Source organism: Odocoileus virginianus, chromosome 10 (assembly GCF_023699985.2).
Source record: "Odocoileus virginianus isolate 20LAN1187 ecotype Illinois chromosome 10, Ovbor_1.2, whole genome shotgun sequence".
Taxonomy (NCBI): Eukaryota; Metazoa; Chordata; class Mammalia; order Artiodactyla; family Cervidae; genus Odocoileus; species Odocoileus virginianus.
Genome location: NC_069683.1, coordinates 10317458 through 10389546, shown reverse-complemented (window position 1 = coordinate 10389546; position 72089 = coordinate 10317458). Strand labels below are relative to the sequence as shown.

At 39.1% G+C, this 72089-nt stretch overlaps 1 protein-coding gene across 2 annotated transcripts; it reads left to right on the top strand.

The window, feature by feature from the left end:
* The first annotated feature begins 19697 nt into the window (after positions 1 to 19697).
* On the top strand, positions 19698 to 51455 carry KCNA4 (potassium voltage-gated channel subfamily A member 4). 2 transcript variants are annotated; one of them, XM_070472980.1, is made up of 3 exons: positions 19698 to 20295; positions 21762 to 21917; positions 23407 to 51455. In XM_070472980.1, the coding sequence occupies exon 3, from the start codon at positions 24184 to 24186 to the stop codon at positions 26176 to 26178; it is 1995 nt and encodes a 664-aa protein (XP_070329081.1). In that variant the 5' UTR covers positions 19698 to 20295; positions 21762 to 21917; positions 23407 to 24183; the 3' UTR covers positions 26179 to 51455. The 2 variants fall into 2 exon arrangements, with proteins under 2 accessions (XP_070329081.1, XP_020741640.2); XM_020885981.2 differs by lacking the exon at positions 21762 to 21917.
* Positions 51456 to 72089: the final 20634 nt, after the last annotated feature.

The following is a 72089-nucleotide window of genomic DNA, read 5'->3' as shown; positions in this document are numbered from 1 at the left end:
TGATACGAATACTTAGTATTTTTAGTATTTTAGGTTTGATACTAACCAAAATACTAAAACATACTCATTCTACTGAAGAATGGATATTAGGAAGAATTTTATATTGTCTGAGGAATTACACGTGGAAGATGATTTGAAGAACATTTTTAACCATGTGCCTACAACATGCATGGTGTAACATTCAATATTTAGGAAGGCACAAAAGTGAAATGAGATGTTTTTTCTTCTAATCAATGTTAACTTCACTAGCACAATGTCTTAAAGTTGACTATAAGCATTATTTTTGCAAGTTAAGTTCCACTTGATAGGTCAATCAAACTTTTTTCTACACCTTCTATGTATGCTGCTTACACTGAAGCTAATATTGCTTCCAGATTTCAGTATTATTGTGCCTACAGGAGCATGGCTGAGTTTATTTCATAATCCCTTCCAAATTCAGTTAATTAAATGGAAAAATGTTAGTAAAATCAAACATTTGTCACTACAGTAAAAAGTTTATTCAAACTGCATTTTTCTCTTTTTTGGACTGGTGGTTTTGGCATTGTAAATCTGCTTTCCAAATTCACCCACAAACATGTTTCTGTGGAAACAGAGCTACAAATAGAAGCAGTGGTTATTGATTTTCTTTGGGGGCTACCACCTGGTTTCTGCAAAACCCTGGATAGCATATGCCAACTTCCATGCGTATTTTATCTCCCTTCTCTTTCCCTACCCCTCCCATACCCTCACAGGTTTAAAATAATCCAGGCCTATCAATTATTTATCAACGAGTAGTAGACTAGCTGATTAAACAAAGAGAATCTGACCTCTGCTTGTTCTTAGGGTGTTGGAGGTGTGACCTCTTCTATAGCCAGCCTCTTATTGTTTTTAGAGAACACTATTCAAGCTGGCTTGAAAATTGACATTAAAAAACTAAGATCAAGGCATCTGGTCCTGTCACTTCATGGCAAATAGAGGGGGAAAATTGGAAGCAGTGACAGATTTTATTTTCTTGGGCTCCAAAATCACTGTGGATGACGACTGCAGCCATGAAATTAAAACACCTGCTTCTTGGAAGAAAAGCTATGACCAACCTAGACAGCATATTAAAAAGCAGAGGCATCACTTTGCTGACAAAGGTCCACATAATCAAAGCGATGGTTTTTCCAGTAGTCATGTATGGATGTGAGAATTGGACCAAAAAAAAAGGCTGAGCACTGAAGAATTGATGCTTTTGAATTGTGAAGCTGGAGAAGACTCTTGAGTCCCTTGGACAGCAAGGAGATCAAATCAATCCTAAAGGAAATCAACCCTGAAAATTCATTGGAAGGACTGATTCTGAAGCTGAAGCTCCAGTAGTTTGGCCACCTGATGCAAAGAGACAACTCATTTGAAAAGACCCTAATGCTGGGAAAGACTGAAGACAAAAGAAGAAAGGGGTGGCAGAGGATGAGATGGTTAGATAAGATCACCAACTCAATGGATGAATTTGAGCAAACTTTGGGAGATAGTGGAGAACAGAGAAGCCTGGCATGCTACCACCCATGGGGTCTCAAAGAGTCAGACACAACTTAGTGACTGGACAACAAAAATAACTCAAGCCCAGGATGATCCTCCACCATTCTTTAGACCTTTGTTATGCTCCCTAGTGCTTCCCAGCCTCTCCAAACTTTATTTAGCCCCTTATCCTTTGACCTAGGACCTCCATGTGCTTAACTCCCCTCTCAGCTCTGTCTCAGCTAACTCCTACCTACCCAACAGATTGCAGTCTAGACACTTCTTCCTTTCAGAAGTCTCTGCTGACCTTCCCTTTAGACTAGGTTAGACACGCCTGTTAAACATTGCTGTAGCACTTGTAAATGGTAATCATAACATCTATATTGTTATAGATGACTGTAGAAAATAATAGAAAGCTTTAATTAAATAATGAAAAAGTTTGGCATAGTGTCTTAGTTTTCTGCAGCAACTGAAAGAAAATATCACAATGATGATGGTTACATAAAGAAATAGAAATTTATTTTTTCCACTGTTTTAGAGGCCAGAAATTCAAAATCAATGTGGCAGCATTGCTCTGTCTCTAAGGGAGATTCTGTTCCTTGCCTCTCCCAGCTTTTGGTGGCTGTTGGGAATTCTTGGCTTGTGGCTGCCTTATTCCAGTCTCTGCCCCTGGGATCATGTTGTCTTCTCTTATCTGTGGATCTTTTGTAAGGATGCTTGTCATCAGATTTAGGGCCCACCTGGATAAACCAGCATGATCTGTTCATCTCAAGATCTGAGTTACATCTGCAAAGACCTTTTTTTCCAAATAAGATAATATCTACAGATTCTGGGAATTAGGATGCAGAGAACATATCTTGTTGCTGTCCATCATTCAGCTCAGTGCATATAGTCACTGGCACCAGACACTATAAGGAAGAGCAGCTCTTAATAATGAAGAAAGTAGTGATAATGACTTGGTAGAAAAATCAGAGCATATCCCCACTGGTTCTCGTTAGAGTAGTGTTTTGGCTTTGGTGAACTGTGTCATGGTAAAACCCACATCAGTGACTTCACTCCTGCTATTGTCTCCACAGGAGAGATCCTTGATAGCCTTATCTTACCCAATTTTAAGGTTCAGCTCAAGTTTAACCCCCCACCCCCACAAAACCTACTAAATCAGTGGCAGTGGTAATAAAACACCTAACATATATTCAGTTCAGTTCAGTCGCTCAGTCGTGTCCGACTCTGCGACCCCATGAATCGCAGCACACCAGGCCTCCCTGTCCATCACCAGCTCCCGGAGTCCACCCAAACCCATGTCCATCCAGTGGGTGATGCCATCCAGCATCTCATCCTCTGTCGTCTTCAGTCCTTACTATCAACACTTGCCTGGTGGCTCAGACAGCAAAGAATCTGCCTGCACTGCAGGAGACCTGGGTTTGATCCCTTTGCTGGGAAGATCCCCTGGAGGAGGGATGGCAACCCACTCCAGTATTCTTGCCTGGAAAATCCCCATGGACAAAGGAGCCTGGTGGGCTACAGTCCATGGGGTCACAAAGAGTCAGACATGACTAAGCACAGCACAGCACATTATACTTGCCAGGCATGGTACCAAGAGCATTAATTTCCCTTCTGATACCCCCACTGTTCTTCCTTCCTTTGACTTGGTTTAACATTTAGATCTGTACCACCATAAACACTATTTAATTGTATATTGTCAGATAAATTAATTGTAGGCTATGCAAGTGGCCTATATATAAATTCCTTATAATATACACTACTTATATACTGTTTTACTACACCATATTACTGTGGCTAACAGTCACTAGAGTACTTACAATGGACCTAGGACTGAGTATTTAAATTCTCTCTTTTAATCCTCAAAGCAATTCCACATTGTGTGTACTTCCTTTATTTTCTTTTCAGATGAAGAAAATAAATTTTTCTTAATTGCCCATGGTCAAGTGATGGTCCACATGTGATTCCATGAATCAGAATTTGAGTCAAACTGTCTAACTTCAGAGACTTCTCACAAAGACTTGTATGTTATCTTATTTATTTGCCACTATACCATGTAAGTGGAGAAGGCAATGGCAACCCACTCCAATACTCTTGCCTGGAAAATCCCACGGACAGAGGAGCCTGGTGGGCTGCAGTCCATGGGGTCACGAAGAGTCGGATGCGACTGAGTGACTTCACTTTCACTTTTTGCTTTCATGCATTGGAGAAGGAAATGGAAACCCACTCCAGTGTTCCTGCCTGGAGAATCCCAGGGATGGCAGAGCCTGGTGGGCTGCCGTCTATGGGGTTGCACAGAGTTGGACATGACTGAAGCGAGTTAGCAGCAGCAGCAGCATACCCTGTAAGATTTGGTTTCGCCTTCCCAAGCATCTAGGTGGATTCAAAGCTTCTTAAGCATACTTGTGCTTTCTATGATGGTCTATTATGATGCTGAGTTCTTGAAATGAACCTTTTTCTGTTTGTTTGTTTTTGGTCCTGAACTGGATGACTTAAAGAGTTCTTTAGCCAATAGCTATAATTTTGCTCCCATCAGCAATGCAGATGTAAACCAGTTGAGAGACTGCTCAAAATAACCCAAACTGCTCCCCCATTTCATCCCTTTCACCCTTTTAAGCTAGTCTTCCTCAAAGGTAGGGAGTCAAGGAAATCAGCATAAATTGTTTTCCTTCTCAATATTTTAAAGGTCATAATGTAAGCAGCATTAATACCATCAGTCGGAGGTTGAGAACGCTTAGAGATAGACTCGGAACCCTGTGCCAAAGCTCTCTGCTCTAGAGGCAGAAAATTACATGTCTGTTCCAGAATGTCTAGGGCTGGGACTTCCCTGGTGGTCCAGTGGTTGAAGCTCCGCTATTCCAATGCAGAGGTCGAAGACTCAATCCCTGGTTGGAAAACTAAGATCCCATGTGCTTCGTGGTGAAGCCAATAAATAAACTTAAAGAAAAAAAAAAAATGAAGAAGAAGAAGAACATCTTGGACTACTTTATTTGGTATTCTTAAACAGGAAAACCTTTTATCTTCCCAGAACCATAGTCACATGAACAATGATCTGGTAAGATTTCTATATCATTAATTTTACTCATCAAAAGGAAAGATGACAAGAGTTTTTTAAAAAAGATTTTCTCAAACCATCCTCTATGAGTTTTCCAGTTTACATCAGCTCAGCTTGAAATACAGCAGAATTATGGATTTTAACACAACACAGACAAATGCTAGGTAGTTTTCTCCAACTTTAATTTTAATATTCGGTCAATTATTTCAGGGCAACTTATTCCCAGTTTCCTTTATAATATCAGAACTTTTCTTTTCAAAGAAATAAATTCAAAATGTCTATCCCAATGCTTGAGAAATTCCATGGACAGAGGAGCACAGTCCATGTGATCTCAAAGAGTTGGACATGACTGAGCAACCAAACACATATACACACACACAGCCCAATGACATATTAAAAATTTTAAATATTATGTTAACAAGTATTAAGTTTCTGTTAAAATTACCAAGCTGATCTGGCAAATAAAAAAAGTGAATTCTTGTGCTCTAGAAATGTTTACTTTTTCAAGTGGGTTTTAGAAATGAGAAACTGAAGTACTTTCCAGTAGATTCATTAAGTTCTAAATAGTGATGGTAACAGTTAACCATTGTTTATGAGAGCTCACCAGGTGAGAATCTAGTCTTAGAATTCTTTATCTTTGATCTATTTGATCTTCACAATAGCTTTATGAAGAAGACAATGTTTTTATGCCCAATGAACTGATGAGAAAATTAAAAATCAGAGAAATCATGTAATTTCCCCAAAGTCAGACAGCTAGTAAAGAATAGTGGGTGTTTTACTCTGCAAAGAATCCAAAAAGTGTACTGCTGAACACACTGCCCTCTCCAACAATAACTGCCAACACGTTGTTCATGAGTAAACATTTTACGACGTGGACGATGTAATAATGCTGAACTTTATGTCTGAGCCCTTTGCTGCTGAAAAGCACTAATAGATAAGAAAGCTTCCTGCCCTCTAAGGGCTCCCTTCAGGACTCCCCTGTGCTGGTGCATTTGGGAGTGAAGACTCACTTGCCTCCTTTTCAAGGACTTCCATAAACTCTAGGATGACCTTCTTGCTTATTTATCCCTAAGAAATTCCAAGTTCCCTCCTGTTTTGTTGAGACCTTCCCCATTTATGACTATTCTTCCTATTGTAACTGTGTACATAAAATAATCTCCCTTTCTGCATCTGTCTTTCACAGTTCGGCACTGTAACTCTGATATGACACCGCTTTTGGATCCTGGTGTGCTCTGCCCAGGGAAGGACTTCTGCAACCCTTTGTCCTCTGCTCCTGGCCAGTGATTTGTGACCCAAGGGTAAGTCCACCTCCTGGTCCTGTGCTATGGACTTATGTATAGTCTATTCGGCAGCATGGTTAGGATTTGATCTGAATTCTTTTTGAACACATGCCTGATTTCTAATGCTAGCTTCTTCAGTTTTTGTGGTCTGATCATCCGGTAGTCTCTGTAAAGGAATGATTGGTTTATAGAGATCTTATCTCTGTCGGATGAAAGATGACCGAGATTCTGCTTTGTTAGTCTTGCCTGTTTGTCTATTTGGAGTCCAAATCAATTTAGAATAGTTCTTTGATATGGAAAAGTGAGTTTTTCTTTTCTGAGTTTGTATATACTTGACCTGTGGCCAAAATTTTTGGAACTGAAGCCATAAACGTCTCTCTCTCGTATGTCTATGTCTGTGACTCAAAAAGGTCTTTACCTTTCAATATGTGAGTGTGTAATATTTCCTACCTCCAGATGAAATTACCAAATTTGATTATACCTGAAAGAACTGTTTAAGGACTTCTATTTTGATTGGCTGACAGGTAAATTATTGCATATGTAAATTAAATATTCCTAAAATATCCAGAAATTAAGGAAATTAAACTACCAAGATTTTCTTTTTAAAAATGATTTTTATTTTCTGTGGTTATTTACTTTTGTCTGCACTGGGTATTCATTACCGTGTGCTGGTTTTCTCTAGTTGTGACAAGCAAGGGCTATTCTCTAGCTATGGTGTGCGAGCTTCTCATTGAAGTGACTTCATTTGTTGTGGAGCACAGGCTCATTAGCTGTGGCACATAGGTTTAGTTGCTCAGTGGCATGTGGGATCTTCCTGAACCAGATATCAAACCCACATCCCATGCATGGCAGGCAGATTCTTAACCGCTAGACCACCAGGGGAGTTTCGTGAACTACTAAGATTTTCAATGTGCCAAATTTTGAAAATATTCTTACAGAAACCAAATCAGAAAAGTTTTATTATTTCAAACTTATATGCTTTATGTAAATCTTTGGCAAATGAGAGTTGTTTAATATATTTTGTGTAATAAAAACAGCATTGTTTTCTCTGATTTATCAGCATTGAGTATGATAAACACATAGACTTTTATTCTATTTCCATGTTCTGGGGTAGGACTCACCTCCGTCTTTTCTTATGACCCCCGTATGATTCAAGGATGAGTCCTTTTTTATCTGCTTCTATAAAGCCCCCACCCCCTTTCCTTTTATCTGAAACTTCCCTCATTAGTGAATAATCTACACATTGTAATGGCTCAAATAAAATCAGTTCCTCTGTTGTCTTGTGCATTTTGTCTTTCACATACTTTATTTTGTCTCCTTGAATTCTTACAACAACCTTACTAAGCAGGAATCATCATTCTCACTTTGTCGATGAGAACATTCCATTTAGAAAACTCAAGAAAACTAATCAAGGTCATATATCTATCTAGTAGTGGATAGAGATTTGCTGGTTTAGAGACTGTGCTCTTAACCTGTAATCTATATATCATCACAAACAAGTAAAATTCTTCTTTGTATACAGCACATTCAACTTAGCAATGAAATATTCAGTAGCTTCCCATGAGTTAAAGAGGAGTTGTTCAATCTTTAAGTTATGTCCCACTATTTGAGACCCCATAGACTGCAGCACGCCAGGCTCTCCTGTCCTTCACTATCTCCCAGAATTTGCTTGAATTCATTTCCATTGAGTCAGTGATGCCATCCAACCATCTCAACTTATGTTGTCCCCTTCTCCTCTTGCCCTCAATTTTCCCCAGCATCAGGATCTTTTTCAGTTAGTTGACTGTTTGCATCAGGTGGCCAAATTATTGGAGTTTCAACTTCAGCATCAGTCCTTTCTTTAAGCTTCAAACCAGAGCCAAAGTTTATCACTTGAAGGAAATGTTCTGTCTTGAGCAGGAAAATTAATCGTGCTATTAAATATATTATTAGTATGGGGACTCTGTTGAGCTAAGTTTGAGAGACATGACTAGACCACTAACTGCATATACATTAGTGGTGGCAGAAGACTGTATAAACAGAGCTCTCTTGAAAGAAGGCACCAAATACTTTTGTCCCAGATGGAAGAAACCATCTCAGATTGTCACATATCAAGTCCACTCTTCTTTAAGTTGGTTTTAAATTTTGGCTATTATTAAATATTATTTTGTTTATAAATCTTGGTATATCACCCCTGCTGAGAAACTCCCAATTCTGTTGCATTTTTCAGTAAGTCTCTTGCTGCATCTTTGTAACCTAAATATTTCTGCAGCATATTCCTCAACCATAATGAACTTTTACAATCTAGCTTAGTCTCCTTTTAAAGATTTTTCTTCTGAGTGACTCTGAACAATTAAAATGCTAAGCAATCAAGACATTATTTTTCAGAGTGACCCTTACATTTTTGACAATGTAGTATTCTAAAATATTTACTGGAATGCTCTGCCTCTCAGAAATGACTCTCTTGGTGCTTTTAACTAACACAGAAGAATATGCATGGGTGAATCTATTCTAAGATGAAAGCAGTGGTTTGATATTGTCCTAAAAATAACTTTAATTTGGATCCAGTCAATTTTATCACATCCTTATTCAAATGATCTGTCTTTAAGTATGGAAGATTTAGTACACCTAGTAAAACATCAGGAAAAATTCTGTAATGTCTTAAGGAAACCTGCTGTTGTTTAGAAAGCTGCATAAAAAATTCCCATCTGCAAATGGCTATTTATTACTTGGTTAGTTATTTTTAGATTTTTTTTTTTTTTTTTGATGCATCGCTCAAAGTAGCCTCTGGGTGCATTTGCAAAGTTTAATAATTAGCTTTCCCACTATAGCTTAGACACCACATAGAAGACAACATAAACATAGGATACATTCACATATATCAGCATGTATTCACATGCTGATGAATAAACAGGTAAGTGAGGATGTCTTTCAATCAGAATTTGTCAGCCAAAAATATGATTATTTAATAATAACTTAAAAGTCAAGATTCTTAAGTACTTGACAGTTATCAAGGAGCTATTTCTTTGTTCAGGGATTGTGGTTTGTTTCTGGGCCATGCCTATGTGCCTGTATGCTTTCCAGGAGGCTGCAAAATGTCTACATTCTTAAAATGAATTAATTATCTCTGAAGTACAGAAAAAAACTGAACATACTGCAAAATTTCAGTGTAATGCTGTCTACTAGTGAGCTGCAACTCCATTGTAAAATAGTTTATATAATCCCTAACCTGGAAAGCATTTAAAATATGCTAGATATGATGCCAGGAAGATCCTCTATAAGTAAGAGTAGCAAAGGTTTCCCAAGATCTTAAAACAACCTGGCATGCTGCTGTTAGAATTAATGAGCTGGACTTGTATTGGCTCACTGTTCAGAAAATCTCATTCCAGGCACAGACTCAGATGAGTGAACTTCCCTTTGGGACATTGGTGATTTGACCTGTTAAGCCAGTAATTTGTGACTTGAATGACTTGGTTAAAAAGTTGAGCTCAATCAATCAGATTTCTTCTTTTAGAAATTTTAAAGCATGCGAAGGACCTTTAAATTGAAAGACTGTGTAACGATGGACTAAGTGGCCATGTGGGACCACATGCATGGAGATGTTATGGAAAAGCAGACTCATTACTGAGAATCTCTATCTGTCTGTCTATATTTGCAACCCCATGTACTATAGCCTGCCAGGTTCCTTTGTCCATGGAATTCTCTAGGCAAGAATACTGGAGTAGGTAGCCATTCCTTTCTCCTGGGGATCTTTCTGACACAGGGATTAAACCTGGGTCTGCTGCATTTCAGACAGATTCTTTATCATCTGAGCCACTGAGGAAGCCTATAGGGTTCACCAAAAGTTCATTTCTCCTGAGAAATCTGTATGCAGGTCAAGAACAGTTAGAACTGGACACGGAACAACAGACTGGTTCCAAATAGGAAAAAGAGTACGTTAAGGCTGTATACTGTCACCCTGCTTATTTAAGTTACACGCAGAGTACATCATGAGAAACGCTGGGCTGGAGGAAGCACAAGCTGGAATCAAGATTGCTGGGAGAAGTATCAATTACATCAGACAAGAAGATGACACCACCCTTACGGCAGATAGTGAAGAAGAACTAAAGAGTCTCTTGATGAAAGTAAAAGAGGAGAGTGAAAACGTTGGCTTAAAGCTCAACATTCAGAAAACTAAGATCATGGCATCTGGTTCTATCACTTCATGGCAAATAGATGGGGAAACAGTGGAAACAGTGAGAGACTTTATTTTGGGGGGGCTCCAAAATCACTGCAGATGGTGACTGAAGCCATGAAATTAAAAGATGCTTACTCCTTGGAAGAAAGTTATGACCAACCTAGACAGCTAAAAAGCAGAGACATTACTTTGCCAACAAAGGTCCATCTAGTCAAGGCTATGGTTTTTCTAGCAGTCATGTATGGATGTGATAGTTGGACCATAAAGAAAGCTGAGTGCTGAAGAACTGAGGCTTTTGAACTGTGGTGTTGGAGAAGACTCTTGAGAGTCCCTTGGACAGCAAGGAGATCCAACCAGTCCATCCTAAAGGAAATCGGTCCTGAATATTCATTGGAAGAACTGATGCTGAAGCTGAAACTCCAATACTTTGGCCATCTGATACACAAAACTGACTCATTGGAAAAGACCCTGATGCTGGGAAAGATTAAAGGTGGGAGGAGAAGGAGATGACAGAGGATGAGATGGTTGGATGGCATCACCGATTCAATGGACATGAGTTTGAGTAAACTCTGGGAGCTGGTGATGGATAGGGAGGCCTGGTGTACTGCAGTCCATGGGGTTGCAAAGAGTTGGACACGACTGAGTGACTGAACTCAACTCGAGAAGTTCATTTGGGTTTTTGGTAAAATGTTACAGAAAAATATGACATCTTACCAAAAGGTGGACTCCCCTTGTGACTCAGCTGGTAAAGAATCTGCCTGCAGTGTGGGAGACCTGGGTTCAATCCCTGGGTTGGGAAGATCCCCTAGAGAAGGGAAAGGCTACCCACTCCAATATTCTGGCCTGGAGAATTTCATGGACTGTATAGTCCATGGAGTCTCAAAGAGTTGGACATGACTGAGTGACTTTCACTTCACTTCACTACAGAAAAATGTGAATGACTTTTGGATTGTCTCAATATATACCTCTGTTTTTCTTAAATCTTAGTTCCTCAGCTCTTTTGTGGACTCCTGTAAGATCTGACAGTATCTTTACTGTAAGCTGATATCTTATGAGCTAGTTTGAACTGCTTTCTATTCCTTTCTATGAAAAGAACCGTTAATAAAAAAGAAGCTGTAACAGAGACAGCACATCGTTTTAGAGACTAGGTAGCACCAGATCAGGTATATAAATCTGGAAACTAATTTACAAATCGGAACGCCTGGGGAGAGCAATCATTCTTCTTTCATAAATGTGAGCGGGTTTTCTGATGTAGAGCTATGACCCCTTCTTTCCACCCAGGACTACCTGTCTAACCCCCTAGGAAGGCCCCTTTCCCTCCATTCTCAGGTACCTAGAAGAGTGATTAAGCCTGAAACTGGGGGCTGAGGAAGGAAGGCGGAAGATGCATTTCCACAATCCCCACTTAGAGTGATTAGGTGGTGGTTGTAGAATTATATCATATTAGGACTCGTGTGCATTTAGGTGCTGTCTGTTCACTAGACTCCTTTTGGGAAAGTCTTTGCTTTCTAGCTATCCTTGTCTGACATTTTCAATTCTTGGACCACATCTCATACCTTTGCTAATAGTTTTTCTCTTCTCTGCCCTAAATCTTCACATGGCAAGTTTTCTTGTCTTGTAGGCCTCAAATATCACTTTCTCAGAAGGCTTTCTACAGTTATTCAACTGAAGTTGAAACTCTTTTTCCTGACACTCTATTACTTTATAGTATTTTCCTCATAACAGTTATTGTTATCTGAAATAACTTTGTTTTGTTTTTATATTTTTTAAAGCAGGGACTTTATCATTACTGCTTCATGCTTAGATGAATATTGGAGACAAAGGAAATGCTCAATAAAATTTTGTTGACTTCATAAACAGTTGAAGTGCTTCCCTGTGGCTCAGATGGTGAAGAATCCACTTGCAATGCAGAAGACTGGGGTTTGATCCCTGGGTTGGGAAGGTCCCCTGGAAAAGGGAATGGCAGCACACTCCAATATTCTTGCCTGGAGAATCCCATGAACAGAGGAGCCTGGCAGGCTACAGTCCATGAGTTCGCAAAGAGTTGGACATGACTGAGTGACTGAAGCTTTCACAATGAACAGTTAATACTGTTAACAATACTCAGAATAGTCAAGCTAATATCATCTATAGTCATTTTACAAGAAAAACTGCCAAAAATTACAAATTGGTTTAGAATGAGTTTTAGGTTATGAAGACTTGATAAAATTTTACTACCGTGTTAACAATTTGCAAGTTAATTACAAATCTTTCCATTCCTTGAAAGAAAACCTGTAATGACCATTTCTTACCCAACACCTGCTGAGTGTCAGGTACCAGTTTCCAATACCATAACAAAGTCTGCTAGTAAAGACAAGATAAATGTCTGTTATCAAGTTTTGATGATGTCTTAATCAGTTCAGGCTGCCATGGAAAATACCATAGACCGAGTGGCTTAAACAACAGGAGTTTATTTTCTTAAGTCTGGGTGCTGGGAAATCTAAGATCAAGGTAGTGGTAAGGTTGGTTTCATTCTGAGGCCTCTTCTCTGGGCTTTTAGGTAGCTACCGTCTTTCTAAGAGAGAGAAGGTGGGGGTAGATTGAGAGAGATAAATCTCTCTCTGGTGTCTCTTTTTTATAAGGGCATCAATCCCTTCATAAGGGCCCCATCCTTATGACCTCACCTAACTTTAAGTACCTCCCAAAAGCCTCATTTCCAAACACCATTACACTGGAGTTTTGGGATTCAACGTAAGAATTCAGAGGGTGGGAGGTGCACAAAAATTCAGTCCAAACAGATGATTGCTACTTTAAAATAACAATGTCTCCTATTTGTATTGTACTTCTATGGTTGTAGAGCAGTTTTCCTACATTTTCTTGTATGATTCCACTCTCAGGACCTTGTAAATTGGGACTGATGGTACAGTTTGTTTTTTTATAGATAAGGAAACTAAGGCTCACAAAGGTTAAGTAGCTTGTTGGAGGTTTTGCACCCAGAAGGCTACAGAGAAACAATCCTATAACCTCAGCATCGGATCTCTGCTCCAGCCCTGAAAACAATCCAAGAGTAATTGCTTTAGTCTAATGTTTATTTTTTTCCCCTGAAGGCTGTTGTAAATCATTAGAATTTCACTGTAATTTCGTTTCAAGTTCAAATGAATCCAGAAAAGTACTCTTTTTGAAAAACCATCTAAAGAAGACTGTCAGTTTTTGCACTCTGGTGTGACCTTTGGGGCTGTCAGCCTATGTTCTCTGTGTCTATTCAGAATAAGAGCTGATTTGTGAGTTTGACTGAGATGTAAATCAGAGGGACTTCTAGTGTATGTAAAACCTAATGACTGATGTGCTGTTCTCAGCAACCATGATGAGAAACCATAAGTTAACAACCTATGAGACTCATATTCTCAGCATTGTTTATTTGTGGTTTTGGTTCCAAAATACAAGTTGATCCTTAAACAACATGGGTTTGAATTGTGCAGATCCACTTACATAGAATTTTTTTCAGATACACTGTAGTTGGTTGATTAAATCCATGAACAGCCAAAACAGGGAGAAATTATACTCAGATTTTTGACTGCACAGAGGGTTGGTGCCCCTAACCCCGACAGTATATCAGTTGACTAACTCGCAGAACTGTGTTTCTATCTCCAGCCAGGAGTGAAGAAAGTGAGCAATGAGCAGAAATAATTTGGGGTAGATTTCTTAACTGATGTGTACCTACTAGAAATTTCTTCTACATCCTTCTTACAACATTGGCCCTTCTTTTGGAAAGCATATGCTGAACAAAGTCTTTGTAGTACTTATCCAAATCAGAAGTAATGTTTGTCTGATGAAGGAGAGGTGATCAGGGTTGTGACAGGTACTGGAAGCCTGGAGAAGGTGAATAAATGTCCTTATGCTGTAGAGAAAAGGCCTGTTTTAAACCTTGGTGATGTCTTTTCTAGGGGGCGAGAGGTATTGATCACAATCAAAATGGAGGAGATGGGAAAGGAGCCAACTAATAAAAGACTGGAATCCAGCCTGTTCTGTAGTCACTGACCATATTTAAAGGGACCTTCAAAGAGATTGGAACACATTCTTGGCAGGAAGTATACCATGACCTCTTATTTTTATAAAAAGGCCCACCTTCAGTTATATGGGCAGAGCTCCTTGACATAAATTTTTAGGAGTTAATATGGAAGGCACAGTGGTGATAATGTCTGTACGAACTAAAAACACTTTTATACCTAAACTGTCTTCCTTTCACCTCTGTCCCAAGTTTGCTCCTGATTGGTGGGTTAGCAAAAGGCTGTCGGTGAATTTTATCTGTACTGGGTGGATAGTTCTTGTAAGCGAGTCCCCATGACCACCCTATTTTCTAAACTACATGTAAGGAAAGCATAATGAAGAGCTAAAAGGATGAATCTGCTTCACCCTGTTATAGTGTATAGTGTATAGTTGGCCCTCAGTACCTACCAGTTCTGCATCTGTGCAGCCCACCAAACCAATCTGCTGATGGAAAGCCAGCAGAAATGGAGGGCTGGTGGTGCTATGCCATTTTATATTAAGGGCTTTGAGTATCTGTGGGGTTTGGTATCCACAGGGGATCCTGGATCAGAGGAATGACTGGATCTGACCAGGGTGGATCTCAACTGCAGTGTCTCCCCATAATGGTAGATTACTGTTAAAGGTGAAGTACATCACAAATTCTTAGTTACTTCAGTTAAAGAAGAACATTTTTGATTGATTTACATTCAGAAATCTAAGTCTGAGATGATTGAAGTTTCTGCCAACTCAATTTCTCTCACTTGGCTTCTCAGATGCATTCATCAATGGAAGAAAAAGATGGTACGGTAGCCAGGAAGCCTGGAAATGTCTGTGACACAGTTTCTTTAGTGGATTCTGCAGCTGCTGATCTGGGTTTGCCCAGGGGAGTGTGTCATCCATGTGAACCACATCTGCCCTGTGTAAAGGTAGAAGGGTTGAGAATTCATCCATGCAGTGTCTTATCATAGATCCTAGTTCAAACTCTTGAATAGAGAGGCATATCTAAGTGCACACTCACTAGTTCTTTTGGCCATTCCAATTGGATCCTCTGCCTATCTTTGCTTATTCTTATACTCATTCTTTTTTTTTTTTTTAATTATTTATTTTGCTGTGTTGGGTCTCAGTTGTGGCATGCAGGGTCTTTCATTGTTGTGTGCAGGCTTAATTGCTCCAAGGCCTGTGGGTTGTTAGTTTCCTGACCAGGGATTGAACCCATGTCGCCTGCATTGGAAGACAGATACTCTATTCTTTTCTTTTCTTTTTTTTTTTAATTGAAGGATAATTGCTTTACAATATTGTGCTGATTTCTGCTATACATCAGCATGAATCAGCCATAGGTATACGTATGTCCCCTCCTTCTTGAACCTCCCTCCCACTTCTCACCCCCTTTCACCCTTCTAGATTGTTACCGAGCCCCAGTTTGAATTCCCTGAATCATATAGCAAATTCCCATTGCTTATCTATTTTACATATGGTAATGTATATGTTTCCTTGTTACTTTCTCCATTTGTCCCACACTCTCTGACCTGCCTCCTCCTCTGCCCATGTCCATAAGTCTGTTCTCTATATCTGCATCTCCATTGCTGCCCTGCAAATAGGTTCGTCAGTACCGTCTTTGTAGATTCCATATGTATGCATTAATATATGATATTTGTTTTTCTCTTTCTGACTTACTTCTCTCTGTAAAATAGGCTCTAGTTTCATCCATCTCATTAGCATTGACTCAAATGCGTTCATTTTTATGACTGAGTAATATTCCATTGTATTTATGGAATATCTGTTCATCTGTCAAAGGACATCTAGATTGCTTCTATGTCTTGGCTATTGTCAACAGTGCTGCAATGAACATTGGGGTACATGTGTCTTTTTCAATTTTGGTTTCCTCAGGGTATATGCCTACTAGTGGGAATGCTGGGTCATATGGTTCCAGTTTTTTAAGGAATTTCCATACTGGGAAGATGGATTCTTAACCCCTGGACCAAAAGGGAAGTCCCATTACACTTATTGTTGCTATTCTTATTCCATAAGCCTTTGTCCCGTGGCTCCTTCTGTCCTGAGGACTTTCTAACCTCAGTTAGTGCTGCTTCTCTCTGCTCCTTGTGTGACTTCTATCAGACCCTGACCACAAGGGTGCACGGATGCGTCTCTCCCCCTTTAGACCCCAGGTGTCCACCCAGGGCGGGGAGCAGGCATTTGCTTGCTCTATCTGACATTGAGCTGTGATCAGAGAGTCAGGAAGTGAGCAGTTAGTCTTTCTCTTTAGGACGGATGTTTCCTCACTTTAATGAGAAGTGGTTATGCTGTTCTGAGGTCTTGAGACTTGACCAGTAGTGGTATGCCTACAATGGAATGGAAGGTGGTGTGATGAAAAGGCATTGAAACACCCATCTACAAGGGAAACCTGGCTGAATGACTCACATTTCATTAGGAATTATGGGCTGCTCAGAACATCTGCATCCATACATTAGGGAATGGGAAGCATGGAATCAAGTCAATCCCCAGAATTCTTTTCCCATCACATCCCTTCAGAACTTTAAAAAGGCTGATAGCTGTGAGGCTGGGGTAAGCAGGTAAAAAAGCAATCTTCTTTGGGTTTTCTCCCAACACATTCACTGAGCTTTCTTGGCAAATGAAAGCCTCTTCCATTATTCATTCATTTTAGTACATTCTTATCGAGTGCCTACTCTGAGTCAGGTATTGCGCTGGTTGCTTGGGATACAGTGCCTGTGTTCAGGGAGGAGTTGCGGGCTTCTTGGGGAGAGAGAGGAGGAATGAACAGAACACTGCAATTCCCTGAAGACCATGGTCCCCAAAGAGAACAAAAGCTTTTATAATGGACATAGTTTGTATCACACGGAGCCTCCTGTCTGCTTTGTACAAAGGAAGATCTGCTGCCCTTTGCCCCTTTTTTTTATATAAGCATAGGCTTCATAGTGTGGTCTGGAATATCTGTATTACCACTGAGAGAATTCAAAGCCAGGGAGAAATTATTTGTGGTAATAGGTATATTTGGATGTGTTTGAAGAATTTTGACTAGCTGATGACTAAAAAAGGCAAGAAAATAATTTTCTCCTCTCCAAAGAAAATACAATTTTGAAACTGAGACAGGGTCAATTTTGTTGGTCACGGCAAAGAATCTTTCTGCTACTATTTATCTGTGGGAGTTTCTAGGAATCTTTAAGAGAATTTCAGGAAGACAAATGGAATGTTTCTTGTTTTCTTTATAAAGAAAATTCTTTTAAAGTTCAAGGAGGGGTGTGTGTGTGTGTGTTTGGGAATGGGGGGGATGCCTGAGTGAGGAGAATGCTCTTCTCATTTGGGCCCCAACTACCTTTTAGGTTCCAGTTACTCCGTCCACCTCAGTGCCACGTGCCCCTGTATTCTGTATGGCAAACACTCCAGTTCTCACCATTCTTCAGACACATTTCCCCTTTCTTTGTCAATCCTTGCTTGCTGCCCCCAAACTAGATACTATCCATTGAGGCTTCCCTGGTGGCTCAGATGGTAAAGAATCTGCTTGCAATTCAGGAGACTGGGGTTCCATCCCTGGGTTGGGAAGATTCTCTGGAGAAGGAAATGGCAACCCACTCTAGTAAGTATTCTTGCCTGGAGAATTCCATGGACAGAGGAGCCTGACAGCCTACAGTATATGGGATCGCAAAGAGTCGGACACGACTGAGCAACTAACACACACACACACACACACACACACACACACACACACACACCATTTGCTGCATCTCAGGAACACCATTCTCGTATTCCATGGACAGAGGAGCCTGGCAGTCGCAGTCCATGGCACTGCAAAAACTCGGACAGGACTAAGCAACTATTGGGTGTTTTAAACTTTAAAATTCTCTGGGCAGTGATAGGAACCAACAGTAAATGGCTTGTGGAAGCATGATACATAAGTTTTAATATGATACAATTAAAATGTCCAAGCTTCAGTATACATATTCTCTTTTGTGTGTTGTTCAATCTCAGTTTTCATCTCCCTGAAAATATTCCACAGTTGCTTTTTTTTGATCTCAAGATCCTGTGCTGTCAGCCCTGCCTTCTACCATCCCAAGAAATATCCTTTTGATGAGATGATAAACTTAACCATCTGCTTTTGGCACAGTGACTACCCCACATTGTGGAGTAGAGAGGGGGTCTGGGGCTGGTATCCTGGATAGTTTTGAGCTTTTGGAAGAATCCACCTTCCCTACTTTCTGAAATGGATCATAGTGGGTCATGAATGGAGACACAGCCTTTCTATCGGGGGAGGAAGCACCATTCTCTCAATTCTTCCACCTGCGGTTGAGGCCAGAGGATCAGGGTACATTTGTTCACGACATAGGTTCTAACTTTTGTCACTAACTGGAAGAAGTTAGGAAAATCAGACCTCATATCAGTTAAATTTGTTTGTTTTTCTCCTTTTTACCGAATAAAATGTGAATTTTTTAGTAATTTTAAAAGATCCAAAAAAATTAAAGAGCAACGAAATGCAGTCCTCCTAGTGTCCTTCGCCAAGCTAGCAGCGGTTAGGTGAGTGAGCAGAGGGCATATCTATAATTCAGCTCGGGAATATTTCCCTTAATAATTAATAGAGTGCTACAAAAGGAGGAGGCCAAATAGGGCCCTCGAACAAAGCTGCCAGCTGAGAACGACAGTGGTCGCCTCGGAGCCAACTGACCCGCCCAAGGTCGGAATTGCTCCAGCAGTCCGGATGCGCGCCACCACCGCCAGCTTGGCCACAGGGGGAGCCGGGAGAGGTGCCCGGAACCCCGCCGCCACTGAACGCGCGCGCGCGCGCGTGTATGTGTGTGTAAATTCTCACTTCCCACCGCTAATCTTTCTTTTGGCATATTTATGAGAATTGCGTGTTAACATCCACGTCCAGGGGGCACTTCACAAGGCGACCACCAAATAAGCAATCCGGAGTCCACAGTGGGTGAGGAGCCGCTGCGGGCGCACTCGCGGGGCCATGGGGTGTCGGGGTATGTGGGGGGGAGTGCGTTTTCTGTTGTTCAGTGGAGGTGGGTGGCATTGGAGATCCGACCACTAGGACAGACACCCCCTGGAGCCAAACCTCTCGCCAAACCGTATTTCTTTCGGCAGCAACAGGTTCCCCGAGGGCTGGCCCCCGCCGCCGGGGCGGACTGGCAGCCTATTCCTAGCCCTTTGACTCTCCTAACCCCGACCTCAGCCTCCCTTTCCTAGCCCTTAGCCTCGGCCCGATTCTAATTTCAGTAATCCTTCCCTTCTCCGAGTCCAACACCTGTGTAAAGTCGGTCTCTTCCGTGCCGGAGCGTCCGACCCCAGAGCTGAGGCCAACAAACTCTCCACAAGGGAGGCGGAGACCGAGGGGTCTGGGCGCGCTTGCGGGCGACTGGACAGCTCCGGGCTGGCGGCCTCGCCAGGGATGCCCCCGGGGGTCCCAGCCCCACAAACTCGTTATGATGCCGGGGTGGGGGGTGCGGGGGCTGTGTGGTGGGGTGGGGTGCCGGGGGAGATGCAGAGAAAACGCGTCAGGAAGAGGAGAGACACCCAGAAGCACCTTGCGGTCGAGCCTGGACCTGCCGTCGAAGTCACCTCTTCCAGCCTCTCCTGACCTTTCTGCCCTGCCGTCGGGACCCCATTTCAGGTCCAAAGGGGACACCTCTCCCTCTGCGATTAGCTCCCCGCCTCTGGGGGCGCCAGCTAGGGGACCCTGGAATGCTGCCCAGTGGCTCCCGGGAGCTTCGGCGTCTGGGGGCCGGGCCGGGGGGCGGGCAGCCGCGGCATCGTGACTGTGCCCGCCCCGCAGCGCCTGGAGGCGCCCCTGGCGACCGCGGTGAACGCCCCACCCTCGGACGGCCCTGGCCCCGCCCCCGGCCGGCGCGCGCTCCCGGCCAGGGGAGGCGTGTGCTGCTTCTGCAGCCAGCGAGAGAGCGAGAGGGATGGATATTGGAGGAGGAATTCGGGCTTAACAAGTGATCGCTGCTGTCTAGGATTTTGTTGTTGTTTTTTTTTCTTCTGGGGAACCTTGACTTCTTTTCCCCGTCGAGCCCTTCTGTGCTGAACTCCAGAGGAAGCAGGAGTCTTGGGGTCTTCCCTGGGGCAGCCCTTTTCCTCACCCCCCGGCTCCAGCAGCGAGAACTCCGTGCCCCCCCATCCCCCGCCCCCGACCAGGCAGTAGAACTTGTTCCGTGGATATTTGGGAGCTCCCACCTGCCACACCGGAGCGATTCCTTCCACCCCCAAGATCCTTCTTCCCCTCCTCCAGCTGTTGCAGCTTGAGGGGGGAAAAACAAGCCAACCGGGGATTTTCTTTATTTTATTTTGCACCCCGCCTGGGAATGGTAAGTATGACACCTCTCTTACCTTTCCTCTACTCTCCTCCTTGGCTATTAAGAAACAGTGGACATATGAGGGATAAATAATGTCGAGAATGTGACAGAAGGGCATGAATGGAAGACGGTTAAAAATAAAACTGGAGGTGGGAGAAGGGAGGTGCAGATGCTGCGCGGCGCTCCGGGGGGCCAACAGTTGTTATTTTCCCAACCCCGGGGATGGGGTGCGTGCGCCCTGGTTAATGTGCCCGAGCGGGAACCTAGGTCTGGAGGCGAGGGCGCGATTAAAGATGTCGTTTCCCAACGAGGTGGGGTTTAGATTTAGCATCGTTTTGCCTCATCTCAGACTCACCGGTTCTATTTCTTTGAGAACAGCTGGTGAAGGGGTTTGAATTGCTGGTTCTCCCAACATTTGGGGTTGAGTGCATTTTCTGAGCATTTGAGCAATACATAGAGACTGTATAAATGGCGTGCGTTGAAGTGTCTATTTCTCACGGTATTGGCCCTTGGAATTCTCTCAATCTCTTTCTCCTTTTCTCTCTCTGATAAGGTTCAGGTACCACCCTACAGTTGCAGGAATTAGCACTGAGAGAGGAAAACAGCCTTGATGTTGGGGGTGGGGTGGGAGGAGGAGGGGCGCGATGCTTGACTCTTGTTTGGGGGCGCAGGGATTGGGGAATAGGCAGTCAGCAAAATTCTATTAGTTCGTGGTGTTAAAGAGGAAAGGATATTCCCCTGCAAGGTCTCTCCATAAAATCTCCTGCAAGGTCTCCCCCATAAAGTCTCCTGAGAGTCAGCTTCAATAGATTCTCCTAACATGAATACCTTGAGTGGAGAAGGGAGAGAAATTTTAAACTAGTCTGATTTGCTGGTTGGAAGGATTTTTTTCTGTTTTTTCTTTTTCTTTTTCTCCCCACTCTTTCCCTTTTTATAGATTCTTCTTCCTCTTCTGAGAATAGTGAGGTGACTGGTAACAAATTAGAAGGAAGATAATTTGCTCTATGTACAGTGGGGGAGGGAGTTAGGTAAACAAAAATGAACAAACCCAAGTAAAGAAGTAAGTAAAAAAGAAACTATTTGGTGTAAAGAGGGCAAGTCTAGCTCTCCTGCAGAGTTGATTGTGAATTAGAAGACCCTCTAACTCCTGACCTTCCGGGAGTCAGTTCAGTTTGTCGGAAGAGGGGGTGTGCGTAGTATAAGAATTCACAGGCACTTTGGTTACACTGGGGCTGTATTTAACTAGTGTATTATAACTGCCTTGAGGGGGTTGGGGAAGAAACTGAGGAGACTCTCAGGCTGTTTGGCTTGTGGCAGTCTTTAAAGGATATTGGCCTGACCCTCCACAGAGAAGATAGATATTTAGAGACCTTGTGAGAGTGACCATTTCAGAGTAGGAGATGATCTTGGGAGTCAGGCAAAGGAGGAGACCATTCCAGAAAGCTTCAGAGGTATGTTTTCTGCGTTCTGTGTCCCAGTCAAGCTCACCTCTTGCCCTGGGAGAATGTGATGGATCCGGAAGGGATGTGTGATTGGGAAGACCTTTGTTTGCTACTTCCATGACTGTCACTTGATAAAACCTGGGTGTGTTTAGTCTTCGAGGCCGACAGGATTCAGCAGCAGGTGGTCAAGAGGTGAGTCCTGTTAATGGCTCCAGGAAGCCATTTCTCTTATGCTCCCCAAGAGCTTCCAGTAACAGAGGTTGGTAGCTGCCCTGAATCCTGGCTGTTGTTAGCCTCCCCAGTTCTCTGGGTCACTCTGCATTCTTGGAAGTCTTGTTGGACCCAGGGAAGGGAAGATGCAAGAGGAGACAGGAGAAGCGAGATTAGGACAGGAACATTTACAGGTTCTGGCAGAGGAGATGAGTTAGTTGGACCTACAGAGAACAAACTAAGGAAGAATGAAGGTCAGGAATACGAGGTGATGGGGGGAACAGAAGAGGGTGGCAGAGAAGCTACGATCAGGAAGTGGCAGATTGGAAATAAAGGGAAGGAGGGAGGGAGGGAAAAGAGAGGGGGATTTGGGCCATGGAAACTATGGTAAAATTATAGGGAAGAAAGTATCATAGGCTGAAAACAAAGTGCACACAAACTGGGATTTGAAACATAAGGAGACAGTCCTTGAGCAAAGTGTAGGAGGAAGCATCAAGGTGAACATGGGGGAACTGCAAGGAGAGAAGATGATTATTAGAGAAGTGGAAACTGGGATTAGCTCCTAGGCTGTGGGTGGTAGGGAGTGTTCTGGAGTCTGGGGAACAGAAAAACAACCACAGGGACATGCTTCAGGGACTCAAGGAATGCCAACTTTATACAGACCACTCGCAAGCCTCAAAATGTCCTGGATGTCTTCACGTTCTGTCCTTCCCCCGCTTAGACAGTGGTATAAGGACATACGCATTTGGGGGTGGGGAGATTGACCATAAAGTATTATTATGTTATTAATAACTGCAAGCCTTTATTGATATTCCTCATGTACAAGGCACTGTGGTGTTCTGTCAACATCAATTATCTCATTTAATCCTTACACAAGTGGGATGGGAGAGGTTGTATTATTATCTGCACTTTGTAGATGAGGTGACTGATGCTTGTTCAAGTGGTGGAACCTGGATTAAAGAAAACTGGTTTTTCCAACTCCTCTAATCCTATTTCAAGTCAGAGGGGTGGAAGGCCACTGAATTCAGAAATACTTGATGAGTGGAAATTTGAAAAAAAATGCCTTGAGATGAATGAATGATGGAAGCAGCTGTAAAGTGACAACATTGTTATTGTGGAATGAAGAGGGTGACAGTGAGAATTAAGACCTAGCATTAGTGGAAAGGTGGACTGAAAGAAGAACCATGTGGGTTGAGAGTGGAGCGAGGAAAAATAATTAAGTTACGATGAAAGTAGACAGTGCTGAAATGATAGCCAAAGAAAAAGGATAGAAGGATATTTAGTGAGAAGGAGATTTAAGAAGCTGCCCCATTACTACTCCTTGGAAATTTATAGTCACTTTGGTGCTTTATATAATGGCTGGCTTGCTTGAGGGCAAGAGAAAGTGTATGTGAAGAAAATACTCAGTTTGCTCTTTATTATTTGATTCTTTTTATTTTTCTCCCATGCTTATTTCCCTTCCTTTTTCCAGGTGAAGTGGCTTCTTCTGCATGATTTTAGCTGAAGGATGCTCTGCATTTCCTTGATTTCTATGGAGACCTCAGAGCTGGGCTTGCCCCCCACTGACACCTCATCTTGCATCTACTCTACCTCCCAAGGTCTTTGCCTCTACAGCTAGCTCAACATTGCCCCTAGGTCCAGGAAGCCTGTGATGAACTTCAGGGGAGAGCCGGGAGAGTCATCCTGCTAGGCTTTGAGTGGCAATGCCTGGACATACTTCAAGTCACATGTTAACATGGGTCAGGCTGTCACTAGAAGGCAAGTGCTAAGACTTAAAGACTTATTTGCATTTTATTTAAATTTCATGGACTGAGCTTTGGACAATTTCCATGGCAGAAAAAATATATTCCATTCTCTAGGCACAACTGCCGGCGGTCGGCTACTTGCTGTCTTTGAAGCTTGCAGCATCAAGACCAATGACATCCTAGTTGTATTTCCAGATTTGAACATCTACCCCAAAACAGGTGTTTTGGAGACCCCGACATTTTCTGACTTTTACTTGAAAGTGCCAGGCCGTCTCTCCAGAGGAGCCACGCTCTGGAGAGCAACGTTGAATCCCCGAGAAGAGAGAGCATGGGGCGTGCTGATTTAAAAACAGAAAATGCAAAGTTGGACTGAAAATATCCTTCGTCTTCCAAGCAATCTGCTTAAGGGTTCCAAACTTACCTTAATTTGGTGAGAAAAGAATCTGCCCTATTTTTCTTTCTTCTTCTCCAACTGGAACCAGCCATTTCCCCAAGTGGCCACCATGGAGGTGGCGATGGTGAGTGCTGAGAGCTCAGGGTGCAACAGTCACATGCCTTATGGTTACGCGGCTCAGGCCCGGGCGCGGGAGCGCGAGAGGCTGGCTCACTCCAGGGCGGCTGCAGCTGCGGCGGTGGCCGCGGCCACCGCTGCGGTGGAAGGCGGCGGGGGGTCTGGAGGGGGCGCCCACCACCACCACCCATCGCGCGGGGCCTGCACCTCCCACGAGCCCCAGAGTGGCCGGGGAAGTCGGAGGAGGCGGCGACCGCGCCCGGAGAAGAAGAAAGTCCACCACCGGCAGAGCAGCTTCCCTCACTGCTCCGACCTGATGCCCAGTGGCTCGGAGGAGAAGATCCTGCGGGATCTGAGTGAGGAGGATGAAGAGGAGGACGACGAGGAGGACGAGGAAGAGGAGGGAAGGTTTTATTACAGCGAGGAGGACCACGGCGAGGAGTGTTCCTACACCGACCTGCTGGCCCAGGACGATGGGGGCGGCGGCGGCGGCGGCGGCGGCGGCGGCGGCGGCGGGGGCGGCTACAGTTCGGTCCGCTACAGCGACTGCTGTGAACGCGTGGTGATCAATGTCTCGGGTCTGCGTTTCGAGACCCAGATGAAAACCCTGGCCCAGTTTCCCGAGACTTTGCTGGGGGACCCTGAGAAGAGGACTCAGTATTTCGACCCTCTGCGCAATGAGTATTTTTTCGACAGGAACAGGCCTAGCTTTGATGCCATCTTATATTATTACCAGTCAGGGGGCCGCCTGAAGAGGCCAGTCAACGTCCCCTTTGACATCTTCACCGAGGAGGTGAAGTTCTACCAGTTGGGGGAGGAGGCCCTGCTCAAGTTTCGGGAGGACGAGGGCTTTGTGAGAGAGGAGGAGGACAGGGCCTTGCCAGAGAACGAATTTAAGAAGCAGATCTGGCTGCTCTTTGAGTACCCGGAGAGCTCCAGTCCAGCGCGGGGCATAGCCATCGTCTCAGTGCTGGTCATCCTCATCTCCATCGTCATCTTCTGCCTGGAAACCTTGCCGGAGTTTAGGGACGACAGGGATCTCATCATGGCCCTGAGCACGGGCGGGCATGGCGGGTTGTTGAACGACACGTCGGTCCCCCACCCGGAGAGTTCAGGGCACACGATCTTCAACGACCCCTTCTTCATCGTGGAGACAGTGTGCATCGTCTGGTTTTCCTTCGAGTTTGTGGTTCGCTGCTTTGCTTGTCCCAGCCAAGCCCTCTTCTTCAAAAACATCATGAACATCATTGACATCGTCTCCATTTTGCCTTACTTCATCACGCTGGGCACGGATCTGGCCCAGCAGCAGGGGGGTGGCAACGGGCAGCAGCAGCAGGCCATGTCCTTTGCCATCCTCAGGATCATCCGTCTGGTCCGAGTATTCCGGATCTTCAAGCTCTCCAGACACTCCAAAGGCCTGCAGATCCTGGGCCACACGCTCCGAGCCAGCATGCGCGAACTAGGCCTCCTGATCTTCTTCCTCTTCATCGGGGTCATCCTCTTCTCCAGTGCTGTGTATTTCGCGGAGGCAGATGAGCCGACCACCCACTTCCAAAGCATCCCCGATGCATTTTGGTGGGCCGTGGTGACCATGACAACCGTGGGCTATGGGGACATGAAGCCCATCACGGTGGGGGGCAAGATCGTAGGGTCTCTGTGTGCCATTGCAGGTGTCCTAACCATCGCTCTGCCGGTGCCGGTGATTGTGTCTAACTTTAACTATTTCTACCACAGAGAGACGGAAAACGAGGAACAGACCCAGCTCACACAGAATGCAGTCAGTTGCCCATACCTCCCTTCTAATTTGCTGAAGAAGTTTCGGAGCTCTACTTCTTCTTCCTTGGGGGACAAGTCAGAGTATCTAGAGATGGAAGAAGGAGTGAAGGAATCTCTCTGTGCAAAGGAGAAGTGTCAGGGGAAGGGGGATGACAGTGAGACAGATAAAAACAACTGTTCTAATGCGAAGGCTGTGGAGACCGACGTGTGAGTCTCGCTCTCCACCCGCCACTGCTCGCTCCCCCCAATCCCAGCATCTCCAAATATATTTATGCATAGAGAGTGCAGTTATGAAAATGATATATGCAAATGAATCCAATGCATACAGTAATACACCATTTAATGGTTATACATGGCATAATTGTTACTAAACTTGTATTACATATCAAATAAATGATACATCTTGGAGAAGAGGGAGGCTTAAGTAGGAGCAAATCTATCTTTATATTTTTATTAGAATGCAAGAATTTTGCACATTAACTGGAAGAGATGTTAAAAGTAAAGACAGTTCCGTGGAGAGTGTGTGTGTGTGTGTGTGTGTGTGTGTGTACTGTGTGCGCGCATATGTGTGTATGTACAAGTAAATTGTCAACGTTGTTAGTAATTGTGCAGTGATGGGAAAAGTTGGCATTTTGAAGTATTTACTATGTAAGAACTAATGAATTTGAGCAGTTGTTTATCAGTGCTTTAATAGCATTTCATGTCTTTGGATTCCATAGCTGTTGTTTTTTAAAAATTGTAAGAATTACTATGTAGAAAAAAGAAAGTGAATTATTTAATAGAGTATAGGTCACAATTTTATCTTGGATTTAATTAAAGTTTATTTTTAACTGGAAATTAACTTTTAAAAAGGCTGCAGGGGCCTTTAGAAATTGATTATATTTTATTATTAATTTTGGGAAGATGTGACATCAAATGCCTAACAATAATGGAAGAAATGAAATCAGAGAAACTGCAACAAATTTTGTTCACAGTTAACAGGACTGGAATTTTCTTTACTTTTTTTTTTTCCTTTGCACTACTTTATATGCTGGAGATTGAGAGAGACTTCATACTGTGAATGTTTACAAATGTAACAGTTCAATGACAATCATTGGAAGAATGATTTCTTAGTCTTATTTTATTGTTCTCTTATTTTCTTTGTGTGAGACAAACGGTCACACAGACAGCAGCAGCACATGATTCCCTTCTTTTTTTAAATCTCAATAATTGATCTGCAAAGGGACTATGAAGTCAAATTTAGCAACTGAATCTTTTGAAATTGATCTGTTAACAATGATGCTTCTGAAACCATACTATTTTATATATTCTTCTGCCTTTAAAGCCAGAATAATTTAACCAAAGTTAATGCATGCACTGAAAGAATTCTTGAAGAAATAAGATGCCCAGCAGCTACAGTGATTATGGCTTAAGAGCTTTGTATTAAATGTGCGACATAAATGCTAGATTTACTAAGTTTATTTATTTGTGTAGCGACTTAAGGGACAGAATGTGGGGATTCACCTCAGAATTCAGCATTCTATTTGCTCAAATTGATATAACAGAACTGGTGTCAAAACATTTGCTTTCCACATCACCATCATTATCGTTTTTATGAAAGGAATTTATGACACTTAATAACTGAATTTAACTCACGACAAGGTGTTCTAGAATGTGAGGTAACAGCTAGTGATGTGACAACATTGTTAAGTCATCAAGAGATGTAGCTTTGCAAACTCAGAATGCATAAGAGACCTTATTCTCCAATATTTTAACTTCTGTTCTTTATAAAATGGTTGTTCTGAGGTCTGGGGGGAAAAATGCTATGGAAGTTATCTCAGCACATAATAAGCTCTGACAACTGTGAACTTTAAAAAAAAAAAAAAAAAAAAAAGAGCTAGAGTAGCTTTTCTCAAGCCTCATAACCCCAGGCCATCATTTGCTAATAACATAAATCTTATCTCTCCTTAATGGTACTTAAAATTCAAAGTAAGTGCAACGTTGGATTTAAAACTCAAGTTTTATCCCCTTCTCTTCACCCCTTCTCCACCACTATAGAGGTACACCTCTTAGGAACACCCTTTGGAGAATGAAAAACAGCGGCAGTGGGGGACCTTGGGGGTCGACTGAGTGTGCAGACCAAAAATCTCTAGTGGACAACAGAGAGTGACAGAAGAAGCAAATGCTGTCTTGTAACAAGACTTCCAAGCTGGCATTTTAATATATTTTGGATTTAGAGCAAAAAACGTGGCAAACATTAGACTAGGGTAACACTGTTCAGGCTGGTCACTGTTCACTTGGGCAGGTTTCTCTGTTCATCTCTGCCCCTCCAGTTTCCTCTTACTGAAAAAGAGGGCACACAGTACATTTGTTATGTCACAGAGTTTTTACAGAAGGCAAATGAGAACATGTGAAAACTCTGAAATGCCAAGTTCCGTATAAATACCTGATGTTACATCTACAGTGCTTCATGCTCCTCTGGGAGAAAAAGAGGTTTAGAACCCTTGAGTTACATGCTTTATTAGGATACTGTAAAAATCATGGATAGTTTCTGTAATTTTGAGCTCCTTACAAGCAGTTGATTTGGAGACACAAGATAGCTTGTCATTGAATGATTACTTTAGTTTCTTCTCTTGGGGAGGATCCCAGGCTTGTTGTGGGATAAAAAATTGGCTCTGTGGACAAGATACCATGTATCTTTTGCTGTACCCAACTAGGTCAGATTATATCTTAAAATAGTTTAAATGTTCTGTGGCATTGGTTGTTTATTGACCATGCTATAATAGCAATAGCAATGATTTGGCTGTTGAGAAAATGTATTTTGTTGGTTCTACAGCATCTCCTTTTTAAATCTGAAAAGTTACATTAAATTGTATTGATATGTACTTGAGTTGGTAATTCTGAGAATTCAGAATTTAGGAAATTCTGTAATATAATCATTTAGGGACCCTAGGGGTTGTTTGTCTCACATGGTTTTCTTAAGGGTCAAGAAGTGACAGCAGGCGCTTCCAAACCAAATATTACTAGGTTATCACTAAATGTTTGTTTGTGCTTTTTTTCCCTGCAAGACGCATTTATTTTTGGATGTCTGGATCTTGATTCCACACTAGGAAGGAAGCATTTAAGCCCTCAAGACTTGTATAGGAACACTTCTGTGTGGAACAGTTCCTTATAGAGAATGTGTGAAGGTAGATTCCTCAGTGCAGCTGAGTATTTTCTTTCCAAATCACAGCTAGACAAAGTTCTTTAGTACCATTTGTGAATGTTCTATACTAAAATATGCTTCTAGGGGTTATTTGTAACTGATTTAGCAAACGATATTTTCTTCAAGGCCACCATACATATTTGATTGTAACATAAAAGAAAGATGACCCCATTTAGAGATTTGAATTCTTGGGATCTGAGATTCTTTTGTTGCTTTTTAGATGATAATAAATGTTACCAAAAGTACAATGTTTGAGGGTTATCCTAATCAGAGTCTTTTCAAGGGTAGATGCATTGTTCTCTTTTGCAAATCCTTGGGAAGGAAACAGTTATGTATAACAGTTATGGGAGAGCTAGGGATTTAAATACTCCTTTGATTATCTGTGAAAAAGGAGCTTGTGGGTTCCTGGGGTGTGACAGCTGGTTTAGGGGTCCAGAGTCAACTTGTTGACTGTAGGTACATCATTTCTAGTCCCTGATTCTCAGGTTTTTGTTTTTAAATGTACAGTCAGCTGACTAGGCTACATATCAAGCTAATTTAGTGTTACAGAATGTTGGTGCTGGAAGGAATTAAATGATAATGTAGCCCAATCAAATGATAGTGTAGCCCTCAACTCATACCAGCCTTGGTTTTATAGTGAAGTAGTCAGAACAAAACAGTTTTAAAATCTCCCTGTTAGGTTAAATGCAGAACCAGGAGTTTCAGATTTAGCTTTAGAGTGTGAATTAAACCAAATAAATTGGCTTTATGTTGAAGCTATTTATTCTAGCAACTTCTAAAGCAAAGAGGTTCACTTATTAAAAAATAACTCCTCAGTCTCCAGTTGAATACACATGGTGAAAGTTGGTAAGTAAACATTTTGATTTCTTGCTTTGTTATAGTACAGTCTTGTCAGTAAACAGTGTGCAAACCTGTGCTGGGGATCTCATTTTATGCTTAGACACATGTAGTGTTTCACAAGTGCTGCTGCTTTCCTTGTCAAATTTGTTTTCAACAGGATCGCTGAAGCTCTGGAAATCTTTTCTTTAAGCATGTGTTGAAATAGAATTCAATATAGGAATAAGAAATACCTAGGGAAAATACTGAGTTAAATACATACATATATACTTTTTCCCCGTTTTTTTGGAAGTCAACATTAACCAGCGGAAAATTATTTTTAATTGCATCGGAATCATAAACATTAGCACCTCCATGTCCCAAGAGAATCAGGCAGGGTTGTTGATTTTCAGATTGTGATACATTTTCAGCACTAACATTGCAGCTATTCCTTGGTAAAGTGGGACGTAAATACACCTCGGTTCAGTTTACATTTGTAAGTGAACCTGTGATGGTCTTATGCGCATGATGCAGAGTGTAACATCCCTCTTTATATTTTTTTTTATTGATACAGTTTAGAATGATTACGGGTTGTCATTCAGTGACAAAGGGGCCTGTTCCAGGAAATCTTCCTGACCCAAAAGCCATTTTGAATTCTGCAAGGGACATTTGGTGTGAACAAAAGGTACCTCTTGGTTTTCCTGCCTGGAAAGAAGCTTGACTCAAAACACAGAATTCCTCAGGCCAATGTTTCCACCACTACAGGTTAGAAGACAGTCCTACTTTCTAGTACGGAGATCCAAAAGATCTGTTTGAAAGAAGGTTGATGGAGTGGTTTGTGTTTAAGATTGAAGGGACCAGGCCTGTTTATTCAGTAAATGGGAATATGTACTTTTGCAATGTGAATTAAGATTAGGACTGTGATATGAGTGTTATTTCTGACTTGGTTTTCTGTTTCCATAGCCTCCCTAATTTCTCATAGTGTCTTCCCAAAGTATGCTAATACATATAAGACCATATGACCCAATTTGAGGTTCAGAAAATATGGTTACTTTATTTATGGGTAAATAACTTAATCCCAGAGTATGAGTTAGGTGATTTGAAAAACAGCACATACTGAATAAGCTGCAGCTCTAAGTGAGACCCTAGCACATCCCCTTTCAGGCCTGTTGGTATTACTATGTGGAATTGATGTATAAGGCAAGTGATGTGCTAAATAAGAACTTTTGCTGTCATCTAGGAAAGAATAGTTCCATATTCCTTTGTCATAGTGTTGCTGATCTGAGATTCAGTTTTTAATCTATTTTCTATCATTGGTATCTTTGAAGGAGAATTTCTATCTTGAGTACTAGGAACTAAGTGATAGTTGACCCACAGATATTCAACTTTTGCTTCCTGACCTGCAAATTATCTATTGTATAGATTTTCCATAGCTAGTTTCTCATTTGAGGCTGGCTTTCAGACTCAGAACCACTGTCTCCCATTAAACAGCCAGTCTAGAAATGCAGAATCATAAAAAGAAAACAATGCAGTACAAAGAATAAAAAAGTATACACAATTCAGAAAGCCAAGAAAAACCTAACTGGGAAGCCAAGTCTTTTGTTCAGATCAATGTGTCACATACGTTAGAATGAAATATGAAGGATTTAGGGGTATCCTTTATCATGGTGGGTGACATAAAGCAGAGATAAGTTGCTGGAAGAATGTACATTGTGAACATTTTCTGCGAAGACAGTGGAAATCCCAACATACTTTTGTTGTTGTTCAGTCACTAAGTCATGTCCAACTCTTTGCGATGTTATGGACTGCAGCCTGCCAGGCTTCTCTGTCCCTCACTACCCCCAAAGTTTGCCCAACTTCATGTCCACTGGATTGGTGATACTATCCAACGATCTTATCCTTTGCTGCCCTCTTCTCCTTTTGCCTTCAGTCTTTCTCAGCATCAGGATCTTTTCCAATGAGTCAGCTGTTTGCATCAGGTGGCCAAAGTATTGGAGCTTCTTTAACAACTTAGTTTAACAGTAATCTTAATAGTAATTTGTAGGAATAATTAATAACCATGGAAAATATGCTGTCTTTTTCCAGTTTTTGGTATTATGTGGAAACACACTTGGATTGTTTTTGATTATTCTGTAGACCAGAGACATATTTTTAAAGCCAAAGAGCATGAAGGCATTTTTACCCACACTAGGCTACTTGCTATTGAGGGGTTGATCAGTCACCTCTTAAATCAGTCAAAGTACTTAAATAAATAGCCCCTGTGGATATCACCTAAAGTTGTGTCAATGCTGAGCCAAAGAATTATGTTAGTTTTAGCATAATTAGATTAATATATTCATATGTTTATATATATCATATGTTTCATTTTCTGCCTTTATTCTGGCAAAAGATACAAGCAAATGAATGAGCTGAGGCACTAAAGGAAACTTCTTAATGTGAAATGACAATCTGTAAATATCATGTGTTAGGGAAATGGTAACACTTAAGGATGGAAGAGTCTTCATATTCTATGTTGGATTTTTATGCCATACAGCCACTGTAGTATTAGGGTTAAACTCTGAGACATTCCACTGGGTAAGATGTGGAGTTCATTGTCAGGCAAGGTGTTTATATTTTATGGAACTTTGTAAAATGCTTATTTTACTCTTCATGGACATTATATAAAGGATATATATAAACTGGACTATATGGAAACTGGACTATATGGCTCCATAGATCTGCTCTGTGCTCTTTAGAAATAGATTGACTTGAAGCTATTATCTTTCTGCATTTTTGTTGTACCTGTTGTTCGTCCGTAATTCTCTGAGGTTCAATTATAGGATTAAAAGTGTCAGGTTATTGTTTTTTGTTTTTGCTTTGGTGAATGTTCCAGTATCTTTCAGCCTCTGAGGGCACACACATATAAAACTGGAAAGTGGAAAGTTCTGTATCTTTCGGAGACCAGACCTATATTCTCTGAACTCTCCCAGTGATAGAGGCCACATTTGTTAACATGGACGATGCATGCTATTCTGTTTATAAACTTAATTCGCTCATACCTGAATAGACTGGTGATTCTCCTCCCTGGAGGGCACTAACGGTGTTGATGGCACCTGAGTGAGTCTTTTTTTCTCCTTCAATTGGTAGGGATCATGAATCAGATGAGGCTTTCATTTGCTATCAGACATGGTAGGAAGTAATTAATGAAGCTCCCCCTGGACTGAAATCTATTGAGAGGTGATGGAATCTCTAGGGATGTAGTAAGATTTTATATTTATGTGTTTTTTGTTTTTTTTTTTTTTGCAATTTCTTGTCAGTGTCTTATATTGGCATTACTACTGGAAGATAGATTTTAGTTTTTGGATAGTTTACCTAATATTAACAGGACTTTTGATAAGAAAATAGAGACTGTGAGTTCTACATTATTTTTATTAGCTTCAAAAGTATCTCTGATTAAATACTTTTAGAAATTAATTTGAGATTCGGAGATTGCAGTATCTATTTAGAGCCATTTATTTGGAGGGAGAATTATCCTATCAATAATGATTCATTTATTCAGATTTTGTGAGAGGATAATGTTTTTCTTCCCTTTATTGTGTCTTTTCCACATTTTATTTAAATTTATGATTATATTTAAATTGGTGGATATAAATGTTTATCTTCCAGCAGACCAGGTGAAATGGTTACGAGTGACTAGAGAATGACAAGAATGTTTGATGATCTGTTTTGCAGCTTTGGCTATTAAGTGATCTAGAAACTGATTTCAGTATATTTGAAACATGACACAGGGAAGTGTATATATAACATAATACCATCTAGATGACAGAGAAGGAGTGCTAGGAATAAATTTTCCTTCTGAATTTAGAAATCTCAGAGTTCTTGACCTGTTTCTTCCAGATCTGACGCAGCCAATGAGAAGCTAGTAAACTGCTTTTTTTTTTTTTTTCTTGCAGTAGCAGCAGGATAAAAGAAAGATGGGAATGAAGTGGGGGTTAAGGGAGTGAGAGGGAGGGGGGCAAGGGACAAAGAGTTAGGCCTAAATGAAGTCATTAATTGGATGGCAAAAATAGCTAGGTCAGTCTAAACATTACTTTGTTTCATAGTGCTGCCTACTATTATGTGTTAACCCAAGACATACAGAAAAGTGAATTTATCACTTGGTATTTGTACCAGACTTAGTAGGCATGTGTTTGTGTAGGTTGCAATACCCTAATTCCCTTTGCTCCTAGTCTTTGAGAGCACTCACATTCAAAACCATAAATCTGTTGCTGAGAATTAAAGCTATCTGTCTTATTAAAGATTAAACTCACCTTTCCCTTCAGAGCAAGGGATTCTTTCACGTCCTCAGACGATTACCACTTGGGCAATTACTATATTTCACAGGGAATAATTCCCTCCTCTCATCTCACTCCCTCATCCTAATACAGAATGTTATTGTGGTAGGGTATTAAAACCAGTACAGAATTAAGCAACCAATTGAAGCCCTGGGAGTGAATGTCACTAATACAGAGCTGAATGATGTGTTTATGTTGGATATTGCCGGTGTGCAATTCTTAGAGGAATGGAAAAAAAAATCATAAAATCTGTGCAGCAACAAAATTAGAACTCCTTGCTGCTGTCATATGCTCCTTGCTGATTTAGCTGCTGCTCATCCTCAGAGAAGAGGTGTTATTTCACTACTAGAATTCACATACTTCACAAGCTACAAGGCAGTGTGACAAACAGTGGAGAAAGGGTTAGATTAGACAGATGAAGATGAAGTAATGTACAGTATTTTAAGGTGAGAATCGTCTTGTGTCACCAGAGTATATTTACGCACTCAAGGGACTAAATTGACTCTTTGGAGGGGAAAGCTTGCTTAGAATTACCGTTTCTTTTTTGTTTGTCCATGGTATCACTGTTGGAGATCAGTCTAGCATGGGATAAATCCTGCTGTCATTGCTAAAATAAGCTGAAAATAACATGCTGGAAACACTTTTTTTTGTTTGTTTCTGTTATGAAAAGCTGTAGTTACATTATAAGCTTTGCAAGAGAGATTAGAAAGTCATTCAACTTTCAAAAATGTTACCGCATTCCTAAAGAATTTGAAAAGGAAATAGATGATTCTAATATAAGTTCCAACCAAGTATAAACTGGTTCCGGATAAAGTGTTCAAAGCTTTCCTTTTTATTTTCCTCTTTGAGTTTTCCCCCTCAGTTATTAGGCCTGTTGCTTTTGAACAGCAGAGATCGACATGTAAAATGCTTGCCACCCCCACTCACTTTTGTTTCAACAAAAGCCCAAATTGGGAGTGCTTCTGCCATCCCAGGTTCACAGATTTCTCAGGGAAAGCTTTTTTTGTGTGTGATCCAGGTAGCTGTCTTCCCATTTTATAAATCAGGTCATGCCAGTGCATACCCAGAAAGCCTCTATGATCACCTGCAATGTGAGACTATTAGGTTTGGTTATTATGGTAGGTTATTTTCTGCCTATTACTGAACAGCTGGGATTTTAGAAACAGCTGGATGATTAGTTGTGTATTTTTCTGTTTTTTTCACCCAGATGCTTTATTACTGTGTAGAAACAGCCCCAGTGTGGAATGAGCTGGGAGTATAATAGCAAAAATCTTGCTTTGATGCCACTGTTGTTATTAGGAACATAATGAAGAAAATTAAGGGCAAACAGTTTTGACTGTTGTTTACTTTAAAAGCATGTTGTTAGAGGCAATGCACTCATTTCCATTCCTGGACAAAGCAACTGATGTACCAACTTTTTAAATGGCTCTCGGGATAGTCCTCAGGCTACTGAAGTTCTGCTTTGGCTATTACATTTTACTTGCTTAAGGGGAAATGTCTACACCTGAGGAGACATCACCTGAGTTTTCCATTCACTGTTGGCAAGGGGAGCTGACAGAGCAGGCAGGCTGCAGTCCTCTCACTCACCAGGGTCTATTTTTAGGTTGGTCCCTTTGTGACTAACTTCAGCCCTGACTAGAGGGGTTGAAATTCGAAGACAACACAATGTTTTATTATGAACATTTGCAGGTTTATAAAACTGTTTCGAATTGTGAAAGGGACACATTTAATTCAGGCGCTGTTTGTTGGTTCCTCATCCAGGGCTAAAATTAGAATAACTTCTTTTCTTTCACCAATTATTTTTTTCAAAAGAGGTTTGTTAAGCTCGCATTAAGTGACTGGGCTGTGCTTGCATTCCAGTCTCTAAATGGACTAACACTTCAGAGAATCACAGTCTACGTAGAAAGATTTTTGAATTATGGAAAGATTTATTCTTCTAAATAACAGGATTCTTGCTTATTATTACTATTACCCCCTGTCTTCCCACTAGAATCTATATGTGTGACTGGGTCTGGTTTCTCTTTAGAGAATAAATTGCCAGGGTATCATACTTTATTAATACTTTTTATAAATTATATCTAGTGTCTGTAAAGTGCTTCCATTTCTGTAATAGCTTCTGTTTAAACTGCATAGTAAATGGGACCAGATTCAACTTGCCAATTTTTCAGGATTCTTGCTCATATAATAACAATTTTCAGTGCTTTCAAACTGTAATCACCTCTACAAAGAGTATTTACTTATTTTAATTCCCAGAATTTATATTTCTTTTATTTGATAACATGTGATTATTATAACTCAGGAGGAGAAAGACAAAGATTTGACGAAATAATAAACATCTATGAAACAGTAAAAAAAATTGTATTTTTTAAATTCCAAAGTAGATTTTTTTCTAGGACCATGGTTCTTTTGTTGCACAAAAAAAAACCAGTTGTTAAGCACATCTGTATCTTCTTTTTTCCTTGGAAATAATATGAGTGTCACTGATGGTGCATTTTCAAATTTTGACTTGAGTAAAGACCTGAGTTCTTTGAATAAATATAAAAAAGATTGTGCTTCTTGTGGACTAGCTACCTAGACAAGCCAGATGAGACTGCGTCAATTACATATCTAAGTCAGGGCAGTTGAGGCCGCTGTTCGGAATTTTTCTGAGATGCCTTCTGTCTGCATTGCTTAGATCACGTAAGTGTTTGCTCAAATGTCTATTTGCTTTCAAGATGCTGTCTTGATTTCTTTCTCTTGGAATTAAGGCTGTCACATTTGAAATCCAGTTGTAGTAACATGTTTAGCTTTCTATATCTAGCTTTAACTTCTTCAGAACAACTCAAACTTCTATGAGATTTATCTTCAGGAGCATCATTTTTTATTTTCTGAGTGTTTCAGAACATACGTTAGAGACCCTGGATTTTAGTTTTCATTCAAGTCAAACAACCATTATCTTTAATTGAAGCTGCTTCTGATTTGAAGCCAAAACAACTGGTCAGGTCAGTGAAAGGAAGAAAAAAAAAGCCAAGTTGATGTCTGGCATTGTGAAGTCACTGATTCAATTCTGCCTCTTAAAAGTCATTAGTATGAAATGCATCCTAGATTCTTTTTAAATTTGGGGAGTTTTCAAGTACTCCCTTCACAATTTTTCCTGAAAGTATCTGCAAACTTTTAAAAGGTATAGTTTAGCCTAAATTAGCAAAAACATAGCTAATATTTGACGATTTTTAGCCAAATAGCTGAGTTGCTAATTATTTACTGTGAAGAAGGAGAGGACTCTTACAATTTTTTTTTATCACATTAGGTATTGGAAATGAAAATACATATATTTATTTATAATTTCTGAAAGAGACTGAAGGTAACAGCAAAATGTTTTGTCTGTTTCATTCAGAAGTCCTTAAACAGAAGCCAATTGCACTGAAAATATATCAGATTTATCTATACCTAACTAGAGAATATAATTTAGAAATGTGATATTACATTAAGTAGATTGTATTTCTGAAATTTTAAAATAAATTCATATTATATAACATTACCTATATTTAGGGCCTTTGAAAAAACACACTAAATAGTCTTAATGGGTGTGTGTGAATGTTCTCAGAATAGAGTTTGACAATTTAAAAGCCTATTTCCCTGGAAGAGCTATATGTTTGCAGAAGAAAAGTTGCTTTATGTACACACTTAAATATAAATATATGACTCTAATTTTAACTTTCATTTTAGATCTTTATCTTAAATTTGGTTTCATTTTTTCAGGTATCAACTGGCTGGTTTCTGTGACATTAAATGATCATTAATTATTTGTTTCTATTAGAATAAAACTTTACCTTAAAAATAAAAGGGACTAATAATTTGTACAGATTGACCCCTAGAGAATTAGTACATTAAACAAGCATTTCTTTTTTCACTGCTCATGTAGAGCCATTTCTCAGTAATTGTGTTTTTCTGCTTTTAAAAAATTTGAGACTCACATTATTTAACGAAGTATTTATTGCAATCTGCTCATGCTCTTTATCAAAACCTGACTATTTGCCATAGGAGAAATAAACCTCTTGGCCCCCATAGAGTAGTTTTAAAAGCATCTTGTAATAAAACTCTCACCAGAAAGATGGTTCCACGGTAGATATTCAAGGACAGTATTATAGGCAGCTCTAAGGTCATTTAATGGAAAGTACAACTTAAGTGATTCAGTTTTGCTTAGAAAAAAAAAAGAAGAAGCTTATATTCTTACCAAGTTGACTGTTACCATAGCTCCAATGTTTTAAATCAGTGGATGGTCAAGTGAAAAATTGGGGGTGAGGTATAGATAGTTTTCCTATTAAATGAAATAACATTTTAATTTTAGTTCCATTCTTACCTCTGAAAACAAATTCTAATTATAGGAGATGCTTAGTTTTCTAACTGGCAGATAACAAGAGCAAGAAGTTCAAGTAAGATTAATCAGAGTAAGCAGAATTTGCTTTTTGTGGTGTTTATGCTTGTGGCTATAACACAAACTGATTATCTTATAATATGTATCATTTGCATGTTAATATCATCATATTTTAATAATTTCCAGGGGAAGTTGTAATTAATAATTTCCAGGGAAGCCTAGGCAGTAAATTTAGGCTGTGTGCATTGCAGCCAACTACCATTTAGCAGATGCACAGACCTGGTCATAGAGTTTGCCACTGTCCACATCACTATTAGTACTGTAAACATATTTGTGCTGAAAGCTTATATTTCATTTCTTCCTTAGGTTCTCAGAGAAGAGTGTTTGATTTTTATTTAAGAAAATCTTTATTTTTTTAGGGGAATGTATTGACTCTGTCGGTGAAATGGAGATCATGTGGCAATAGAGTGTGGGAGAAGTAGTTGTGTGTTTTTCATAGTTTTGGCCACTTAGGTTGTCTGTTCATTTCCAAATCAAAACTTACATATGTTTTTCCTTGATTGGATAAAGTGGTTGCTGTCTGCTTCTTATCCGTGTGAAGTGGTTTAAAAGAAAGTCATACGCAGCTGAGAAAAGAGTCATCATTTGTGTTCATACTAGTGGAAGATAAACTTCATACTTAAGCCTGGCTTGTGCTACTACTTAACGACATGGGAAACTCAAGGGGGTGTGGTGTGCCCCATGCAGTCCAGCAAATTGTAAGAGGTTCTGGAATCATTTGAATTGTGCCTTTATGTTGACAAGGTTGGCCAAAGTATTTATTCATTGCTTTTGTAGAGACTATGCAGATGCTTTCATGTATTTTTTAAAAGTACTATTGAAGTTTGTTTATTTCATGCCTATATTTCAGAGTATAATATGGTGATCACATGTAACCATGAGGGCATATGATCAATAACAAAAAGAATAGTAGTTACATAGTTAAGGCCTAGGGAGTTATTTAAAATATTTTTTTAAACTAAAATAATATAACCCTGTTATAGTTTCAGTATATAGAATAGAGAAAAGGCGAGGGGGGTATTTTGTTATTCTAACTCTAACTCCTTTTTTCCTATGCATTGTTATCCTACCTCATTATAATTATAATATAATTATAATATGAGTTGTGTTTTTTCCTGATCATAATATCATTACCTTTTCCTTAGTGTCACTACATAGTTTTTTATTATTCTTTTATATTTTGCATGATTTTGTGTCTGCACCATAATCTGTCAAATCATTGTGCATAGTTTTCTTGTTCATTTCAGTATGATGGCTATTTTTTAGATTGCTTTATTTATTTCATTTTAAATAAAACTAATATCTTCATGGATATAATATTTTTTAAAAAATGTTGCTATTTTTTAAAACTAGCTTCACAATAGTAGTAGTTTTTAAATAAAGACATTTTAATTTTAAATTCTATTGCAGTCTTTTCCAATATAATATGTTAATAATGAATCTAGTGGGGTAAGAAATTTTGAAAATAATTTATTTGCTGTTCTTTGCAGTTTAGCAAACATTAATCATTTAACTATTACCAATAATGTAATGGCTATATACTGACCTTAGCTTTGCCTATTCATATCAAATTGTTTTAGATAATAAATATTGCTTGAGCAGCTCATGACAAAGTGGTGCACATTAGACTCCTGTACCTTTTCATTTGGTTTTTGGTGATCAAGATAATTATATATTTACCCCCTTGTATCCACGAGAGATTGGTTCCAGGACTCATATCAGACACCAAACCCAAGAATTCTTAGGTCTCTTATATAAAATGGTGTAGTATTTGCATGTAATCTACACATGCCCTCTTACATACTTTAAATCATTCCTTGATTACTTATAATACCTAATACAATGTAAATGTTGTGGACAGAGTTGTACATACAATATAAGTGCCATGTTAATAGTTGCCAGCATGTGGCAAATTCAAGTTTTGCTTTTTTGGAATCTTCCTAGAATTTTTTTTTTTCCCCAAATATTTTTGACCCATGGTTGGTTGAATCCAAGGATGTGGAACCCATGGATATGGAGGCCCAACTATATCTCTTTCTCTCTGTTTATTACCTGAAGGGCTTGCCTTCAGTTTTCTAATCTCTCTTAACCCTACCATCACTCAAGCCTTTCATCTGTCCTAAAAACAACATACTCTCCTGAACTCCTGGTCTCTGTGGCTTGTGAATGATTTCATGGTAATGTCATCGTGGGATATTTAATAACAGGGGATGGGTTTTATCTTCAGCTTCATTTCTCCTCTTTCTCTTCTCTTTTTTCTTCTTCTCATTCAATTCCTTTTCTTCTCTCTTTCTCCATTGAATATCTAGCTTTTGAGATGAAAACAGTTTGAAAACTGTTGAGATTCAAGCCAAGCAGTCTGCCTCTGTAAGAGAATTGAGCTATGTAGACTATTGAATTTTACAGAGATTAAATGTTATATTCTTATGGTACTTGTCTCTGGAAATAATACAGGTTATTCCTGGGAATATTAATTCCTGCTCTTGAGGAATAATCTCTGTTTGCTGAACTTCTTGGACTCAGTATTTTAATGAAAAAAACTAGGGGTGGGGAAGAGGAATGGATAATGTTTTTTCTTCTTTTCCTTGGCAGTTAAAAGCACATTTTTAGCTACTTTTTCCAGGACTCCTAAATGAATTTATGAAAATTTTGAAACACTGCTGATTTTAAACTCTGAGCTCATAACGCTTGTTTCTTATTATCTGCTTATCTTTGAAAATACTGGTTTTGGAGAATTGAGCTGTTTCCACTTATTCCTGGGGCCCCCTCTTGCTTTAGAGTTTTTTTTTTTTTTTTTTAAGTTTTCAACAACTTGTAGTATCCTGTGGACAGCTTGCTTACTACATTTCTTCTATTGTACCTTTCTTTTCGGAGAGAGAAGTCTTGGTATCTTAAACCATAACTATGGAGTTTAAGGGTCAGTTGTTCCAATAAAAAGGCAGTAAAGCCAGGAACCAAATCTCAGTTTCTAGAACAAACAAGTAAACAAAGAAATTAGAACATTTTAATTCACTAAGTGAAACAGTGAGATTATGAATAATGCTTATGTTTTTGAACATTTACTAGTTGTGTTTAGGGATAATTTCTGTGCACTGGTGTGGTTGTACCAATTGTTTAAATGCTGAAATGTTGTTTGTACTGATTGGAACCCAGCAGACTCTCTGGAGCTTACCAAGTGCCCCAAAGTCTTGGCTCCTCCCTTTAAATCTCTTCAAGATCCATGAATTAAACTCCTGGCATGTCAGGGGCCCTCTAAAACTCAGCCCCACTGCTAGGGCTGTGATTTATCTTCATTGTTCATGCTTTAACAGTTGTAAGTATATTTTAAATATTATTCCTGATATGAGACCAGTCTTCAGGTGATCCTATAGTTCTAGCATTTCTAGATTTTGTTTCTAGTTCTGACACCAACTTTAGCTTCAGGTATTGTAGATCTACTTCTCCTATGCCTTAGTCTATCCATTTGCACCAGGGTCTGAGGAAACCAGACTCATAGAAAAGATGGACAAATACCAGTTTGAATTTGTCTTGTGATCAGAGGTTTTAATTATACCTTGGTTTCCATGTTAGTATGTAGATCAATTAGCATTTTCTGTGTATCTGGCCAAAACCTAGTGGCTTAAAACAACAGACAGTTATTAGGCATGATTTTGTAGGGTGACAACTTGGATTAGGTTCTGCTGGTTGGTTTTTATTTTGGTCTTACCAGAGATCCCACATATGAGTAGTTAGCTGAGTGGACTGCTTCTGGCTGATTGATCCCAGATGATCTCAAACACATATTTTAAATTAATGGGGGTGATCAATCCATGTAGGACAGTCTGTGCTTCTTCACATGGCAGCTGGGTTCCAAAAGCAGCAAAAGAGGGCAAACATGAGGTAAGCACTTCTCAAACCTCTGCTTACATCTTCTTTACCAAAATCCCATTAGCCAAACAAGATACATGGCCAAGCCCAGATTCAAGGGAGTGGAGAAACAGAGCTCTCTTTGTGATTAGAGAAGTTATAAAATATTTGTGGCCATTTTTCAGTTGATGACAACATGACAAAATTTCTTCTGATAGAGAATCTGTCCCACATGGGAATTCCCTGGTGGTCCAGTTGTTAGGATTCCGTGCTTTTTCTCTGGGGTGCCGGTTCAATCCCTGGTTGGGGAACTAAGATCCTGCAAGCTTTGTGGGACAGGCACCCGCACCCCCCCAAAAGAAACAGCAACAACAAAAATTTATCCCAGAACAAAGAGCTGTCCCTGTCTATAGAGAGAATGCGTGAGAAAAAGAATATTTTAATTTAGCTCACTTTTATAACTCTCTTCTGCCTAGTGTACTTTGGGACATTTATGGACTCTGGATCATATGTGTATGTGAAGGAAGTAGTTTATAACAAGTGCTTTAAAGTTATTTTTTATCTCTTACTTTTTAAAAAAATTTCTTTCTGAGAAAATTATAAGCTTCAAGAGAGAAAGAATTGATTGCTTCTTTTGGTATTCTTTCCCAGTCTAGTAGCCTATACATAACATTAGACTCCACTGATTAGACATAGACAAGAATTTCATGATAAGTGTAATTATCATTTTATTATGTTTACTTGTGGCTCAGTGCTTTTTAGCAGTTGTTTAAAAGAATTATTTAAAAAATTAATTTTTGCATTAGCTTGAGCTACTTATTTGTGCCTTGAATTTTGAGCCAAGAACACTGGTTTCTACTGTGAATGTAAAGTTTATTTCTTGTGAAATCTGATAAGGAGTGTCCAACTTTGGATCTGTTCTACATGTAGCAGACATGAATTTCAATTCTGTCGGCTGCCAATGAAACATCTGGTATTAAAATGTGTTCAATTTGATATTTGTTGAGTGAAGTATTAATCTTGCAATAAGTTTTCAAGTGATTTCAGAGTATTGTTTCTGGCTATTTACTGATACCAGTAATAGTTATGTTAAACTTGGTACTTTTCTTGCCACGTTATAGTAGATGTCTAGCAGTCACAGAACAAGGAAGCTAATATTTTTTCTAATGTACCTGTGAGAAAATGACTTAAGAATGACTATAATTTTTCCCCCTCCGTATGGTGTTAAGATGCTTTTCTAAATGTGTTTGATAGTCTTTCTATCAGCAAATCATATAATGTTACAGAGACTTTGGAAAGTACTGTTGGTGGAACAGATAAATCCATGTATTTGGAAAAGTTCTCATCACTACCCATAGTCATATAATAATCAGTTCAGTTCAGTTGCTCAGTGGTGTCCTCTCTTTGTGACCCCATGGACTACAGCATGGGGAAGATCACAAAAATTATAAGTGTATATTTAATGAAAGAAGATAGTAGTAGTCCAAAGTTATTTCCTAAATTTTTGTTGTTTCATTTTATAACATTTATCTTGCTTTTCATAAAAGGAACACATACTGTTTTTATAGGTCATTTTTTGTGTGTTCTCTCTGCCCAGTGATATGATGGCTAATATTTCAAAGTCAAAGAAAAAATATTCAGGATCCACAGGTGACAGGGACCAGGATTGAAAGATCTGGGAGAACTTTCAGTTTGGCATATTTGTCAAAAATGGCTGGACAGACTTAGACTTCTGTATCCTTTAACATGCTGCTGGTACTTTCAGACATCTTTTAATATCACTGTAAAATGTGAAAAGTCACAATCCAAAAGTGAGAGTGGAGTAAGAAGCTGTTTTATTGGACTACATATTGCTGCAGTGCAGTCATCAATGCTGACTGTCCAGTTCATGTCCATGCCTCAGTCTTTTCCCTTCTGATGGAGGAAACCATTGAATTTTGATCCTCTCACTTATCCAATAGTTGTGAAACGGCTGAACCAATCAATAAGTGAAGCACTCAGGAAATAGGCCCCACCATGAAAATCCAACTCATTAATTCTGTTATGGCAAATGTCAAATGCTTGCTAACTTATCTTGGAAAATATGGCAAAATTAAACCCATACTTATTTTTTCTATTATTTTTAAAAAATAATCTCTATTGAGGTATATATAGCTTTTGTAAAATAAATAGTGCCTACTTAAAAGAATTTGTCAATGAATTTTGACAAATGTATATACCAGTGAATCCACCACTACCATCAAGATGCAGACATCTGATCCTTGACTCCAGCACCAAGGAAATATGCATTTTGTCATAGATTAGTTTTGCAATTTCTAGAATTTTGTATAAATGGAATCATACACTACAGACTCTTGTTTTTGGCTACTTTTACTTAGCCTCATGTTTTTGATTCATCCGTGTTGTTGCATGTATTAGTCAGCAGTTGGTTTCTTTTTATTGCTGAGTACAATTTCATTGTATGGACGTACCACATTTTGTTTAATCCATTCACCTCTTGAAGGATGTTTAGGTTTTTTAAACTGTGTTTTGTTGACTTTTTCCCACCAAGTCTTGTTCTTAGTGTCATCTGCTAGTAGTTTCATGTCCTTAAACCTAAATTTATTCATCCTTTGTTATTTACTCTACTAATTGGATATATATTTTATACACTATAAGAAACCAATCTATGATTAAAAGTTTATATAGGATATGTAAGTGGAATTGCTTAATATTTTTAAAAAATTAGTTCTTAATGATTTCTTTCCTGAATGAAGTTGCTTCTAATCAAGAAGGTATAGTCATTTTTTCCAGAGGTCACTTTTATCTCTGTCACTTTGTTGGCAGCAATGGTGAGAGTTTCCCTGGAAATAATATGCTGACATGTAAGTAGACAGTAGTCTGCTGACAGAGCCCTTCCTTGCTTCAGAGAAACAGTATATGACAATTAGAGTGATTTCAGTTATAAAAGTTGATAAATGAAATGTAGTGTTTTCTATATTCCCCACTTGAAATACAAATACAAACTCTGAGCTTTCCATAAGTTTTTTTTTTTTTAAAGTAACAGACTTCTTCAGGAAATTACACTCATAGAGGGAACTGTAGCCTCTCCACTAAGAATTTAAATTTTTAAATTCACATTTTAATTCCTATTCTCTCTCTCTCCAGTTCTCTTTCTTCTGTATTTTCCATCTGCATTTATAGTTCTCTCTTTTTCTTCCTTTTCCCCTTTAGCCACAGATTCTCCAAGGAAGGACTGAGCCCCACAAGAGAAACTCTGCTTTGTTTTGACCATCTTGCCTATGAAATTTTGCTTTCCTAACTCAGAATTCTCAAAGATGTTGCCAGAGTGAGCTCTGTATCTTATACCCTGGCAAACCTCCTAGAACTGGTCGCAGTGGGATTTCTGTTTTAGAAACTGCCTTAAGATCTTTGTAGCATCATTCAGTTTGCTTTCCTAAAAGAATTTCAGCCAAATTCATTTCCTTGAAATGTTTTGCCAAAGTACATGACCGCTTCATCAGTGTAAAGATTATGTATATAAAATGCAATCATGTATATGTATATAAAATGCAATCATATATATGTATATACTTGAATATATATATACACTCACACAACTCTAAACATATTATATCTAAACCACTAATTAAGCCACTGAAGCACCTTCCTCTTATACCCCCAAAGCACTTTCTTTTCCCCACTCAGTTGCTTTGACAGCACTGACTGTAAGGCTTCTGGGACTCTCATGACATTTCATGTTCAAATAATCATGTATTTTTTTACCTTAGTCATAATGATATATTAGGCAGTTGTACTTATTTTTTAAAATTTTTAATTTATTTTATTGAAGTATAGTTGAGTTGCAGTGTTGTGTTCAAATGGAATATAATTGCTTTATGATATTGCATTAGTTTCTTCTGTACAACAGGCAGCTGCACTTCTGATTCCAACGGCAGATCAGAACCGTGGTGAACCAGTTGGTTAAGTGGATGGAGGGGTGAATGGAATGGTGGGGGAAGTATGGGAAAGACATTCTTATAGGTCAGGGTGGGTTGCCTATGAGCATTAATAAAAGAAAATTTCCAGTTTTAATTTGATTTACAACCATGTTAGCAATGGCTCTTACAGCAGGGAGAAAATACATCAGACTTTGCATGTGGACATTTAAGGGTCTTATAAAATTGTTATAATTTGACAAGTGTCACTGATTTTAAAATTTAAGAAGACTACTCATAGTGTATGGTATAATCGTTCATTAATCCAATCGTCAGCTAATATTTAGTGAGCAGTTACCATATGAAGACTCCTGTGGTGGGTCAGTGGCATGGATGAAACATACTCTTCTTCTTTGGTGTTAAAAAAAGATGTACTCAGAAGTAGCACCACAACACTTGACTTTCTTCAAAAGGTCACATCTGACATCCATTTAAATCTTTGTTTTTCTCATCATCTTCTGCAAGTCTCTATTATTAATAGACTGTGGCTTAAGTTTCAATGAGGCATACACTTGAATTCAATATATATTCAGATCAAACTCTTTGTCATTAATTCATTAATTTATCATTAAAAAAACTCTTAGTGAGTACCTATAGGTGCTCATTATTAGCCAACAAATATTTGATGTTCTGGAGATGCACAGAGATCAGTAAGATATTTATTCTTACCCTTGAGCTTACAGTCTTGTGAGAGAGACAGATTTGGGAACAAATCATGTTGGTCACTGTGACATGTAAATGGGAGTATATATTCAGTGCTGTGGAAATCTTAAATTCTTCATTGACTTTGTTGACTTGGCATTTCTTTTATACCAGATCTTTATGAAAACTAATGGGGGGAGGAAAACTGATTTTGTCAGCTAAACACAGTCTGCTGCTTTAGGAACATTTCTGTTCAGAGGAAAGCAGAAACTTTGCTATTTTTATTTTAGACTGTTGCATATATTTACTTGGATTTAATAATTTTTAAAATTTTGTAGATTTAATATTTTTAAAATTTTTGGCTTATTTTTGAAATAATGGTCCTATTGAAAAGAAGCATTTTATATTTCATATTTAGAGAGATGATGGGATAAATTGGAATTAAGTGAAAGCAGGGATATTCTCACATATGAGGAAATATTTTCTTTGCAGAAGATTCTAAAATTGGATATTGACATTTACAATTTTTGGGGGGGTCATCTTTTCCCATGATTTCTTCATGTCTCTCTAACTTGATATTTTGTTAGCTGATTATTATATTGCTCTTAGAGATACAACTTTGGTTGACTCTCAGCATCTATTAGCATCTGTCTCTTGCAACAGTAGAATTTCACTTACGGCCTTTTGCTCTTCTAAGTAATTGAATTAAATGAGAAGGCATCTAATCAATTGCTGTGTCTTATCTCCCTTCTCTCTTTCTTTCTCACACCCACACCCACACACACACACACATGCACAAAATATAATATAAGCTTCAATTAAGTAATAGTAATACAATTCTTCTCGTAGGAAATATCTAGGTAAATGGATCAATTAAGCCTTTGTTTTTAAGTTGCTGCTCTTGGCTTCTGGGTGTTGGCTTTAATACAAGGTATTGTCTGTTTGAGTCTCAAATGGAACTGAGGTTGTCTGATACATTGTAGACTGTGACTGACTGCTCTAACGTGGTGTCTAATGAGAAGGCTGACCTCATATTTCATGATCATAGCATGAATTTGTCTCTGAATTAAATCAGAAAAATGGCCTCAGTTCCTCTTTCTGAAGAACAGTATGTAATACTAATCTTACCTTGCCTTCCTCCTCCATGGTTTTCCACCTTTGGGTCTTGTGAAAGGGGTAAGAGGGCAGAAGACAGAGTCAGTGAAATCAGAACATGCCACAAGATAATACACAGAAGGTGACTAAATGCTCAGTATTTGTTTATTGTTGTGATTATTATTCTCATTACTCCACTTTCTTTTACATGAACATCTCATGATTATAGGATTGAGTAATTTAAGTATCGATACCATTCCTCATAATCATAAGCAATAGAAAAATTTTCATTTTTGAATATATCAATTGACAAATGTAAGAAAGATAACATAGTATTTCCATATTTTTGTGGTATATCTGATATAAATGGTACTGAAGCATATTCAGGCCTGTGTTAGTTTTCTATTACCACAGATTTGTGTCTTGAAACAACACAAATTTATTATCTTATAATTATGGAGATCAGAGTTTCTAAAATCAAGAAATCAGCAGAGTTGCATTCCTTCTAGAGGCTCCAGTGGAGGACCTACTTGCTTGCCTCTTTCAGCCTTTAGGGGCTTCCTACATCCCTAGGCTCCTGGCCCTCTTCCATCTTCACAGCCAGCAGTTGCATCACTCCAGCCTCCACTTCACATCTTCTCTGACTCTCACCCTTTCAACTCATGCTTACATGGATCCTTGTGATTGCATTGAGTCCATCTGGATAATCTCCCATCTCAAAATCTTTTACTGCATCACATCCACAAAGTTTCTCACACATTCTGGGAATCAGGATGTGAATATATTGGGGGTTCATGATTGTTCCTGAGAGGTCTTCCCTGGTGGCTCAGATGGTAAGGAATCTGCCTGCAATGCAGGAGACCCAAGTTCAGTCCATGGGTCGGGAAGATCCCCTGGAGAATGGAATGGCAACCCACTCCAGTATTGCCTGGAAAATTCCATGGACAGAGGAGCCTGGTGGGCTACAGTCCATGGAGTTGCAAAGAATCAGACATGACTGAGCGACTAACACTTCACACTAATTTTGCCTGATGGAAGTTCTGATGAAACCATGATCATTACTTGTTGAGTAGAATCACAGGACTTTAGATCTAAAAGTTACATTAGATCAGTCATTTTAGAGATGAGGTAACTAAAACTTTGGAGAAGGCTATGGCACCCCACTCCAGTACTCTCGCCTGTAAAATCCCATGGACGGAGGAGCCTGGTAGGCTGCAGTCCATGGGGTTGCTAAGAGTCGGACACGACAAAGCGGCTTCACGTTCATTTTTCCTTTCATGCACTGGAGAATGAAATGGCAACCCACTCTAGTGTTCTTGCCTGAAGAATCCCAGGGACAGGGAAGCCTGGTGGGCTGCCGTCTATGGGGTCACACAGAGTCGGACACGACTGAGGCAACTTAGCAGCAGCAGCAACTAAAACTTAGTAGATAAGGATTATACTACCTGGGGCTAAACCTAGGTCTTATATCTCTAATCAGATGACTTTTCCAGTTTGTATGCAGCATTTCTTAGCACTGTGCCCATTGTCCAATTACTAACTTTTTAAAAAATAAGAAGCCATGTTATAAAATTCCAAATAATTTTAGACTGAATTTGAAGCCACTTTCAAATCTGAAGGCAGTTTATCCTCTAGGACTTAACAAAAGAGCTGGCTATTTCAAAATGAGTGTAGTGACTTGTTGCTTAAAGGGAAAAATACTTAAGGCATTCCCAAGAAGCTTATAAAATTTATAACTGTGGCCCAAGCTGAAACTGTGAAACTCAGACTTCTTCCTCTTTAGAGGGGAAAAATATGATCTTTGTGAATGATTCTCCCCATTCAGGCCTCAATTAGGAGGCTTCCATATAAAAAAAGGTAAATAATTGATTTTTATGAAAAGTGGGGCTGATTAGAGCAGTGCTATTGCTTGTTTTGATAGACTATTTAATGGACTGTTGAGAAAACTCCCAGTACCATTTAATTTCCTATGTTTCATCTGTGTAGTGTGTCAGGATGCTATAGTCAATCAGAACAGTGTGTTCTTATGTACAACATATATGGTTTTTATGGAGCTCACCCAAGGATAAATTAGAAACTGGCTCACTGCCTCTATTTCATCTTTCTTTTTTACTCTTTTTGAAGTTTGAATTTTTACAGTCTACAGAGGATACATTTAGTCATTTTGATGCTATTTTATTTTCTGGGCAGGATTTTAGAAGATGACCTGAAAGATAGACAATTGATCTTGTCATTTGTATTCAGTAGACATTACCTAACCAAATAAGCAAGGGTGTATTGAGCATCTCCTATGTTCAGATAACCACGCAGGGGATATCAAGATGAATTAGACATAATTCTTTATAATGGGATAGCCATCAACTTCAGATTCAAACTAAGTTCCTATTTTCTATCTATTGTTTAGACACTAAGTCGTGTCTGACTCTTGCGACCTCATGATCTGTAGCCCACCAGGCTTCTCTGTCCAGGGGATTTCCCAGGCAAGAATTCTGGAGTAGGTTACCATTTCCTGCTCTGGGGGAGCTTCCCAACCCAGAGATCGAACCCACATCTCTTGCTTGGCCGGCAGATTCTTTACCACTGATCCACCACAGCCCTTAGTAAAAGTCAGACTGTGAGCAAAGGCTTCTTTGAACTTCCAGAAGTGTGAAAATGAGACCTATCTCCCAGGGGGGTTTGCAAGGATTAAATTGTGGTAATGCATGTGAAAACACCAAAATACAGTACCTTGGGCAGAGCAAGTGATTTACCAAATGTTAGTTTCCATCTTCAAAGAGCTCACAGCCTAGTAGGAAAGATAAGCTATCTATAAATAACTGTAATATAAAGCAGAAGTGAGAAGTGGCACGAGAGAGGTCCAGCCAGATAAGGAGCTGTTGGAGGTCAGACATGAAATTTGTTATAGGGATGAGAGAAGACTTCTTGGAGTATTTTCATGACATCTTAGCTAGCCCTTAAAAAGGGAAGAAAATTTAGACATGTCAAGATACAGGCCCTGTGATTTGTGCTTTTATCTCCTGGTTGATCTTCTACTAGCTTGCTCTCTGTGCATTATCCGGTGCTCGGGTTTTCTCTGATTTCTGACTGTGCTCGTATATCATTCAGGATTAATATATTTTCCTGCAATGGCCCGCTGTCTGGTCTGATGCTTTTACACTTTTTAGAATTATATGTTATGTAAATAAAATAACTTTATCTGTTTCTAGGAGTCAAGTCATTTTTTCCCCTGAAATAATTTCTGATAGCAAGATGGATCCAATTAGAGTAATTTCATGTGGTTGGTTGGCAAAGATCTATGCTAGTTTTGGGAGAAGCCCTTGAAGGGAATTATTCATGACCCTTACAATTCAAGTTTTCTTTCAGAGAAAAAGCAATGGTTAGATTTGTTTTTCTTTTTGGTGTGTGATTCTGGATATCCTTGCTATTGTTGCCCACACAACATGTATGACGCTGTGTCGTAGTCCCTCATTATACCATTGACCTCTGCACTTCACTGAAGACCTAATTTAGAAAATTGCATAAACCATGGATCAGCTGTTTGGAGTTACTCCTTTCTAGTGACTTACAAATTTGTACTAGATTAAGAGTCCCAGATGTGGCTTTTCCCTCTTATTTACCTCCAAAGTCATGTAGCCTTTACCAAATTGATTCAAGAGAGCTCGCATACCTTTACTCTTGTGAATATTTGAGTGATCATATTTTCCCAATCAAAAGTTGCAATATATTATATAGAATCCAATTTAAGGGCCAATTTTATTATGTGTGTGTGTGTGTGTGTGTGTGTGTGGTGTGCATAGCTCAAACCTGGTTGGTTGCTATACATTTTTTTTACTGTTAAGTGGATCCTTTTCTCTTCAGATGTCAGTTTAAAAAAATTAGTTTCCTTTAAATTGCAACACTGAATTTTGGCCCCAAAGTGGATAACTTTGATTAGAATATAAGGTATTAAGAGTTCTTAATTATTAATAGCTGTTAATAATAACCATGATATGAGGATGTATTTAGATTTGAGGGACTGTTCAGATAAGTGACTGTATGGTTGTTTATTCCTGGTTCATAACAAGGCATATCTGAGAGCTGTATTCATTTTGATTTGGGATCAAACAATTGTTTGCTGATGGGCTTGGCCTTCCTTTTTTTTTTTTCCAGATGTCAATTTTTATTTTTTTAGTTCTACCTGTTTATTGCTACCAATCCATCTCCCTCCAACCCCTCATGCGAGCATGCTCTGGTCATGTGACACAATGGACTGCAGCCCACCAGGCTCTTTTGTCCGTGGAATTTTCCAGGCAAGAATACTGGAGTGGATTGCCATTTCCTTCTCCCTTGGCCTTCCTTTCTTGACTGGAGATCCTCTGCCATTAAAAAGAATCACAGTCTCTGAGATCTTAGTGGTAAGGATTCAAAGGGGCAACATCTGCCTCCCCAGATGGGAGCCTGTCATATTTTGTTCTTCTCTTCACATTTGGGATCCAACAAGTAGGGTTTTGTGGAGAGAGAAGGGACTCTACCTTTAATCCTAACATCAGGTGTTGCTTATCTGAGTGAGTAGATTAGTGGTGTCTGGGTTATAGAGTAGGTATCTCTGAAGGATCTGGCTGCTCTCAACTACTGGTTGAAGTTTTGCCTTTGGCTAACAGTCCAGAAGGTAAAAGTAAAAATCAGTGAAAGATTGGGGCTTTGTGAAATTTTAGAATCCACTTCAAATGTCTTTTGGGAGAGACAGAAATTTGGAAACTTGCTAAGAAAATGTGTGAAGCCACATAACCAGGTTGTGACACGTTCGAGGGTGGAAGACTTGGGTGGTGAGTACAAGGGCTGGAAGTGGTTTTCTTCATCCTTTTATCACCCTGCTTTCTCATTCAGGTGTTGTTTCACCCTGTCTCAAGTTCTGCTTTCTTTAAATATACAGATTTGGGTGGTACAGAATCGTTAGTCCACTTGAGTGTTGGGTAGTACCCTACATTTGACTAGCTTTCTGATTACAGTTTTCAGGGAGCAATGATGATTTTATTGTGAACCTGCAAAGGTACTCATAAAGATAAGGACAGAACTCAGTATTTGTGAATCATCTTGAGCAGTAAGATCACCCTGAGAACTAATTCTAAAGAATGGAGCAGAGAACATCAAAATCTTTTATTATTATGTTTTTAGCATGTGGTTACTTTTTTGACATAGTTCAGTTTTCAACTCCAGATCTTTATCTGTACTTTGATTCCAGACAAATATATAGGAGCTTGTGAATACAGTTTTATATAGCAAAAATTCACTTTGATATGGGTTATTCTGGAGCCTTAGCCAAGATTTTCATTTTTCTTTTATTTTAAGCTTTCAGATATACCAAAAGGACTTCACTATACCTTTGTCTTTGAATAATATAGATCCAAAGATGAAGTAGGAGGCTTTCATGTGCTGCAGAGTTTTGTGGGCTGGAGGAAATTAGTTTTTAGCAGCTTTCCCAAAGGGGCTCATAAACAGTTAATCATTTTTTGAAAGAGTAAGTTAAAGAGAAACTAGTTTCTTTGTGATGGTACTTTTTAGAGCCTACACCATGCTAATGTATATAGTGAATTTCCAAAAGGTTCATGTATCGACTTTCATGTTTTTAAACATAACTGTCCCCCTTTCTATCTCTTATTTCTTTTCAGATCATCTCATTGGATTTTTTTGTTCCACAGAGCAGAATTTGGTCTACACTGTTTGTAGAATCTAGAAAAGAAAATTTTTGAAAATTTGTATTAAAATTCTGTTACATCTCTCTTGGGTCTGGGCATCTGCAAGCCTAGATAAGTGCTTCTAAAACTTTAATGTGCATGCAAATTTGTTCAATAGCCTGTTAATATGCAGAATTTGATTCAGTTGGTCTCAATGGGGGCAGTGATTTTTGCATTTCTAACAAGCTCCCAGGTGATGCTAATGTTACTGCTCTCTGAAACACACTTTGAGTGATTCAGGGCATTCCCGGGTGAAAAAAGTTGAAATGGTCTTTGCTACCTGGGGCTTCGGAGGTGAGCTGTTTAGAAAGGCGTTTCCTCTATGGGACTGGAAGTTTGAACTAAGTAGTTATTGTGCAAGTCAGATAATGCACTTATATATGACTTACATGCTCTTTATTTTTTCTTATAATTTTTTTTTCTGGCTATGAGGGGATATACACATTCGTAGAGTTACAATGAAGTAGCAAGTAGCTCTGTGCCTTGACACTTGTTGTATGTGTCCAAAGTATTCCATGGTATATTTGAGAAGTCCAGAGTGGGAGAGTTTGGGTCTCTGTTCTGTAAATAATAACTTTGAATGGTAAAGACACATCTAGAGTTCTTAGTTAGACCTACTCATGTAAACCCCATCCCATTTCGACACTCGTGCACCCTGCCTGGAACAGAGTTTATTGAATCTCTGTATGAAAGCTTTATCAGCAATTCAGAAAGGGTTATCATGATTTAATCTTAAGAAGTAGCAAATAAGGTTCATCTCTTCGACTAACTCCATTCTTTTCTTCTTCAACAGATGTCTATAGAGATTCCGAGACTATAGTCTGAGCTTGATGGAAAAGAGTGACACAATTGATTAGTGATGTGTATTATGCTGGGCATGGGAAGGGAAATACCCTCACAGTAGTGGAGCTGATAAAGCATTGGGTTACTGTGGTCTGGTTAGCATTCACTGTCAAATATTTAAATACTGGTTAAAGCTATTATAAAAATGATTTGCCTCAAATGCCATTTTATTGTTATTTTTCTAAGTACTAAAGTTGATTTTTAGGCTTCGTACTCAGAGTAACTGGGCCAAGATTCCAGCAAAATATCTAGATTGTGCTAAAAATAAATGCAGTGTTGTTCCTTTAGTTCCCTTCTCAGTGCTTAGGTTGACTACTCCTCAAATTCCTTGCTAACAAATTCTTTGTAGCAGAGGGCCTGTTACAGTAAATTATTTCAGATTTATTTGTAATTGGAAACTCCTATTTGCAAACAAGTGATGGAGTCACTAAAAGTTTTCAGTAGATTAGACATATTTTTTTGCAGTTTTGATTACAAACACTTTATTCATGATTGTGACAAAGTTTTTCTTTAGTCTACTCCTTAGTCATGTCAAAAATTTTAAATTAATTGAATCTGAATCACAGTTTTATTCCTAGAATAATATAATATTATTTTATTATATTATTATATCTAATATATATATTATATAATAAAGCACTAATAATAATAACAATCAAGATGCTTCTTTCATGTATTACTGTCAGTTTGTTGAAGCAGAAGAGATTCAACATAATGTAGACATCCACTGTGGGGAGAAAAAACAGATGCAAAATTATCTAGTGATTTATTCAACTATAAACTACAATTTTTAGAGTGACATAAAATATCCTGGGTACTTGTGCATATTCTAGGACATATGTTCTTGTGTTGGTGGTAGTGTATATTATTGTTTTACTTTGTTTAGTTTTCTTGTTCCCCATATAAATCCAAATAAGAGCTTTTCTGACTTGGTAGTAGAAAGTCAGGATAGAGAGCTGGATGAGCTGTCTCCAGTTTCTGAGTTGTATATTATCTGTTGGGCTACTCTGTGTCCACCTCTTCGAAAGTTTAGATGGCTGGCTCTGGCTGCTCTAAGAAGGTATGTATCATAGCTCTATAATATAAGAATGCAAAATTTATCATAGTTTTACTACTGTAAATTCAGTGCCTGTTGCTGTATGATTACCACACCGCTTTTGAAGAAAATAAAAAAAGCTAATTCAAATGTGTGTACAGAATATTGTTTTCTCATTTATATATTACAAAAGATGAGAATGTAAGTTACCAGGCAGAAAAAATAGAGAAATTTATTTCATGTAACTTTATACAAAGCTTCCCTGATGGCTCAGATGGTAAAGCATCTGCCTGCAATGCAGGAGACCAGGGTTTGATCCCTGGGTTGGGAAGATCCCCTGGAGAAGGAAATGGCAACCCACTCCAGTACTCTTGCCTGTAAAATCCCATGGACAGAGGAGCCTGGTAGGTTACAGTCCATGGGGATGCAAAGAGTCAGACATGACTGAGCAGCTTCACATGGTCAGTGCATAGGGAAGAAAAGATCATAGCATGATGGATAATTTTCTTGGAGAGCAGGACCATGTCTTTATATTTCTCTTTCTGAATACCACACACGGGGCTCTCTGCAGAGCAAGTGTATTAATTGTGGAATCCCCAATCATGTCTGTTTTTCTTTGGGCTGTAAGGAGGCATAAAATCTGACAAAGGCCATAAGCAAAGTCTAGAACATAAAACAATTCAAAGGACTATCTCAAAACAAAAAATTATATATGGGGAGGAGAGGGAGAAGAAAGAATCAAAAGCTTCAACTCAGTCAAAACAAGTTTTAAATCAATTATTGAAATAAAGTGCTGGTTATTTGAGTGTGCTCAAATTTTTAAATCTTTTAAAATGTAGATACAATTGCATTCTTCTTTAATTTGTCAGATACAGATACATAATTTCCTTGACTATGTTTTCTCAGCAGCACTGAGAATGAAAGTTAAGACAGATGTATTATTCACATTTAGAAACCAGCTTTCAGTTATCCAGAAGCCATTACCACTCGTGAACAAAAGGGGAGTGTTTTGCTTTAAAGAGAAATACAAATTTAAGTATCATTATATAATACTTTATATAAACAGGAAAATGTTTTCACAATACAACTTGATGCCAGGCAGTTTATCATGCACATGTAATTGGTGCCTGTGGTCAACCCATAATATGATAGTCTTCTGTTTGTTGCAAGAGTATAATGGGAAAGTAACATTAGAGTATGGAACTTTAGCCATAATCTTAATTGAGTTTGCTAAAGTGCTAGTTTAAAAAAATGCAGTAGATTTGAAGCAGTGCCACTGTTTTAATTGAAACACAAAACTCAGTCATGCAAAAATCTTTTACCAAGGTCAGAGAAGGTCTTTAACAAGTTAAAGTATGCTATGATTCCTCAGCAAGGATTATGTATTTTGCTCTACACACAAAATAAAGATAATGGATATTGTGATTAAGTGCCATAAGATAGAGTCCTGGTCATTTACGATGGACCTAAATTCATCTAATGTAGATTTTTCTTCTTGGTTAGCCATTCAACTCCATTTTCTAGGGTGAGAAATAAGGGTTTTAGGAGACTTCATTAATTTGTTCCAACTCAGTGAGTGAATCCACATTCTGAGTTCTGTGCTTGGATTAAGCTTCTCCTAATGTGTGGTCCTCAACTTCCTAAAAATAGTTTATGTATATTAGTGCTTATAATGCCAGACTCTGTCAAGCACTTTATGTACCTTATATCATTTTATTCTCAGAACAATATATAATGAGAAATATATTATCATTACTGCATTTAAATGATATCATAGACTGTGGGAAATGGTGAAGATGAGATATGACTCCAGTTATCTGGGCCTTCAGGGTCTTTTCAGTGGTATTCATTTCAACTGCATTGGGATTCAGTTCTTTCATAAGGTAATACATGGGACATAAAATAGAAAATATTGCATCTATTAGTATATTACAGTAGACAATTTTTCAATTACTTTCAGTCCTGAAATCTATGAATTAGTAAAAACAGTTTAGTTGAAACTATTTCCTCTTAGAGCACATTTCAAAACACTTTTCACATAGAAAAACAAATTCAGCTCCAAATTCAATTCATATCCAAATTTATCTTTTAAGAGCAATACCTAATTTTCTCTCCAAATGAGCTTATATAGAGTATATACTCACAAGGAACAGACACTGTCTTTTAAAAAATTTTCGTTATTTTCTCCTGAAGTCCTAAAAATGACTAAATTTGTGGGTTTTTTCCCCTCCATTTTCTTTTTCTTGTGTAAGCAGAAGTCCTTGGTGGGCAAAGGGGGCCTGATTAATTTGGGAAAACATGCTACAGCACATTTCCTGAGATGCTATCATAAGTAATTAAAACAAAATTGCTCTTGTCAAAATAAATGAATAAATTTGATGAGATATTTTCCTTTATTTTACAGATTTGTTCCACTTTATCACTAATTCATAAAATCCACAAAGGCTCTCTAGTCATCAGTGTGATTGGTTAAATTCTATTGTTGTTGCCCTGTTATGAATGGGAAGTAAAAGTCAGAAGCATATACCAGGTCAAGTGAATGGAGTGAGAGCACATTCTTACAAATGAGAATATATAAGCCCATGGACCATCCCAGGCCAAGGCAGGAGTCGTCAACGATGTTCAACATTTGTGGGAACACACTGACTGTAATATTCTTCCCTGGTAGCTCAATCAGTAAAGAATCCGCCTGCAATGCTGGCGACCGGGGTTTGATCTCTCAGTTGGGAAGACCCCCTGGAGAAGGAAATGGCAACCCACTCCAGTATTCCTGCCTGGAAAATCCCATGGACAGGGGAGCCTGGCAGGCTGCAGTCTGTGGGATTGCAAGAGGCAGACATGACTTTGCAACTAAACCACTAACTGTAATGGAGGCTTCCCAGGTAGCGTGTTAGTAAAGAATACGCCTGCCAGTGCAAGAGGCACAAAAGATACAAATTCAATCCCTGGGTCAGGAAGATCCCCTGGTGCAGGAAATAGCAACCCACTCCAGTATTCTTGCTTGAAAAATTATATGGGCAAGAGGAGCTTGGCAGGCCACAGTTTATGTGGTTGCAAAGAGTAGATTGCAACTCAGAACACATACAATGACTGTAATAGCAATTTTTCAACATAAGGGACATTCAGAAAGTACTGAAAATAATACTTTCATAATTGGGAGACAAAACTAAGTTGTGTCGTATAATACAAACTATAGAAATTAAAACTTAATCCTATGTTCTATTCTTGAGTATTGAGAGGTGTTAGAATACTATGGTGAGTGTTGAGTAAAGGAATATCATATTGCATGTGACATACCAGATTTGCACCTATCAAAGAGGGCTTAGGTTAAGAATGATTGAGAAACACAGAAGTGATTCATCCAAAAATGATGTTAATGTTCCTGGATATGTAAAGCAGAGAAGGTAATTTTGGGAGAGGTCACACGGTAGCTTGGGTTTCTCTTAGACAGAGGAGCTGATGGGCTATAGTCCATGGGGTCACAAAGCATTTGACAGGACTGAGCCACTAAGCATGGATGCATAAATACTGTAGCTAGTATTCCTAATTTAAGCCACTCAAAAATTGAAGTTCTCAGTTTGTTGAGTACCTACTGTTTTTAAGACGGTTTTAGATAGTATGAAAAAATACAAGTATAGTCGTTCAGTTGTGTCTGACTCTCTATGACTCCATGGACTCCAGGCTCTTTTGTCCATGGAATTCTCCAGGCAAGAATACTAGAGTGGGTAGCCATTCCTTTCTCTAGGGGATCTTCCCAACGCAGGGATCAAACCCAAGTCTCTTTCATTGCTGGCGAATTCTTTACTGTCTCAGCCACCAGGGAAGCCCCTTAGATAGTATGGGGGTACCAAAGTGAAACATTCATGAGCCTACCTTATAGGATCTTGTATCCTCATATGGGAGAAAACAGATTTGAATAATTATGATAATGTAAAGCAATGTCTGTTGTGGGAGGTTAGAATAAGAAGAATTTACCTCTAGCTTTGGGGATCAGGGTGGCACTAGGCTGGACCATGAGTAATTGTTAGGTTTTAGATATATGGACATATAATTGTAGTCTGAGGGTATTATAAAAATCCAGAGGTGCAGAATCACTCCTAAGTTTGTGGGACATTATATTCTTTCTTTCATCTGAAGAATAGTTACAAGATAGAGTATAAACTAGAATACAGGCTTAGAACATGAACTTGGAGGATCTTAGACCCAGGATGGGAATTCTAATTTGTAAGACACCTGGCAGGGAGAAGGGAGAGGTTGTTATTGAACAGACGAGAGACATTATAACTTTACTACTTCAAAAAGAACAATTGAACAGTGAGATAAAATGCAGGAATTTAGAGTTGGGGAGAGTGGGGAAAAGCTACGGTAATATTTCAGGCAAAAAAACATTGAAGTTCTGAAATAAAGTAGTGAGATAGGAATGATGAGGTGGTGGGGTTGATGGGAGAGAGATCAGGAAATAAAATTGATACGATTTTACATATGATTTATTGGGCCTGCTGGGTGAGAGAGCGCATAAAATTTCAGAAATTCAAATCAGAATTATTGGGAGCACATTCAGGCTACTGGCTAGAGGAGGAAACTGGGGGAAATAAAATGTGTGAGGAGGAAGGAAGATGGTGAATGTCTTTTGAACATACTGAATTTGAGGTACCCGGGGATATTTGGTGGCTCAAACGGTAAAGAATCTGCTTGTAACGCAGGAGGTTCTATCCCTGGGTTGGGAAGATCTGCTAGAGAAGGAAATGGCAACCCACTCCAGTGTTCTTGCCTAGAGAATTCCATGGACAGAGGATTCTGGCAGGCTGCAGTTCATGGGACACGACTGAGTAACTAACTTTCACTTTCACTTTGGGCTTCCCAGGTGACCCAGCAGTTAAGAACCCTCCTGCCAATGCAGGAGACCTAAGAGATGCAAGTTCAATCCCTGGGTGGGGAAGATCCCCTGGAAGAGGAAATGGCAACTCACTTCAGTACTCTTGCCTGGAGAATCCCATGGACAGAGGAGTTGCAAAGAGTCAGACATGACTGAAATGACTTAGCACACAGCACTAGCATGACTGTCGCCCGTCAGGCTCCTCTGTCCATGGGATTATCCTGGCAGAAATAGTGAAGTGGGTTGCACTCCCTTCTCCAGGGGATCATTCCAACTCAGTGAATCGAATCCACATCTCCTGCATTGTCGGTCAGATCCTTTACCGCTGAGCCACCAGGGAAACCCTTTCTAAGGTTTATACTCATCCATAAGAGGGCCGATAGCACCTGCTCTACCTTCCCTGCAGGCTGGGTGGAAAGTTGAAGTCACATGATAGATGGCCATATGTGGCCTAAACTGTGAAGCAAAGATAAGGAGAGGTTGCTTTTATGCTTTCTAAGACTTTTAATTACAATTTGTTTTTTTGCAGAGGTCATACATGTTAATGGTTAAAAATCCAAAACCCAAAAATATATACTAAAAGTATAAGGCTTTTCCTCGTCTATTCCAATTTAATTCCAATTCAGTTTCCCAGAGCTATCTACCATTAACATTCGGTGTGTGTTCCTTTGGGTTGTGCATGCAGGCATATGAGTTTGTGTTGTATGAGTGTGATTATGTGTATTTGTATGCATATGTGTGTGTATCATATTAAGCATTTGTTCTAAAATTACTTTCCTTACTAATATATTTTCTCCATTCCATGTTAGTGCCACATGTCCACTTTATATTTTACATGGCTCCATACTATTCCATAATATGAACGCTTTGCAATGTCTTTCACCAGTCTTCTATTAATGGATGTTTTGGATATTTCTGTTTTCTCATTATTATAAATAGTGCTCCAGCAAACATTCTTGCATGTAAGCTTTTGAGAACGTGTTCAAACATTTCTGTTGGAAAGATTCTGAGGACTGGAATGGGTAGTCAAAGACTCTACCCATTTAAAGTTTGATGAGTACTGTCAAATTATCCTCCAAAAGTGTTAGAATGATTTATTCACACTAAAAAAGTGTAAGAGTATATTTCCCTTTATAACTTCTCTAACACTAGATATCAATCTTTTAAAATTTTGCCTGTGTGAAAACCGAAAATCTTTTTTACACATTATTTTAATTTGCTTGAATCCCTTTTCACATCTATTAGTACTCTGTAGTTTTCTCACTGGGTGTTAGAAAAGAGAGTTTGTCTTCATTTTTTTCTAGGGTTACTGTCATTTTCATTGTTTGTTGATTGGGTACTTGGGAGCCCAATCAGCACGGAAACAGATCTTTGAATCTGGTGTCAATAGATAGCAGTGATGCTATCTAGCAATAATAATTCCCTAGATAATAGTAGTGATTTCTGGCTGGTAGTTTCTTATGATGTTGAGTTAAAGTCTAGGTTCCACAATTTTTCTGGTGGAAAACCTTGGACAATAACAGCCTTAGCTTTTGAATATCAGTTTACTCATCTTTATTTTTGGAGAAGGCAGTGGCAACCCACTCCAGTACTCTTGCCTGGGAAATCCCATGGACGGAGGAGCCTGGTAGGCTGCAGTCCATGGGGTTGCGAAGAGTCAGACACGGCTGAGAGACTTCACTTTCACTTTTTGCTTTCATGCACTGGAGAAGGAAATGGCAACCCACTCCAGTGTTCTTGCCTGGAGAATCCCAGGGATGGCGGAGCCTGGTGGGCTGCCGTCTATGGGGTCACACAGAGTCGGACACAACTGAAGTGACTCAGCAGCAGCAGCATCTTTATTTTGATTATTTATGTTCAACCATACCACATGGTATGTGGGATCTTAGTTCCTCCACCAAGGATTGAACCTGTGCCCCGTGTAGTGGAAGCGCAGGGTCCTAACCACTGGACTGCCAGGGAATTTCCTCATCTTTAAAATAAAGATGATGCTCTAACCCTCACAGAATTGTGAATAATAAACTTCAACAACATAGAGCATCATGTGAGGTTCTTATTAAATGTGTCAAGGCCATTGAGAAGGACTGTCAAGCTGAAGGATGCTTTATGTTGAAATTATTTGAAATGGAACTTGAGACTTTCTATCGATGTCTTCATTGTGGCTTGCAGTGTTCCCTCTTACTTTCACCAACCTTCATGAATACAGGCCCAGTATAGTGATGTCTCATGAATTCAGAGGCAATATTCTAGAATCATTTATCTCTGCTCATCACAAAGTCAAATGACCCTGGAATGATATGGCCGAAAAGATACAGGAAGTGCAAACAATTCACAAACCAGTAAACATCAGGAAGAATAGGTTCTTTGAAAAGAGGCTTGCATTTCAAGGGGTCACTAATCTTCCAAGCTAAACATAATTTATTTTCAAGTACAGAAACTCGTCCATCAGTTCTCGGGATGACTTGTTTTGGTTATCAGTCACAAGAAATCAGTCATTTTGATCTGGGTTCCTCATAGCCAATACAATATTTTAGAAACCCCATCAAGTGATGTCTTTAAACTCTTTAGGTTTAAGCTTATAATGTAAGCATTAGGAAACATGAGAAAAACAAACATGGTGAAAACCCTGTATCATATACTGTGACTTAAGCAATTATTTATTCAATCAAGTCATAATTTTGAACACCCTGCTAGGTGGTAGGTGCACTGTTGAGTGTTAGTAGTCTGAAGATAAAGAAGGCCACTCACTTTAGACCTAAGGAATAAGAAGACAAGTTATTAAACATAGTTGATAAGTGATAAAATAGAGGTGTTAAATATCATGGGAGCGGCAAGGAGTGACTAATGCATAAAGCTTCCTGGAAGTTATGATAGTGATTTAGGTTTAATGGGCAGGCAGTTCACCAAGGAGTGAAGAAGGCAGAGGAGGGGTTTGGATGAAGGGCATAACTGATATAAAGGCATGAGGAAGCCCAGCATGTTCAGGGAAAATTTTGAGATGCCTGGATTATAAGGCACATAAAGGTGGATAACAGAAATGAGAGAAGTGTTTTGAAGATAGCTCTATAATTAATCTCATCTCTGCTTCTCTTTCCAAACCACAATCATCGTAGTTCAGATACTATTCTCTCCAAAAGACAATGTTACATAGAAGAGCGTAAATAGTTTATTCCAAAAGCTGACACTATCCCAGTGAATATAAACTACTCTTTCCTTTTAACTTTCCTACACTCAGTATTGATTTTAGTTTGGACCTATTTTCTTCTTCACTAGTGCCTAAAGTCTGGCTTGATAATTTGCTCAGGTCAAATGGTTGAATATGAGATGTGGAAGAGCAAATAAAAACAGCAAAATACAGGATGAAGATTCAAGCTTCACATTTCATTCAGTGAGATTGGAGTGGCTTTTTGGAATATTGTGTTGAGATGGCATTTTGGAATCATGAAGAATAAGTGGGGATGGACTCTAGTGATTAATTAGGAAATTCTGCCTTGGACAAGGAAGGAGGGAAGGCCATCCTGTGCTATTCTTTTCAACACTTCCCATCCCACCCCTTGCTTCCCACCAGGCTCCAGTAGATTTATAAGTCAAGTGATTTTATGCCAGGTATATGCTGGAGACAATGACAGTGGTACACCATTGCCCATAAATTTAAGCATAAAATATTTACTGTAGCAATCAAAGCTTTCCAATTCCTGGCCCTTGTATACATTTCTGTCTCTTGTGTCATTTCTCGTGTTAGCAACTATATTAGTTTTATCCTTCCCAAATCTATGAAAAGTCTTCTATCCTTCTATATGAAACCCATTTGCTACTTAATTTGGTGACCATCTCCAATCACCTAAACTGATCACTGATTCATATCTCTTATAAACTTTACTGTCTGTATTATTATCATAGGATACAGTTCGATTGCCCTTTTAATGTTTATTTGTACATTTATTTGCCCTATCCCTAGTCCTCACTGTAAGTTCCTTGGGATCTTGAAATCCATGCAGCATACATTTTGTATTTTGCCTTATTGTTGAGCATAGTACTGACACATAGAAATGCTCAGGAGGTATTTGTTGGATGAATGAATGCATGAATAATTTTTCATACTTTTGTTTCTTTCCATTATACATAAAATTTTAAGTTATGTCTACTTTGTTGACATCTTATTTTTTTTTTCTGTGTGGATAAAAAGTTTTTTTTTATAAAAATTAAAATACCTGGGATATTTTTCTCAGAAAAAGCAATACTACTTTTTACTCATGATGTGAGAATTCCTGTCATATGATGATAATGAACTGAGTTATTCCTCCCTCATTTTAAAAGTTAGATTCTAATTAACCCAATTCATCTATTTGATCTTTTAAGAGCCTGATTCAATTTTAAAATATGCATTATATTTACTTTAAGATACTGGGTATATTTTAAATTTTAATATTTGTCTTCATTAATTCAACTGTTTTTCAAAATCTTGATTTTCCTGGCAGCCTGTTAACAAAGAGAAATATATTTCTGAAGGGATAATTCCAGCAGAGTTTTTAGATTTTATGAACAGAAGTTCACAAAAAGGAAAGTTTCTGAGCATAATCTGCCTCCAGCAATTATTGATATTGTTGTCCGTCTTCCTATGTATATTTTCTATTTGGAGGAAATTTATCTTTGAATATTTAATACTTATCCCAGGTCACCATCACTATTATGATGATCATTTGGGTTTAGGCAATGTTTAACATTTTAATCCCACTACCTTTGCTCATTCTTCTAAGCCAGAGTCATTTATTCTCTTTTATTTTCCATTCTTGTCATTATGTCCATCATTAAAGAGAACTCTATTTCCTTCAAATGTAACTTTTCAATTACATTCTAAATCTGTTCCCATTCATATGCACTGTTTGGTCATCATAATAGAAACAATTATCCTTTACTTTTTACTCCAAGATATTACTACATATAATGTTGTAAAAATCCCAAACCTTACCATTTTATGGGGAAAGAAATCAGGCTTTTAGTAAGTATGTTTTGATTTATATAATAAAATCGGGATAAATTGAAATTATACATCCTGCTTTATGTTTAGTCTATTGTTTGCTCATTGTTTGTTGTTTAGTCACTAAGTCATATTTAACTCTTTTGTGACCACTTAAACTGTAGCCCGTCAGGCTTCTTCTGTCCACGGGATTTCCCAAGCAAGAATATTGGGGTGGATTGCCATTTCCTACTCCAGGTGATCTTCCTGACCCAAGAATTGAAGCTGCATCTCCTGCATTGCAGCTGGATTCTTATGGTCTTATAATTAGATTAGAGTCCCTTTGAGGGCAGGGATGATGTTTTCATATTTTGTATAACTTTTCTCTGCCCATGCTGAGATAAAGTCCATATAAATGCCAAATAAGCACTTATGAAATTCAGAATCACAAGTACTGAGGCCCTGAGATGATATAACAGACTATGGGCTTCAACTCCTCCATTGTATGGGTGAGAAATCTGTCATTCTCATATTCTTCCCAAATATCCACAGCTTTCTGTTGAATGTAGAGACATGCCAGAATTAATTTTTTTAGTATGCCAACTTTATTTTTGATGATGTTATATTACATTTTTTTTCTAATTAAGGTGTGAGAAACAAAACACACGTCTCTCTTGGTGGTTAAATTGAATTTGAATTCAGTTCTTTTTCATTCAGTTCTCTATTGACTCAAATATATTCCTGAATCTATCTCAACCCTACCACTACCACTTTAATACCAGCTAGTAACTCCTCTTGCCTGTCAGCATTAATTTTAAATTCCCTACACTCAAAACACAATATTGTGATCTCTTATTATCTATCAAGGAAAGTTTTCAGAAAGCACAGTTCCTGACAATCAATATCATGCCAAAACGTATTTTGTTTTTTTCTGTTTTTATTGAAGTTTAGTGGACTTGAAATATTATTTTAGTTTCAGGTGTACAACATAACAATTTGATATTTTTATAGATTACATTCCATATGAAGTTATAAAATCTGTGTGTAAGACCTGAAACCATAAAACTTGTAGAAGAGCATATAGGCAGTATACTCTTTGACATCGGTTTTAGTAATATTTTTTGGATCTGTCTCCTTAGGCAAGGGAAACAAAAACAAAAATAAATAAATGGGACCTAATCAAACTTAAAAGTTTTGCACTTCAAAAGAAACCTTCAACAAAATGAAAAGGCAACCTATTGAATGGGAGAGGATATTTGCCAAAGGGGGATATATCAGATAAGGGTTTAATATTAAAAATATATAAAGAACTCATATTAGTGTTAAAAAAAACAGTCTGATTAAAATATAGGCAGAGGCCCTGAATAGGCATTTCTCCAGAGAAGATATACAGATGGCTAACAGATATAGGAAAAGTTGCCCAACACCACTAGTCATCAGACAAATGCAAATTAAAACCATGATGAGATATTACCTCACACCAGTCAAAATGGCTATCATCAAAAAGAAAAGAATAGCAAGTGTTGACCAGAATATTTGTTCTATGAGGACTTTTCTTAAACCTGATGGCTGATCTCTGGGTTTTATATTTCTCCAAGTTGTACATTTAGTCCCAACTCCTCCTTGGACAGGTGAAGCATCTGAGGTCATGTAAGAGAGAGAAGAGATCCTATCACCATCATAGAAGTAGTGAAGAGAAGGGGTCTGATTCTAGTGTCTTTGACTCTGGCCCTTTCCTTTCCAGGCCATCATGGCTGTTTCTCAGGAATGACCCCCAGAGAGCATATCTGAGTCACACTGGTTACTTGGAATGTTGAAAAAGATATTTGAATATCATCTATCATAACATTTCCAGAACTTGCCATTTTAATACACTTTTCTCCATTGGAATAACTAAATCCATCAAATACTCATTTTATTCAATTGTAAAATGGGGCTGATACTAATCTATTGGGATTTTGTGAGGTTTAAAACTACACCCACACATGTCTAGACACAGCAAGTTGGTGTTCAGATAAGCTTCGGTGATTATTACCTATAAATTAGACTGCCACAAAATTTCATATGCTTTTGACTTGAAGGTCCTGGAGGTAAGATTGAAGAGATTTATAGGCTAGAGACAAAATAAAAGCTTTCTCCAGAGCTGCCATTCATTTATTCCTCAAATATTTATAGAATATTCATCATGTGGTTGCCACTGTAGTAGGCCCTAGGGATATACCTGTGACCAAAATTGAGATAGTTTTTGCTTTTACAAGACTCATATCCCAGTATAGTAGCTAAGCACAGAACAGACAAATTGGGGTATAAATAAAATGGATGCAACTGTAAAGTTCAAAAACACTAAGGTAACAAGCATAAGGAACAGAGCTAAAAAATAACAGAAGGGACCTACTTTAAATCAAGTTTTCAGGGAAAGTCTTTATGTAAGCCTATTTCTAAAGGATGGGTAAGAGCTACTCATGAGGTAGGTTGGGCAGCAGCGTTCCAGACAGAGAGTAATGTGCAGGGGTCCTGGGGTAGAAAGGAGCTTGGAATATCCAAGGAACTGCCCAGAGACCAGGGGACTGCAGTGTGGTGAGCGAGGGCAAGAGAGGCAAGGAGTTAGATGGGAGAAAGAGGCAGTGAGTTGACCAGGTGGGATTTTGTTGTTCCTGATAAGGAGTTTGTTTTTCAGTCTGCAAGTTTCATGGAAAGGCATTGGATGATTTCTAAACACCCTGACTAATAAAGTGTGATGTAAGAGAGAATTTCTGTTCCGTGTTTCACAATACTTTCACATCAGTTTTGTTTTCTGAGCAAAGCTCATACTCTGTCCTTTCCCTCCCCATTCTCTTCCTTTTGTCTCTGTTTACATCTTTTTTCTTCTTTGCTGGGAGGGAGAATAGCTTCTTGAATAAAAGTTCTTCTCACAGGTTGCTTGCAGAATATATCCCTGTATGACACAAAGAGAATGTTAAAATGTCCATCCAAGAGATATTTTTAAGTATTCTTCAGTGTGAAATTATATTCATTTTGTAACAATTTAAAACTATCTACCTCATATTGCACATTTTAAGATTTACTCCCTTGAGCAAAGAGGTATTTTGTTTTAGCATGTATTTTTTTTTTTTTCTTGCCTGTTGTAAATGTGACTCACTTCAGATGAGAGTTCTTTAAAAATGGCATTCAATGTGTTGGGCCATCCAGGCTTATGTTCTTAGATCCTCACAGACTTTTTCTATATTTTTCTTCTTCACTATATAGAGAAATATGGGCCTCTTCTCATGTGCTAACTGATCATTTGGAAGTTGTTGACTATGCTGAGAAGGATCCAGTTAGTATCTGTTCTTAGCAAGAAAAAGAACCGTTGGGTTAAGCAAGTGGGGTCCCCTGTATTGCCAAACATTCTTTAAAATGTTAAACTTTTCATAGGGTGAAGATGAACTGCACACGGCAGGTATATGAACTGAAATACTGTACTTAAGCATTTATTAAAAGGTGGAGTCTCTATGCTAGCCTAGATTTATATTAAGAAAACATGATTAAAGTTGTCTGAGAAGTTAGAAATACTGCTTGAATATTTGGAGGGGTCATTCTCAATTAAATTATAGAATGATCAGAGACAAGACATGTTTGTGGTGTAATAGAGAAGAAATCATAGTCAGTGCTAACTTTGTCACCGAAGAGTTTATGGTTAAAAAAAACAAACTCTGGAATGTGAAACACATTGTGATCAAGAACATAGATTTTGCCATCAGGTATCTGGATAATTCTGTCTCTGGCACCAGTTAACTGTGGCAGACAACTTCAGTTTGTTCCTTCAGATCCACTCTCTGCTCTTCTCCATCCTACTGTTTGCTCCAGGAGGCTAATCTAAATGGAATACATGGATAGGCTCTCTATTGTTTGATTTCTAGTTAGTTCAGCCACTGGTAGCCCTAGCAGGAGATCAGGAAGAAAGAAGAGAATGAAGATGGTATATATGTTCCTCTAGTTTTGTCCTCAAAGAGTTGCCTAAGGATAGCTGTGCCTTTCAAATATAGATTGCATCTCCTCTTAGGTGACCTTTTCTACATGATTCTCTCCTTACAAGTTCATGTAACTATTTCCTCTCCTTCCCTTTTCAGACCTAAATTACCAACTCCAGGAGACTGCGGTATCCCTTATTTGTTTAGAAACCCTGCCTGTACCTTTGTAAATAGTCCCTGTATTAACTCCTCTTTAATTATCCAAAGTTGGCTGTGCCATCTGTTTTCTAAAGGACTCTGATGCACTGTCTGTATAATCTTTACAAGTGATTTTAAACTGCGCTTCAGTATCCTTATCTATAAAGTGGAGGTCAAGTCATTTCTCTTCTCATAGACCATTTGTATATGTAAAATCAGGAAGTGGATTAGAATCATTGTATTCCAATACTACATTCTGAAGCTCTAAAGATTCTGCCTCAATTGCCTTCCATATGCTTTCCTCAGCAATAACTTTTAGTTACTCAGTTATACTAAAAGTCTGAACAATTTTATTTGAAGCAAGGACTCCATGACTAAAACAGCTTGAACACGGCTGTCCTTAGATGATTGTAGGGCTCTTTCCAGTTCTAAAAATCCACTACTTTTTTTTTTTTTCTGGTGGTTATTTTATGGAGAGAAACTACCATTCTTTGCATCACAGCCTCTGACTAGGGCTGGAAATTCAGTATGCTGTAGGCTGTCTAGTCTCATGATTTACTATCTGGGCAGAGGGAAGAGTCCAGTTAATTCCCCAGGATCATATTCTCTTTTACAAAATGTTTTCATGGCTTAGGATAGAAAGCCGTGGGGGCCAATAAATAGAGAGTGAGTGGGAAATCAGAAAGCTCCTGCAGTGGTTTCATTGTGGCCTCCTTGGCACTCAGAGCCTCAGGCAGTAATTGCTTGGCTGTGTTCTGAGCACTGAACCCAGCCTATAGTGGCTGTTAAACTTTGTAAGTTGTACAAGGCCAGGCATACTTTTGGAACACTCCATCCCTTGGTGTGTTGCTTCAAACCCCATCATTAACATCTTTGACTTCCTTTTCTGTGTAAAGGAGTAGAGGAAAGGTGTGAGCAATTTTCTTGGGAGTACTGTAAACTCGGCATGTCCAGAGATTTATTGCAGCAGTGACTGGGATAATGAAGTGCTCCAAAGCACTGCCAACACTTCCTGTCAAAGAAAAGCTCTAGAAAACTATTGATGACAATGAGTTAGATTTGCTCTTCACAGCCATGTTAGTGCCTGTTTGTTCTTTTATTTAACATGTATTCAGCAAATATATCTGAGGACCTCCCAGGAGTGTGTTAGATATTGTGTAAGATGAAATGAATTTGATGAAGCCCCTGGACTCAAGAAGCCTAAGTCTGGGACATATTCAGATACCTGAGGTAGGACTGGCTGGCTAGAGGCAGCTTCCTAATCATCTTGTCCCCTAGAGCAGGGGTCCCCAGCCCCCTGTGAGGAACCGAGCTGCACAGAAGGAGGTGAGCAGCGGGTGAGCAAAGCTTAATCTGTCATTCCCTATCACTGCCCATTTGTCCCTATTCTCCATTGCTTGCATTACTGCCTGAACCATCACCTCTTTTCCCCACCCTCCTGGAGTGTGTGGAAAAATTGTCTTCCAAGGAACCAGTCACTGATGCAGAGAAGGATGGAAACTGCTGCCCCATGGACTACAGCCCACCAAGCTCCTCTGTTCATGGGATTATCCTGGCAAGAATACTGGAGTGGGTTGCCATTTCTTCCTCCAGGGGGTCTTCCCAACCCAGAGGTTGAACCAGTGTCTCTTGCACCTCCTGTATTGGCAGGGGGATTCTTTACCACTAGACTACCTAGGAAGCCCTTCAGTACATCCCTGGCTATATCTTAAGGCAGGGGTTTACCCCCGTGTGCCTTCTTTTTCCTGTACCTTTCATTGCTACAGTCCAGTTTATTTCACTTCAGGCAGCTTTGTTGTCACAATACACACATATCCTTTTTAGTGCTTTTCCCTCGGCTGTTCATACCAAGACATCGTCTATGGTCTTTCCCCCGTCTCCTTCCACTTGTGAGCCGATGAAAGACCCTAGTCCTAGACAAGTGTATATAAGGAAAGGAAAGTCAGCAAAATCAGTTAGAAGGAAGCATAACTGCAACCACTTGGGCTCTTGTAAATCACCATTGGAACTTTGGCAAATTTATTTTCTGATTCTCTTACCTTCCTGAGCATGGACGTTCAAGATGTTAAAACAAAAAGTGAAATATATATCTTTTTTTATTAGGAATTTCCACTACAGTTTTGGAGGGGGCACTCACCAAAAAGGGGAAAAAACATATCCAGATGATTATGAGCAAGATTTCACGAAGGAAATGGCGTTTGAACTTGATTCTCTGGGATATATTGGTTTGGCCAAAAAGTTTGTTCGAGTTCTTCCGTAAC

Coding starts and splice junctions, on each gene's coding strand:
- KCNA4 (XM_020885981.2), top strand. CDS start 24,184: ATGGAGGTGGCGATGGTGAGTGCTGAGAGCTCAGGGTGCAACAGTCAC.